Here is a 72,089-nt window from a genome sequence, read left to right as displayed (position 1 = left end):
AAATACAGTATTTGTGTATAAATGCACAGAGAGTGAAAAGTCCAATATTAAAAGTAGAGAGTATTTGTCGCTCAAATCCAGACTGGGAGTTGGTTCCATATAAGACGGACATGAAAGCTGAAGACTCTGCCTTCCATTCTGCTTTTGATAACTGAAGGAACCACAAATAAGCCTAAAGTCCAAGAGCAAAGTTCTGTGTTAGGATGGGAGATCTGAAGATATGATGGGGCTTGATTATTCAAGCTTTTGTGTGTGAAGAGACGGATTTGAAATTCAGTTTTGAATTTAATAGGGAGCCAATGAAGATAAGCCAATATTTTCTAGCCACAGTTGCTACTCTTGCTGCAGAGTTCTGAATAAACTCAGTTTTTCAGAGAGATTCAAGAACAACCTGATAATGATAAATTGCAATAGTCGAGCCTAGATATAATAAATGTATGAAATCACTTTTGAGTGTCACTCTCATACAGGATGTTTATAATTTAAAGGGCATATTCTGATCAAAAACGCTCCATGATTCATCTCAGTGTTATTTTTATTTTTATTTTATTTTTATTTTATTTATATATCAACAAATCACGACAGTTGCCTCAATAATAATAATGGATTGCATTTATATAGCGCTTTTCTAGGCACCCAAAGCGCTTTACAATTCCACTATTCATTCACACACTGGTGGAGGGAAGCTACAGTTACAGCCACAGCTGCCCTGGGGCAGACTGACAGAAGCGAGGCTGCCATATCGCGCCTTCGGCTTCTCTGGCCAACACCAGTAGGCAGTACTGTCTTGCCCAAGGACACAATGACCAGGACAGAGAGAGCAGGGGGATCAAACCGGCAACCTTTCAGTTACAGGTAAGAGTCCCAACCCCCTAAGCCACGGTCGCCCCATCAAGGTGTTTTTAATTGTAAAGCAAAGGCCCTACAATACTCCAAAGAAAACAGAGACCCCCCGTGGTACATAGCCGATTAATAGAGACAGGTTGATCATTTTTAAGACTGATATAATTAATTAATGCTAGACTTCTTTGAGCAGTCTTGTAGGAAATTTTAAAAATCCCTTTAAGTTAACATTTAAGGAATGCTTGACTCAACATTTTTGTCAGTGCTTTCAGAAAGACATCTACTGTGTTTAATCCATTATTGTAAATTTAAAAAGAGGGTTTTCAGGAAATACTATTAAATGTTCTGTTCCGCCCAGGATCTGAGTGGGCATTATGGCATCTGTGAAGGGATCTCAAAACTGGATTATAGATGGCATACAGTTGGTGTCGTAAGCCACCACCTCTGTTCAAAGATGGTCAATCACAGTGCTCTTAGGGACACTTCCATAGGGCTTAAAACCTGGGACTCTCTACCAGTTGCTCTTAGAACTGAAGAAGCTTCTCAGATGAGAGGTGAAACATCTTCTAGCACTAGATTTACTAACCCTGCACAAATTTGCGCATTCACAATATATGGAAACGCAAATCTGTTTTATTTATAAAAAAAAATGTGTTGAAACAGAATGAAAAGTTGCTAATACAATGACATGAGTGACATGTGTGATCTCTCCAGCTTTGCATGTTCTCACCTCTGCCTGTTCATGTAAAAATAGCAAAAATTAAAAAACAAAAAACATAAAAAATAAATTCTGTCCCTCAGTTCAGTTCTTTTGCCACACGTCAAAGGCGGCACTGTATGGGTAGAGGAGGATATTGGAATACTCAGTGCAGTAGCAAATCACTCGTGCTTCACTGCGCAAGCTGGACCCACTGAGTCTGCTAATGTTTTTAATTGCCATAGTACATATGATATTTATATAAACCTATTTAGAGTGAGTTTCATGTTAATTTACCATTCTCTATTTATTTATTTACTCCCCATCAGGGAGTGTACGGTCCATCAAGCCTGCAGAACAGAGCAGGACTGGAATTTGTCAATTAATTAACTGATGGCATTCATTTCAATTCTGTTTTTAAAAGCAATCATGTGTCCCATTGGTGCCATTCTGGATTGCTGGTCAGAAAGATTTCTGGTGCCAGTAATCAAAGAGACAATGTCCCGAGATAGATTCATTTCAATTATGCAACACCTTCGATTTGATGACAAGGACATGCGGGCAGAACGGGTGAAAACAGACAAATTTGTGGCGATCTCCGACATCTGGACATGCTTCAACTAGAACTGTGCTAAAAGTTTCACTCCAGGAGAACGCATGACCATAGATGAACAGCTGCTCCCTACCAAGGTTCGTTGTCCATTCACACAGTATATCGCAACCAAGCCAGACAAATTTGGGATCAAGTTCTGGATGGCCACGACAAAATATGTCTCCAATGCATCTTACTTGGGAAAGGACCCCTTGGGGTGAGAGGCTGGCAGAGAACGTTGTCATGAAACTGATGGAGCCGTTTTTGACTTTCTGAATCTCTCCTGGTTGGGGGTTGGGGGAGGATGTGTTTGCACAACAAAAGCAGGAGAACAATGGAGCTGAAGGCCTCTCACTGGGGTGCTAGGAGGTGTTAGGTTCAGGGGAATTTACGCAAATTTGCGCAGGGTTAGTAAATCTAGTAGTAGGGACTTGCACCAGGAAAAAAAAGGGTCAGTAATTCTAGTGCTAGAAACCTAAAGAAGTCCAGACAATTTTCTTTCCAAGCTCCTTAGACTACGACGACCTGGATGACTGAGAACCTTCAGAGACATCTCAGTAAATTAATTTGTTGATCAATTATTAATTCATGTACTAACAGGGACTTAGAAGAGGGAGACCTAATGTTTAATAATCCGCATTTCACATGGCACTCCATGACTAACTTTTGTATATGAAGAAGATCTGGAATGACAAGAACAAAAACGAGTCCACAGTTCGAGGCCATGAGAAAATCATTTGAAACCTTCACTGTTTCTGTGCTATGATGCACTCTAAACCCTGATTGAAGCTAAATAAACCACTCTTTTGCAAATGATCAGTAAACTGTTTGACAGCTACTCTTTTGAAAGAAGTTTTGAAATAATAGGTTACAAATCACTCTATAATTAGATGAAAACAATGTCAAAAGTTCATACTGAACTTAAATAACATATCATATACTAGTAAAAGTATCACCGTAAAAGCTTGTCCTTCACATTACACTAGAGAGCCATATTATTTTTGTTTCTCAGTGAGCTAATGTTAGTGTTTCTTTCTTTTCTCAGTAACTACACATAAATCACAACAACACAGATCCGCTCAAAGGGAAATAAACATGGAAAAAGCTATAGTGTCAATAAAATCAGAAAATTTTAGTCTGAAAACAGATTCAATGGGCACTAATGGTTACGATCAATTAAACTAATATCAGCTTTTGAGGCAATTCCCTAACAATATCAGGTTATAGGCAGATTATTATTAACTGTAATTTATACAAAGCTAATCTAATGTAGAACTAGAATGAAAATTAAATAAATTAAAATAATAACTGTCTTTTCTATCCTCTCATTAAGCAGCTGTACACCTGCCCAATCGAAGGTTAGCTAGCATGCATAGATGCGATGTTTGATTTGGCAGCATGCTATGGCTGGATTAATGTTTACTGAACAAATCAGATCTTTCAGTGTTCTAATTCATAACATATCTCTCTGTGTTTTGACTTTAATCTGACTTTTTTTTTTTGTTTGTTTGGTCAGAACAAATAGAAGCACTAATGCAGCGTGTAAAGCAGAGCCAGTAGGAGAAGTTAACTTACAGGCAAAGCAAGACAACTGGAGATTCACGCTATATTGAAAAATTAATTTATGTCACTGAGCATTAATTAAAATCTCATCATCTTATTAAGGTGTAGGTGAATGAAAGTGAGCTACATTTATTGCTTTAGTAATGAGTACATTTCGCTCTGAAATTATGGGCAGAAAGAAAACATACCAAGCTGCATAGAGTGGAAATCCTGTGTACCCAAGTATTACCTGAGTAAATACACTTAGCTCTTTCCCGTTACTACAAGTGAGAGCACAATTTTACAACTCGACTCATCGAAACTGCAATTTTAGGTCACGGCTACACATGAAGCAGGGGTGGGTCAAACACTAAAAGGGTGTACTATCTGTAAATTGCCCAGGTGACAGCACAGGAGGTGTAATTAAACACTTCATCTCTCTGCTGCACCATGGTTATTGCATGACAGATCAGATACATGACTCAGCTATTTCTGTTGTTGCCATCGCTGACTCATTTTTAACACAGTTGTGTTATTCTTCTCGGCTTTTTCAAAGAAGTTGGTAGAGGGCAGACTTATCCATTTTAACCATTCACTGTGTATGCAGACTCCTGGCACACTTTCTACAACAACTGTTGCTTCAGTAAGACCAATACATGAATAACTCAGTGGTAAAGCTGAGCTGTGCCTCAGCTCCTTTCACCTCCGGCATGGGGCGTATTGAACTGTTAAGGTAACAGGGGAAAATTAGAAGAGTTGAAAGGTATGAAAAAACATCAATATATGCTCTCAAGCTATGTGCCAGAGCTGTCTCCCCAGGTATTCACAACGGAGACGGAGCAGCAACAAAAAGACTGGATGAATGAAGACAGAAGCTATTCATCTGAAGAGACCCTGCCTGTGGAAAGCCTCTAACAATCAGAATGTCAAGTCTTCTGAGACCTATAATAAGACACCAAATATTACAGCAATTCCTGAGCTGTAGAATGCTTGAATACATGTCACTGTCAAGTTTTATTTTATTGTGTAGTGACTAAAAGCATATGGACTGCGAGAATTCCTTTTTTTTTAACAGAATAAGCCTAAAGGTAGAGGAAATCAGCATCAGCAACCCCCCCAATCTGCATCATGTTTGAAACCCCCTTCCTGTTTCTAATGATAAAAAATCGCATATGACCTGTAAATCACATGATGACCTACGTGAAAATGTATGTGAAAGTGCAGGTTCATGCTAATGTTCTTTCCAGCAAGATGACTGGAAAATGCGTTGAAAAAAATAACAAGTGAGCCATGACTCCACAAATCCATGTGCATGTGTTTTTCAATATTTATTTAAAACAGACTTTTTTTGTTCCTCAAAGGAACACTCAAACACGCTTGTGCATTCATGCAGTTCACGGACAGCAACCAGTCATGTTTGCTTAGGTGTGTGTGCTAAAGGTAGAATTTCATTTAACTGCATGCACTTTGGGGATACTACACACCACTGTAACCCTCACCTGCTAGACATATACAAGTACTGTGCAATACAGTACTGTCTTGAGCCACCCCTCATTTCTGCGAATTTTGCTTCCTTAAGTGCTATTAAGTAATGGTTTTAGTGGTTTTTCCCTCCTTTTCCATCCAGTCCTTCTACCTGATCATTTTCAGATGAATGGGGTTCTTTTTGTTGTTTTTTGAAATACACAGTTAATTGAACGATTAGAGAAATAAAGCCTGTATTTAAAAAATAAATTCCTCTTTCTTGCATATATAATTAACAAATGTTCAGCATTTTTTTGTTATATAGTTGGCAGAGATAGACTTAAATTAAGCTGCTTTTAGTTGCACATGGATCACTAAAGCTTCAAGTAGCCTACTTGTTGCATAAACTCTGAGAGATATGGGTAACCTTCCAGGCCTTGCCTGAATGGGCTATTGATTAACATATGTCGAAAGCTATCTTTGTGTGTTCTCTCGGCTCAGCCGCAACAATAAAACCCCTGCAAGGTGAAGCAAATAACATTTATCATCTTGGCACAAAATAATGTATTGTTGGGAAACCATGGTTTTGACATTCATGCAGATGTTACTTTAACACGTACCACCCACCTAAACATTACCGTAGGTCAACCACACTCATCAAAAGGTAAGAACTTTAAAGAACTGTGTTCCATTACCTTCCCAAATATATCCTTTTTCGTTTTATTCCTGGTCATTTGCAGTTATTGTCATTGTCCTACTTCAATCTGCAAATTTGACACTCCACCATGCATTCTCTTCATAATCAGAAGGGCATTGCACAAGAGACAATACTGGTGGCTGATTGAAGGTTCAGTGTGTTCACAGAATAAAACCCAGATGGTCAGGTTATATTCCACTGCATCAGTTTTCTTCCATCTGCCATCCACATTTATTCTAGTAATCGCTAAAACCCAGGTATGCCTGCCTATATGGCTTTGTAACAAGGGGCTTCAATTCTCATTTGTCATTTGCTCTTAGTGCTTTAAACTTTTGCTTTCCATGATCAGATTATATCATCAATCAGATTAGATCGATCTTTTGAAAAAAGAAATGGTATGGTGAAAAACAATAAATTGAGAAAGGAACTTTATCTTAAAGTACATAGCAGGTTGAGGTGACTGTTGTTGTGATTTAGCACTAATAAACCTGCAGGCAGGTTACTCTTGAAAGGGGTCACAGTCCTAAGATGACAGAGCCAATTTAAAGGCTCTTCTAAAAAGATGGTGTTTGTCACAGCAGATAATTGTTTGTTTGTTTTTTAAAGATACTGTGATAGAACTATTTTCACTTACCATATGATGGTAGATGACTCATACTGGGTCTGCAAATTGAGATGGGAAAGTACTCATTTAAAAGTCGTATGCAGGCAGTGTTACTTTGTGCTGTGCAGCTTCGTACTTTTTCATTTCATCTCTACAAATTAAATGAGACAAAAACACCCTACAAAGGTGATTTTGCACAGTTATTTTCATGCTATTAACATGTGTAATGGTAATGATTTTTATTTTAGCCTTGTGGAACAGAATTTGCATTAATATGTGACTAAACGGGAATAAAGTCTATATTGACTCTGCTGTAGCAGGAGAGAATGTGGGGGAGGGAATCTATAAAGTCTTTTAGGATTAGCAAACAGTCCGATTTCATTAATATATCCTGTTTATGGATAAATATTTGGCCCGTGTTCACAGGTGCACATATACACACAGGCACAAACACCATCGTGTTTTCATATCTTTGTGGGGACATCTAACCGACATAATGCGTTCCCTAGATGCTTATCCTAACCCTAACCATCAAAAATGAATGCCTAATCCTAACCCTTAGCCTAAACCTAATCATAACCTAATTGTAACCCTGACATTAAACCCACACTCTGAGTCTCAAAAATGCCTTTAAATTCATGGGTACAGGGATTTTGTCCCTATAAGGACCATTGGGCCCCACAAGCATAGTAAACAAAGAGAAGTCCCCACAAAGATATACAAACATGGTAAACACCTACACGCACAAGCAGATACACACGCAGAATGCAAATGAACACTCATACCCAGGTCTCTCGCTAATGGATCAGAAGTATTTATTTGTGCCCATGTTTCATGTGCCAAATTTTACCAATTGGGTAACCTTGCACTGCATCATCCGGCCAGTGAAGCCTTCAGAAATAAGTGGGTGTGACACAAAATATGTCCACCAAATACTGTTTTTCAATACAAGTCTTCTCATGTAACTAAATAGGTCATTGAGCAGAGTGATGCATTTGGATCACAGTCACATCATGTGATAGTTCATTAGTCACAGCTTCAACCCCCAGACACATGCAGCGTCTCTCTGCCCAAAATGTATTCAGTTAGTTCACACCAAAACAAAGTTTACATACAGTATTTATCTGTTTTTTATTCTGGTGAATATTGCAATATTGATGAGAACTGCAGTGTGAAAATACCACCTGCATTGCATTGACATGTAAAGTGAGGGCTAAAAAGGGATGTTAAATGAAGTTATTGATTTGGTCGCTGGTCAGATTTTATTATCATTATGATAGAAATCGATAGAAGCAGGAAGGGGACTTACATGACCCAGATGTCCAAAACAGAGATGTTTACTGAAGCTCAATATTAAAAGACAATGCTGATGTACCAACACTGCACTGAGCAGCATTTAACATCCCAGTTCTGACTTTATAACATCTAACAGATAGGATGAGGTCAAAATGACCAAACACGGCTACTCTTCATCTTTATGACGTTCTTTGTGGCAGACAATCAATTGTTACTTACTCCAGTGTGAGGCTTTTATGATGCACCAACACTTTTAAAGGGTGTTTTAAGCAGCTTAAAAACCCAACAAAAACAAAAACTCAACACTCAGGAAAACTGACATATTGATATCATGACACTAACACACAGATTAGGTTAGATTAGACTAGAATACTTGGTGCAAAGAATTAGCACTTAACAAATCAGTAATGCAAAATTTCTAGCAGTCCTATATATGCATGCATATTAGACATAAATGCATTTTTTGGAAAGATTTGTAGACAGAGTAAAAAACACTCTCAGTGTCAGTGTAACCGTTCTGAACAACAGAGATACAAACCTAGCCACACAGATTAGCCTCAAGTGTTCTTACGAGACCATTGTATTTTATTCTAACCTCAATGAGGATTGAGCAACAAGACCTACTTCACACCTGTAGGTCATCATTTCAAACTAGAATTAGTCCTGACCAGAGATTTTCCTACTCATTAATTTAAGTTATTACTAAATGTTTACTATTTGGGGTTAATTATTTAAATGTTTTAAATGTTTTTGTCCTACATCTAAGAAAGAATATTATCTACACTATATTATGGGAACACTGAGATGTATTACTAAGTATTGCATAGGCTACCATAACAACATCAGTAAAATTGTTAATGCTTCAACAAACCAAAGTCCAACCCCCTCACTGTTTTGTTTTTTTTCACTTAACCCAAGTCACTAAAGGTTTTTCTGTCTTGCTTTTTTTCTCCTGTTTTGACATTTGATATTTATGCATGATTGATGTTAAAGGACATCCAGACTGTTCGTGAAAGAGCTTCTGTCTATGTTTGACCTTGTTTATTTAGTTCATCCATTTATCTCACTTTGGCCCCAGTTTCCTTTAAACAACACATTAAATGTTATCTCGAAAACATTTCTTTCTACCGATTATAACTGCAATAAAATGATACTGATTTACTATGCAGATGCATACAAAAGCAATCAAGTGTAGTCAAGTCTACTGCCTTTTAATGATTTCATAATTTTAGTGACATTCAAATGAGTTAACATATGGTCTGATGCATCACAAGATGTGCATCACAGGAAAATGTAAGAAACATTGCGACAGACTGTTGATTTTTATGACCCTTATATACACAGTCTAATGTCAAACTGATTTTAATAACAAGCTCTTGAGGCAGCTTGCAGTACATTATAATGCACTCAAGAAAAACATTGTCATTTATATTTGTAAAATAATACTGGAATGAAAACCTGTAACATAGAAAAGTGCATAATATTTGCAGTATTAAACAGTGATATCAAAAAACAGCACTACATGCAACATGATTCAAAATGACCCACATAAACAAGAGGCGAAGATTACACAGATTCTTAGTTGTCTAGTAATGATTTTGCTTTCCTGCCAGAACTGAAGAGACTGCCAAACCTTTGTTTTTACAATCAGCTCTGTTTGTATGCTCATACTGGCATGAGCATCACACAAGATAACCCAAGGCTATGATGGAGACAAGTCAGTCACGCTTAGCTGAAGTCATGGAAACAGACATTTGGATTCACTTTGACACCCTCACCTCACTGACTTTGAGAATCTATAAACTGGCAGGACCGCATCTGACTTTCGGGGTTATTGTATTACTCTAATTAAAGTGATCTATTTTAACTTAAGTGCTCTGTTTTTTTAGACTTTGGCCAGTCGCAGGCAATGCGTTCTCAAACCATACAAATGTAATACCATTTTGCCAGATACCACCTGTGTCTCCCTGCTACACAAAAGGTATCCTTGGGCACTGATGTCTTGACTCAATATTGGCTTCCAGAAGATAACAGTCCCATTTAAGAGACATACTAATTCTCCATTAGGAGTGTGGGTGTGGCATAAGTGGTTGGTTTGTGTCGACGCTGTGGTTCTCTCCGTTTGTGACCTGTATGCATTGCTTTTTATTCATTTTTTTCATTTTCATCTGCTTTTTATTTCCTGTTTCACTTGCTGTGGGCTCCTTTTGCGAAGCTCCTTCATTTTCCCATTAGAAGTTGGACATGCTAGTACAGAGTTTCCATGGCGACTAATAACTGTGTCAACCTATGGAAAATAATAGAGACTTGGGGACAGACAGAGTGAGGGAGGTAAAAGAGTGTAAAAAGAAAAATAAAGCTTAAATATGCAGAACGATTCCTTCTACATGCTTCATTAATGTATAAACATGACTCTAATAAACAGAAGCCCATTGATACAACTCATTACTTTGAAGACACATTAAGGAGATAATTATAATACTGTGAAGAACTGTGTTATTAAATTGCTTTCTCTTTGAGCCATGACACAAATGTAGATAGGTGCACACACCTAGGAATTACCTTGAATTTATGGTATTGCTGTTATTTTAATGACACACAGCACTGAAGCCTTTTGTTAAATAAACATTGATTTTAATAAAGTATAAAATTGTGACCTCGTTCTACATGATCAACCATTAATTGTGCCAGTATACAAGAGACATGTGAGGATTGTATTTGTCAGTTTATCTGTGCTTTTTGTGTGAAATCAGCAGTTTCCATCTTATTGGAGAATATGTGATATATATGGTAATATGAGACATTAGTATAGAAATGTGCTCTTGCTGTGTTCCATATCTGAGTAAATGTCTTTTCCCCCTATAGGCATGCTTGCATCTCTCATAATGTTTCTCCTGCAAGCTGCTTAAAGTTACATGGGTTTTTTCTGGAGTATGAATAATTTCAGCAATCTTCACTTGTACATCTGCATCGCTCAGGAGCCGCTGTTCAAAATAAAGCTGTGAAAGTGGGAAAGATCCACTTTGGCTTTGGTGGGTGACTTTAAAAGCGCCTCAGTATCTGCTTCAACATTATTTTAAAGTTGGTTTAAAATACATTATCCATCTTTATGCCGCATTATATACACCCACAAAACAATCTAGCTACTTTGAGGTATTTCAGGTCTGAAGCACTTTTGTACGACTAACTGTAATTCACTTCACTTCACTAATGAACAGTTAGACTGCAGTTGCCAGGGAGCTCCTTCACTGGAGCTAAAGTTAATTTTATAAATTTAAAATGTAAAAATACTGTTGATTAATTGTTTGTATTTATTAAGCTAGTTATTAATAATCATTTTATTTATTATCTTATTTGGGTTAAAAATTAGGACTTAAATGTAAGACAGTGAGGTAAAATGAGGTAGATGTTGGAAATAATGGGAACAAGAGGAGCATAGATTAGTGAAGGCAGTGTAAAGGAGTCAAAGAAAAAAAACAGAGAAAGGAGAGCGTGTACCAGTTATACTACTCCCACTGCATCACACTGCTTAAGAGACCAAGGAAACAATAAAACACCACACACTGTGGAGGTGTGGCACTCGTAATGTTTTAAACAGGGAGAGATTCTTCAAGGTGTATGTAATGTGTTCACAAACTTGTCACACAGAGGGTGACCTTTTGATGTGTCCTACATGGAGAATCAAGGAATCCAGCAGTGGTGGAGTGAAAAGCCTCATCATCTATGAAAAGAGATTTATTCATAGGATATCTGCTGGGATATTGATTTAGAAGCCTGCAGTGCAGTATGTTCTTGGCTTTGCAAAGCAAAAACAATGCAGTGTGATACTGGAATAAGTCAGCCACAATGCAAACAGCGCTTAAAATTGTATCGTGAGACATATCAGAGAGTAATATCCTAAAATATGTTAACAGTAGATGTACCTAACAAACTTAAAGCCAGGTTTAATAAACGGGATAATCTCCAAATAGCACTCCTAGGTGTGGTTAGTTTTATGGGTGATTTACTAAAGTTGCATTGTTTTCTAAACACTGGTGGAGTCAGTTCATTTTAATATCAAGTCAATATCAACGTTTTTCAAAATCAGCGTTGCTGTGTTTTAACTGCCGTACACCGTAAGTCTGACATGCCTCTAAAACTGGAACAAAATGGTCTTCACTGAAACTTCATCACACTGTGTGAGATGAATGAACTCTGTCAGTACCTTTACATGTTTGCACAAAAAAACTGTTAAAGGTTATGTTAGGATTATGCTTTCCCTTCTCACGGTGCCAATAGTGCACAGTGGATCTGTAAGTTTGTTTATAAGTGTACCACACTGTTGCTAAAAAATGTGAAAAGTTTATTTTAAAAATGTAAAAAGCTTCATAAAACCTCTTGTTGCAAATCAGATAAACTGCCTCGGGTAGTGTTACTTCAGTCTGTGACAGTTTGGTCTCAAGACTGCAAAGTTTGCAAGTGTTAAAAAGAAAATGCAGATGAGGAGTTCTCTGTAGTGAGTCTGTACTGAATAGCTGGGTTCAAATGAATTATAACTACTGCACACAATCAATAAGTTCAGCAAGGAGGAAGAACTTGTGGATTAAAAAGTGAATGTAGCAGTGTTTCACAATATAACTGATATAACAAAGAGGAGCTTGAAACTAGCTGATTGGTTGCTTGTTCTTGTATCTTTTTCCTTTTACTGTGCATCTCAAACACTTTATTATCCCCCAAATACCACTACATTACATTAAATATTACTTACTCTTGGAATTGAATTTCCTATTTTTAGGAGAGACCTGTAGATAGTCTCTCATGTCCAACAATCTACTAATACATTGTGTATAGGCTAGAAATAAATCAATGATAACCTAAGTAGATCTCTATAAATAGCAGATTAATGACATCCAATCCTGTTCTAGCTTTTAAACCTACTGCAGCATCTGCTGCTTTCCCAGGAGAACCCCATTGATTTTGATGCTTTTTTCTCATTATCCAAACTTCATACAGCATTTATGTTAACGAATAAGGTAAGCCATCAGGCTCAGATGGTTTTCCACCTGAGCCTAGAGATTGATTTCCTAGAATTTTCTTGAATTTTAGACCCATGTATCTTGTTGGATGGCATTTTCTCTGTATTTTTAAAGGGTTCAATCTTCTTTAAAGCCACTCAGTAGTGAGAGAAAGTACATCTGCATGCCATATTCCCGTGGTTCAGATTAATCATGTTAATCTACCCTTGTTGTAAACATTAGAAGAAAACAACAAAAACAATTAAGAGGTACTGTCATAGCTATAAAGGTAATTTTATCAAGAAGGATATTTAACTAAAATATTATTAATGAAGTACTCTTCAACTGATATCCTTTAATTCAGTTCCCCCAGTGGACCAGTAAAGCAACAAACTGTGCCGAGTCAATCTGAGTAGGTACTAACGGAAAAGGTGCTTTTGACATGTATGACTGTTTCGGCCTCCAAGCACTTTCAGCCATCCAGATTTAATTCAGGCTACCTGGTGCATCATTCCTTTTCTATCCCCAATTCCCAAAAGCAATGCACACCTATAGTATGTGGAACATCGAGCTGTGTGAAATGTATGGAGCTAACTGTGTTTACTATTAAAATGGATCAAAAGGTTTAGTTTTTTCCATCCCCTGACAAGAATGACCTCAATTTGAAACCTTAACCTCCATTTCCATTACACACTGAAACAGAAAAAGGCAATTCCATAGTCAGTAACACAACAAGTGGAAAAGCCATTAATCTTAAAAGAAGGAGTGCTATCTATGTTCTGTGAATCATCGCATGCACTTGATTGCTCCTTTTTGCCTTCTGGGCTTGTTAGAGGACTTGTGCTTTGACGGTGTTATGTTGGAGCTTTTAACCAATCACTAAGGCACTGCTGAGAGGCTATTCATCACATTCTGGGTTCAGTTGACAGGATCAAATATCAAATATTCAACTCAGATATTGGTCTGAATTTAAAGAGCTTGTAAAGTCTGAAAAACTAAAAATCCACTTCAGCAGATTGAAATAACCTTAAAGATAGCGCAGAGAGGTTTGTCTGTTCCCTTCAGTGTGTTTCTGTTGTAGCCTCATTGTGCATGATGAAACAGAGAGAGAGTGTTTGCAAAATGAGAAATGGCAGAAGGAGAAATAAAAGGACAAGATGGTGAGTTGAGGAGAAAGAGATAATCAGGATTAAGGTAAAAGAGGTGAGCACTGGTTTGTGTGATAACATACAGGAACAGGATTTTCCCAGCTGATTAGCTTCTTCTATCTCGTGCACACAACCATGATGTCAGGAGGGATTCTTAATCTTTCAGTCAATGGAAGAGGACCTGTGGGGCAGTTTATCAGCAGGGACAACACTATGCTCTGTCATCAAATGTGATGGAAGGCTCACTGTGGCAGAACAATCTGGCAAAGATTTCTTTGTACTAGCTTTTACTTTAATCTTCATGGGTTTCTGTGCAAATAAATTCCAATACAGGTGTTATATACACTGTTATATATGGCTAACTCCATATTATATAAAATATACTAACAGCATTATACTATATGGTTGCATTATTTTTAGATAACATACTGAACTGTTGCCATTCTTTAAGCACATACATAATAATAATTTTAATTTCCTTTATTTGTTTGGTGTGAACATGTAAAGTATGCATATAATGCTGTGTAAGGTTTTAGGAACATTACTGTTAATCTTATTTATTTTAAAAATGGCCACTGTAATATAATTTTTGTGAGTGTCTGTGAGAGCATTTTGGCAGTAACTTGTTTTTTCTTTTTAACCTGACATGACAGGAGAATAGTGGTTTTGACTTGGCAATTAAAAAACACCACAACCTCAAGTACACTCTGTATTATTATTATTATTATTTTACTCAAAAATGTAAACAAATATAAAATGAACATCATGCTTTACTCAGTAAGACCTGAAACTAGTGATTGGGATAATGAAGGAAAATATTGCTCAGGCCATTTATCAAGTGAGAAGTGAGGTCATTTACACTTCTACAACTGAATGTAGTTTTGGAGACAGAAGTCTCGTTCCCGGCTGGTCATTAGAATAAATAAATAACATATCAACAGTTCACTGTCAGACTGTCTTTTATAAACATTGCTATGAATTTCTGAATTTCAGCTCCTGAATTACCATTACAAATAACGAATTCGTCTGAAGAAATCTGAAAGATTTAATTTCTTCTGTGTCTGCAGGACACAGAAGAATTTACAATAAATGAAATGCTTGTGCATTTTTGTATAACGATGTTCATAACATATTACATTATTTTATTCACACAAACTATGTCATTTTTTCCCTAAAAATTTAGCACTACAATCGAGCAGCGCAGAGTTGCACCAGTCTGTCACATGAAAATTAATAAAATGATTTTATGCATTAGTAAAGTGGATGCATGTGATAAGACGTGGAATACTAAACAAAGCATGAAAAAAAAAATCTCAATTTCATCATAAAGCCTCTTTGATTTGCTCTGTTAGTATTCACCAGCTACAGAGCAAATTCTGCTGTTTGCAAAAGACCACATCAGAGTATTAAGCACAAACGTCAGCAACAAGTTCTCATTAGCATTCATTACCAAGATTACACCAGAGCTCTTTAGCCTTTATGCATCCAAAAGACCCCATCTGCCCCACTTTGTATCTTCCCAAATCCTGCTTCTCAAGCATATGCACAAACTGATAAGGCTGAAGCTACTGTCTGCCTGGCACACTTCTGCGTGGAAAGTCACAACCAGCTTATCCTTCTGCCTCGCAAGCATGAAGCTAAAAAGAATCTGATTAGCTTGTGGTGAATCATTCCCAAATAATAATAATAAAAAAAGCAAGAATGACATTTTTTGCCATAGATCACCTTCCCAGGAATGATGATGACACTTTCCACACATTAATAAATACTGTAAGATTGTGTGGTCAAATTTTTTATACCAGTTGGTTTAAGGCAAGATCAAAAAATAGTCACAAAACACACATTTTCATGCAAATAATTGTATTTGTTTTGAACCAATTTCTTCCTTCTACTTTCTCTTTTGAGATATGCTTTTCTTCTATAAAAGAATGGCATTTTTCTACACAGACAGTAAGAGGTGGAAACAATACATGCGCTGCCTTTTTACATAAATCCACGCTGAGTTCAGGTATTAGCTCTACACGCAATGGGGGGCAAACCTACAAATAGGAACAATAACAATTTCATCAGCTTCAGAGGGAAAATGCCTATCTTCACATTTCACTAATGAAATGTTTACAGAGTGAGCAGAATAATAAGCAGAACGTTTCCTCGGGCACAGACAGTAAAGCTAACATCTCTCTGACTGACTCACAGCTGTCTGGCTTATCAATGCACCAATGCAGAAATGTCCTTTAAAGAGAGAACAACTAACTTTTTCAAGGGCTTAGATTTAAAGTTTATTTCAAAGCTCTCATGGGATTTTAAATGTGCATCTGTTGCAGACAGAAATCACTTTAGAAACATGTCTTCCAAGCATGGATGATGTGTCTCAACTGACATATTTAATTTTGCTCCGGCTCCAATTTGAGGGAGTCTGTAGTCTGACACACTTGCGAATAAGACTTTCAAAAAACAGTTACATCCAGTTGTAATTATTTTCATCTTGAATCAAACCAATACCAAGATACAGAGTGATCTGTTACTTGTGTATGGCACAGTGCAGGTCCAGGTAGCAGTCAATCAGATATTAAAACTGACAGCAGAACATACTGCATATTAAATGCACGTGTACCCTTTTTGGTACAGGGAATGCCCTAAATGAACATTGCACTGGTTATATTTTCGGTGAGAATAACTAAAGAAAATCAGAAAAATGTTTTTGTTTTCCTTTTTTTTTTTTAAAAAAAGGGATGCTGTTTGTCGTCTTCTGCTTGTGTACATCCTCAGGCAGCATGAAGCTGTAGAGGAGAGAAATGACGAAAGACTTAAATTTAAGACTTTAGATAGCTGACAGTTACACAACCAAATGTGACTTCTTAGCACATGAATGCCCAGCAGGCTGTTTCCCACTGTCGCCTATTACAGCTTACCTGTCAGCAGCACTGTGGCATATAAGGGGGATTAATATAAGATGAAAACATAACGCATGTCATGCGCATATAGTATATATGGAGAATGAAAATTATTTTTCTTAATGTAGGAAATAGCTTGGTTGGGAAAACACTGAAAACATTTGATTCCAAGTGGTTATATAAATTAGAATTATTGTATTATAGTTTATTTGAAAAGATACATTATTATAGAGGAAATAGCATCTCTACACAAAGCATGAGCGAGAACATGATTGAATCGAACTTTGGGGTTGAAATCTTGTTTTCTGTGGTTCCTTTTGGCACCAACACTTAACAATTATGCAGAAAGAAATACATCAAAGAAGAGAGGCAACTCCTCCACTCAGAGATACTTCATTAGAAGACACAATGTGGTCAGTGTTGAAAGGGAAGCAGATGTCCACAAGCACAGGTGCACTGATACTCGCACATCAGTTTCATATTCTGCTCTACACATTTAATTCTTCCTCTAAGGTTTGCTAAAACAAACTCTGAGGAAATACTGAGATCTTTACACTGATATAAGAAAGAAAGAAGAAGCAAAAATATGGTTTTCAGGCTGAAAACTCAGAGGACTAATGTTTTAGCCCCTGGTCAAACTGAAATCAGTCTGTTCCCACATACACACAGTCAGTTTGTTATTGGCTCCAGTAGCTACAATGTCTGACATGCTTATTCCTAATTAGACTTTCAGTGTCACACCTATGTCCTCGCTACGTTCAGGCTGAGAAACATGGAGCAGTCCAACATGCTGTGATTAATGCTGCTGTCCAACAGAAGCATTTTAATTGAACAACACAGACTTTGGGGATGAAGGGAATTTCAGTTTGTTGAACCTGCTTCGGAGAAATGTACTGTGTTCATGTTTAGTGATTACTCCTCTCACCTCGTTGCTCCACAAAGCCATTAGAGCTGAGCTCTGGCCTGGTGAATTTATGCTCTCAGGACTCCACAGATCTGTGTTCAAGCTGATTAGAGGAGGTAGGGGAGCTCCTTGTGCATGCTGATTAAAGCAAGCAATTCATGGTCATTTATACTTGTTAATTAATTGTTATTTTATTATATAATGAGCTTGGTTAAATATTTCTGACAATTATGCAGAGGCAGCTTTGTGTATATATGACTCTTGCTGAGTCTAAGTCCCAAACACACCGAGGGCAAAAGGGCTAAATGAAGGACAGTGAAACAGACGAGGGAAAAGTAAACCCTCTGAATCATACAGTGAGCATGAAATACAAGCCTGCAAGCCACAAGACAGTGTACTTTTTGAAGATGCTGTCATCTCCAGTATTCTTAGTCTCACTAAAATCTATGAGCAGAGCTGGCACTTCATACATAAAGAACAAGTGAAATGCTATGTAAAATATCTCAAAATCTGTAGTATCAACAGAATTATTTATCGAGCCTTAGCCATGACTCATTTGAGTAGTCTTGCCCTACTAGAGGATCTGGAAAAAAGTACAACATTACAGATGATAAAAACAGCATGAAATCATGCAAAAATAGAACAAGGAAGCAATGTGATGGTAAAGAACATTTCTCCACAAGTGGAACAGAAGAGTTTGTGAAAGTATAGGAAAACTAGGTCATGTATACTCACTGGCCACTTAGTTGAACAGGTACACCTGTTCAACTGCTTGTCAAAGCACTTATCTAATCAGCCAGTAACATAGCAAAACTCAGCGCATTTAGGCCCATAGGTGTGGTCTATCTACTTAAACATTCAACGGCAGTCTAGCAAAAGTTTCTTACTGATGTCTGATGTCAGAGGAAACTAGTTAGATTGCTCTGAGCAGATAGAAAGGCAATAGTAACTCAATCAGCCACTCATTACAACCAAAACATGCAGTCCACCACAGTCCAGTACTCTGTCTTAACACCCTCACTGATGCATCCGACCACCGCAGAGTCATCAGAAAACTTGGAACATGGCAGGTCTCTGTGTAGTGGCTGAAGTCTGTGGTAGGGCTGGTCCATATCATACCGTTCACGGTAATACCGGTATAATGTTGGGCAACGATAAGAAAATGAAATATCGCGATAGAATATGGGTCAAACGCACATGCGCAGTGCCTTTGTTTTCATACGCACATGGCGGCGACGGCGAATGAGAAGGGCGAAAGCGGATCATTGAATGAAACGGATGAACCAGAACTGGTTTGTAAAAATGCTGCAACTTCAGTGGTGTGGAACTGGTTTAGCTTTCGTCCGTCAGATACACAACAAAGCACAATGTTTGGTAGAGCATGCTAGCGGACCGTTGTTATTACCGTGTTGTTTGGAAAATACGGCACACTTAAAATCAATCCTTTGATTTTTCTGAAAATCGACAGTGCCCCTTATGATCCCGTGTGCCTTATGTATGAATTCTGGTTGTGTTTACTGACCTCGAAATGATTTTATGTGGTACACGGCGCTCGAAAATCTGTCAAATGTTTCAGTACGACTTTGCTAAGCTACGAAGCCGCACCGCTTGATGGATTGTCGGAGCATTACAGCTATCGTAGGCAGGAGCCTCGCGGAGTGATACATACTGTGCTTCAACATAATATTAACATATTGTGTGTGTATAACCTCTTTTTAAGTTTTGTGGATATTATATATGGTTATGCTGAGGATATGTTGGCCAATTTCCACTGGAAATGCCTTTTGGTTAAACTGTCAGCAAGGAATTTGCATTTGCACTGTTAATTTTTTATATAACTATGATGCACTTAAAAAAGCTGCTTGTTTAAGAGAAAATACATTGATGTTTTGGTTTTTTTGCACTAACAAAGTTGTGGAGTTGTAAAGTATTTTGTATAATGTCAATTATATCCTCAGTTATATCATTATCACAAATTTTCAATTGTATATCGTGATAAATATTTTTGGTCATATCGCCCTGCTCTAGTCTGTGGTGTAAAGTGTGAAGAGCAAAGAAGAGAGGATAGTCCTTCGTGGTGCCTCGGTGTTGCTGATCACCTTATCAGACGTAAAATATTGAAGATGTGCATTTTGTGGTCTTCTTGTCAGGTAATCAACAATCCAGGACATGAGAGAGGCAGCCAGGGGCTGCATTTCTGTCATCTTGTCATCCAGGAGGGTCGACCTGAACGCACTGAATGCACTGGAAAAATAAAAAAAACATGAGCCGCGCAGTGCTCGCCAGCTGGTGCAGATGGGTGTAGACACAACTGAGCAGGTGGATGATGGCGTCCTCATCTCTTAGACGACACTGGTAAAAGAACTGAATGGGGTCCAGGGTCTTCGTGACATAATAAGTCAGTGCCACAGGTCTGTGATCCTGGCATCTTTGGTACAGGAACAAGGCCCAGCACTGAGACCCTCTGCAGACTCAGGCTCCTCATGATGAGTTTATGAAGACTCTACAAAGTGTGGGGGCAGAGACTTTGAGGACATGGGGACTCACCCTTATATCCATTATTTTGCTAAAACTTTTTGATAATTCATATTCTGGGGATAACAAATGAACATAAATAAACCTGCGTCGACTGTATTCAACAGTTGGTGATATAACAGACTACGGCTCTACTGACTACTTCATCCCTGACTCATCTGTTCAGACCGAAACCCTGATTTCTACTGGCAGCTACTCAGCAGATTATCATAGTATTTCGTGCGGTAAGTCATGGCCCATGACAGCCGTTCTGTTTGCCTGCAGTATTTGACAAAAACTACCAAGCTGAATGGAGAAGTGGAACATGGGCAAAAAAGAGTAACAAGACAGTTCTGGAGCCAGGTGACTGTTTTTAAAACAGTCAAAAAGGGCACTGGGTTTGGCTTGTGGATGATTTCAGTAAATTTACCAGTTCAATAGAGGTAAGACTTCTGAAGAGGCTAATATGAAGAGGTTTTTCACTCAGGCCCTGTTAAGCAGTTACAGATTAATGTCTGCCAAATAAAAAATTAAAGAAAACCCTGCACATTTAACACTGACAGCATCTGAAAAGTAACCTATAGTCACACAGGCGTGTCTGGTGTATCAGCGTCATGTGACGGACTGATCCAACGCACCAACAGCCAACACTGCTTTGGGGGTCGTTGTTTAGATTGTGCTGTGAAATAAGTGTAAGTAACAAGTTAACATGTTGGAAAAATAAGTACATACAAATAGGACAAATTATCACACTTGATATGAGGTGATATAACGCTGATTCATTTCATCTCTGCTTAAATGGCTGCAGTACAACATGACTGCCAGTGGTGAAGAGAATTAGCTGAGAGGATGTGAGCGAGAAAAGGACCTTGATGTTCACTTCTCCAGTCCAGAAAAATAGGCCACTGATAGAATCTCCCGACAGGTGGTGGTAAGGCGGTAGGCTGTAATGCTCATTTTAGATGGACATTTTTAGATGCTGCTTGTGTGACGTGGCCATTGACTTTGACTTTCCCCGATCATAAGAATCATAAATTGCAAGCTGAAGTAAAACGTGATGTTTCGAGAATAATTTGTGTTTACACTCCAAGTATTTTTTAGCACTGTCGTCATATCAAAATGTGAAAATACTAAAATGCACTAAAGTCTCAAAATGAAATTTTCCCTGCAGATAAACCAGAACCCTACAATTAAAAAGCGATGAGCAGTAAATAAACAAAAATGTCATGTAATAACAAAGCATCACTGTGCCCTAGATACTGGCTTTCCAAAATGACACAAATTTAACACAATAACAGCAATTACTCTAGCGAGTCACTGGATCGTGGCTTCATAATGGGATGGAAAAAATGAAAGTCTATTAGGGGCTCAACATGACATCCATTTTTTAACTTTCTGGGCCAGAGCTCCAGAACTCCGCATGCGTGGTATTAATTTAAAATCTACTGGAGGGAGAAAATATATGGGTCAGTGATAATATTGTTAGCTTGCCAATGCAAAAGCATAGTCATTGATGTCAGTCTGAAATCTAAATTATGAAAGAAGCAGAAAAGTTTTTGCATACAAAGTTCAGAAAAGCTCACAATTTGAGTTCCCTTCGAAATTAATTTACAGCCAACACATTAGTATCTGCAGTTTGTTTTCTAAACATGTCTCTGTAATAAATTTCAGGGCCAGCAGCAAAATATAGTACGTTTATGGTACTGTAGGCTTTAATTGTTGGTACAGAGCATCATAGAAATAGGAAGAAAAAAAGACGATGGAAAGTCATCGCATGGCTAACAAAAGCATGAAAAAAAGCACAACAATGGGGTTTATGCCTAATTTTACATGTCTAAGTTAACATTTATACATGTTTCTCAGTTCGATGTTGTATTTATGACCAGACCATGGTTGAATGCTCAGTACAGTTAGCTCTAATTTTTACATTATGCCAGAAAGCAGGGGCAGTAGGATTTGTTTTGAATGAGTGCTACTTTTTGCCACTCCCTTATTCACAAGAGGTCACCACTGCAGGTAGCTCTGCATGTTTGATTTGGCAAATATTTACGCCACTTTCTGACAAAACTCCCACAGGATATGGAAATCACATTCTTTGGAAGTGAATGAGTAAACCAGCACAATATCAATTTGAATTCATTTTAAGAGAATTATATTGAAGACACACCATGCATCCACGAAAGGGTTAGGGTTATCTGTCCGACCTGGGTATCTCATAACAGCATGAAATATTCTCATACTCATATTTTCACAGAAATATGAGATGTGGATTTTATAATTACAGAGAAAGAGATTTTATTCCAATTAGAATGTAAAAAGATCACAAAGAAGTCAAAATGATTGCTTTTCTTTGTTAAAATGTAATGTACTTCTATACTGTGTGTCTCCATATTGTAGCATTAACACAGTAGATGCTGTTATCTCTCAGCTCCCTGATGTACTGACCTCAGACCAGGGTTAATTACTTGAGCTTGCTATGTGCTGTAATCTGCTAATATTAGCTGCATATGTCATTTGAACTCTATCCTCTGTTCGTGGAAGCTTTGTCTAATCTGAATGTATCGCCTTGAATCTTAAGTCATTATCCTGCTATTAATAGAGTATCGACCAGTTAAGGGGTAACGTAGCACCAGCAGACCTGGGATCAGTGTAACACCAGCCTCTCAAAGGAATGGGCACCAGTGCATAAAGTCATAAGTAATTAAAGAAGCATGATAAATATCACTCACTGTATTTGTGCATTAAAATGCACGTGCATCGTTAAACCAAGGGGGAAAAAAACATTAACCAGAGGTTTTATTTAAGCCTTAATCAATGTTACTGAGAAAGTAAAACATAAGCTACAGTGCCTGCTATACATATATAGATATACATATATACACTGGCACATCACAGTGCTAAGCTATGCAGAAAATACATGCATACACTAGATTATATTGTTCCTTGCAGCATATTGCAATATTAATAGCTGTTGGACCAAATGACTTATGACTTTCACAATGTGTTAGTCCTGGCCAAAGGCTTTTTGTTTTGGGGTGTTTTTGTTTGTTTGTTTGTTTGTTTGTTTGTTTGTTTTAACAACAGAAGCCAAATGTCATAGCGAAGTGGAAGTGCTTCAATGAGCTAACAGCAAAAGTAACGGCCAGTTAATTTCCCAGCATTTATACCAGTTTATGATGTTGAAAGTAATGATTAAATTAAGATGGCTTTAAAAGTTAAAAGTTCAGCTTGACTATCCATTCTAAATCAGTGTAAACAGCAAAAAATACTTGAAAACTGAGGCAAACACAGCAATGGTGAAGCTGCTGGACAAAAATGCTCACTTTTGCTTACATTTATATCTTGATTTGACTTTAAAACATCTTTAAGTATTCACCAGAATATAATACAAAATGTAAAATGCTTTTCAATGCCATTATAATCACACTGCTTAGGATTCCTCTGTCTTGACTGATATTAAAAGATGCCCTTCCCAGACATAAGAAGCATCCAGGAAAGCTGTAGGGATCAGTACTCACACAGGGTTAATTTGCACAAACAGTTAATTCATGCACACAAGCATTAACTGTACTGCATCTGCCAACATAATGTAAAACTGCTACACACAGTATTTGAATACTTTGGAGTTGTTTTGTGATGATGATATTTGACAGTATGTGTCAAACATCATCAACCTCATCAAAAATACATATTTTTAAACATTCGCCAAAGAACTATATAAAAACTACATTCCACAAATGTTGGGATTCTGTGGAAAATGTAAATGAAACCAGAATGAACAGAGAAAATGTCATTTTAAGAAAAAATTAATGGCTCATTTTGAATTTGATGGCAGCAACATGCCTCAAAAGGTAAGAGAGAGGGGAAACAAAAGGCTGGAAAAGTAAGTTAAACAAACAAAATACTGGCAACTGCCATTGCTACCCTTCAGCCTTCTAGTAGACACACCTGTGATATCAATTTCAGAGTCCTACGTTACCTTGTTCTCAAGTTATCGCATTTACAAGATTTTTAGTAAACTTAACCTTTGACTTTGAGGTTGAGGTCACTGAGATTCAAGCTCATCCAAGATTTTTAGTAGGTGCACCTGTGCTATCAATTCCATCAGCTCCTATGTCACCTCGTTCTCAAGTTATCACATCACATTTTGCAACTAATTGGGTTAACTGGCAACAGGTCAGTAACACAACTGGGTATATACAGAACATTTTAGAAAGGCAGAGTTTCTCAGAAGTCAAGGTCTGGAAACACTGTGTCTACAAATTGTGGCACAATTTTGAGAATATTATAAAGACCTTGAATATTTCATCATCTACATTACATAATATCATCAAAAATCTGGAAAAATCTCTATGTGCAAGTGACAAGGCCAAACGTCAGTATCATTGCAGGTGATCTTTGGGTCCTGAGATGAGCACTGCATTAAAGTTTGGCATAATGCTGTCAAGGAATTCACTGCATGGGCTCAGGAACACTTCCAGAAATCACTGTGAACACAGTTCACTGTGCCATCCATAAATACAGGTTAAAGGTATACTATGCAAAGATTAAGTCATAGGTGAACATGACCCAGAAACACTGCTGTCTTCTCTGTCTGGGCCAAAGCTAATTTAAAATGGACTGAGGCAAAACGAGCTAATATTTTTCTACAATTGTTACATTTTCCCATTTTAAACATCTGATATGTTTCCTGTTTATTGTGAATAAAAAACAGGTTTATGAGATTTGCAAATCATTGTATTAAAAAAATTAGAGTAAACAGAATTACATGAATGCAAACCCATCATTTGCAGAAACCAGAATTGTAAATTGGTACTTAGGTTTTGTGAAACAACAGATTTGTCAAGTCAAGCATAAGGGTTGGAAAAATGCCTTAAAGTAAAGTCACACAACCTAACTCATTTTAACATTTAAACCCTGAAAGCAATGAAAAGAAATAATATTAAAAAAAAATACCAAAATATGCCACCCTTTGAGTCTCATTAGCTGAATGCCTGTGGCCAACAGCTTCTCTCTTCCACATTCAATATGGCCCATTTCATAATAAATATGCATGGAAATTCCCAGTAAGCACATACCAAAAAAAAAAAGATTGAGGGGCATCTGTTCCACATACTGAATGGTCTGCACTGCTAGTTAGAAACAGTATAAAAGTTTTTAATTACTGAGATTTTTAAAGACTTATGTAATTTTAGTTAGGGTATCTAGTTAAGCTAGAAACACAACCCACTCTTTTTTCTCTGTGAAAATAATAATAGCCTCTCGCTTGCACACATAGCTGTTAATTAATAATCAGCGTGTCTTATATTGATCCAGTTTGCTTGTTCATCCACTGATAATGGCTAAGAGAGGTAGTGGCATTGTCCTTTTCAGCGACATTAAGTCAAAATTAGGTCAAATATCAATAAAAAAATAATTTTGAAATGAGTAATTCAGTTATCTCTTCTGTTTAAGTCTATGAATCTCAGTGAGTTTGGCCAATAAATATTACTTACAGTTAATATGATTCTTCTCTATCTAAAAACCAGCTCTGTGTGACAGCTGTCCTTCTCTGTGTGTCATATGAGCCTGATGGGAGGATCTGGCATTGGCTGCCTCTCCTTCATTAAATCATGAAAGCATGACAGACTTTGAGATTAACAGACAGATTTAAGATTTAATCATCACCAGCAATAAAGGAGCCATGACTAAGTTTGCACTTGTAGATGGGAATACACGACCATTTAAGGATATAAATGCACCCATAAACATGCATATATATATATATATAACCATATTAGTTTATTAACGCATCAGTAACAAATGAATTAATGCTTGGAAATTTTTCAAAATGCATCTTTTTTTCCTACATTTTCATCAAGTGAAATTTTTGGACCCTTGGAATTGTTGTTGTGTTGAATCTGACAGGATGTGGCATTACTGATTACCCAACTGTCACATTGTTGAGCCAAGTGCAAACTGACAAGCCTTCTGACAGCTGCTGACTCACATGTGCGCACATGCATGTAGATTCATACACTAAAAAACTAAAAAAGAGAGAAATAAACTAAAAGCTAGGGCGATTTAAAAACTCTAGAGTTCCACTAATAAAAGGAATTTATTTGGATCAGAAAGTTTTTGTTTTTGTTACACAAACCTGTGGTAAATATGGACCACAATTTACAAGGACAGATTTATAAAATGTAAACATGTGTCAAAAACATTTACCATAGACTGCAGGTAGACAATAAGGAAATAGAGATATACCTGGAGTAAGAGAGGTTTGAAGAGTCTTCATAAGTGAAAAGCTGCAATCCTTTACTACTATTCTAAACTACTTCAAATATATAGAGCACAAACTTTGAAATACTGTACCTGTGCAACTTTGCAATCCTATAGGAGACATACTGTCTTGGTGGCCAAAAAAGGCTCACGGATGCATATTAATGGACAGATGGTCTCCCTCCCTTTAAAGTGTTTAGTATTTTAGATTTTTGAGTAATGCAAAGGAGTGGAGGAGTTCAAGTATCCTTGGTGCTGCGGCTGCAGTGATGCAGACGCTGCACCGGTCCGTCGTGGTGAAGAGAGAGCTGAGCGTAAAATTTACCAGTCGATCTACGTCCCTACCCTCACCTATGGTTACGAGCTGTGGGTAGGGACCGAAAGAACGAGATCACGAATACAAGTGGTGGAAATGAGTTTCCTCCGAAGGGTGGCTGGCTTCTCCCTTAGAGATAGGGTGAGAAGTTCAGCCATCTGGGAGGGACTCAGAGTAAAGCCGTTGCTCCTCCACAACCAAAGGAGCCAGTTGAGGTGGTTCGGGCATCTGACAAGGATGCCTCCTGGGCGCCTCCTGGGTGAGGTTTTCCAGAGGAGGCCCCAGGACAGACCCAGGACACGCTGGAGAGATTATATCTCTCGGCTGGCCTGGGAACGCCTTGGTGTTCCCCCGGATAAGCTGGAGGAGGTGGCTGGGGAGAGGGAGGTATGGGCTTCTCTGCTTAGGCTGCTGCCCCCGCGACCCGGCCCTGGATAAAGCGGAAGAAGATGGATGGATGGATGGATGGATGAGTGATGCAAACCCCACTCTATAACTATGCATTTAGGTGTGTAGTGCAACACTGAGTGGAGTAATTTAGACTGCTTGTTGTGTTCTGTTAAACTCCCTAAGAGACTAAAATGTGATGCATTTTAGGTTTGGTGCTAATGGTCCTAATGCTGCTCAGTGAGTATGCATGTGTTGTTTGAAGTAAGCCCCACTTCAAAACAAAGTATCAGTTCATCATTATACCCATAATTCTTCCCATAATGCACTGAGCGTTTCTTCTTCGCTTATCTCTTTTAAGTGTTTATACAGCACTACTATATTTAGTCATTAGTAATTTTTAAAGTCTGGCTCATTCTCCCATACTTTGCCTTTTGTCCCATCACTTTCTTTGCCCTTTTCTCTTTCCCTCCTCAGGGGGGACTGCCCCTCCCTGATCCTGGTTCTGCTGGAGGTTTCTTCCTGTTAACTGGGTGTTTTTCCTTCCCACTGTCACCAGCTGCTTGCTCAGAGGGGGTCATGTGATTGTAGTCTTTATAATATAAAATGACTTGAATAACTGTACTTGTGAATTGGTGCTATATAAATAAAACAGAATTAATTAAACTAAAATGATTCTTATATTGTTTTGACATATGCACACGATTTCCAGAAATACGTAGACTAAACTTCTCATTAGCTACCTTTTTCCTGTTTCACTGACTCACAAAAACATTCACACAGCAAGTGTTTGCAGAAGGTATCAGGGTTCTGCTTGTCAGAAACATCCTGGTGCTGAGTCACTGCTATAACAACCAACTGATTATAGAACAGGATACATTAACCCACACTTTTGGAGGTGAGTCATTGACTGAGCTGCCGGCTCAATTGGTTTCACTTGTTTCCTGTGGACTGCATTCAGCATTTATGAGGATGAGAGATAACATGTTGAAATATTTGATTACCGACCGCTATTTGAGCTATTTATATTTTGGAATGAGATATGATGCCCTGATCAGTTTACTGATCGGTTTACTGAAATTCAGTTAAACCCTTCAGCAGGAAGCTCTCGGTAATAACAAGAACAGACAGTGTTTGCTTTGTAACATGAAAGTGCAGATGGTTGCAGCTCTCCCCTAATCCTCATTTGAAAAAAAGAATCAAATGACAATCAACAATCTGGAAAAATGACTATAATTAAATAAATAAATGAATATTTAATAATTTTTTTTTTAAGTATGATTCATCTCTTTCTGATGTGTTGTGCTGTCATTGCACTGTTATCCATTTATTCCAGTTAAAAAATAACTTGAACTCAAACTGGGTTTTTTTTTTGTTTTTTTGCAGAAATGTTTTCCTGTGATGCCTTAATAAATACTTTTAACGCCATTACGGACACATCAGAAAAGCAACAGTATCCACTGAAATTATTATTGTGTATAATATGATAGGATAAATAATTCTGGGGTGTGATAGGCTGGTGATCTGTGCAGGGTCCAGCCCTTCCTGTAATCATCAACTGGATAATTAGATGAACAGAAATGTGTTTCAGTATCTTAGGTATCCTGTAACCTAGGTTTAATCCCCCTACTTTAAGACACAGAAATCTGCTGCCCTCTCTGTAAGAAAATAAAATCCTCTCCATGGTTTAAATAATGACAAAAAATTTGGTAGTAATAGCTGAACTTTAACTTTCTGGAGTTTTGATCCTCTGTGGTTCACTATGATCCCCCACATCTATTTATCACCTCAACACATTTTAATAGAGAATCAGTAGCTTGGGACAAATGAGATATTAACATAATTTGTATGAAGTATTTTTTTCACCCCCAGGCACAGAGACTCACATACAATATCGCTACGTGTGCTTCCCACATTCAATAGCCATGTGCATAATTGGTTTGAAGATTTTCTTGTTGATTGAGAGGATGCTGTTGCTGTGAGATAGTGGTTTGTGTTACCTATTATACTCAATAGATATAGTATGGTAGTATGTTGTTTAGCAGCTGTTATGTTTGCAGACCACTGTGATGCGTGTCTAATAAAACTTGGGTGATTTGTGACAGCCTTCCTAACACTTTTACTGAGGTGCTAATCAAGAAGGAGCTGTTAATTATGCTGTTGCGAGTGGTTCTGCTTGGCTTGGGTAGATTATGCAGGATCACATTTTGTGTAACACTTAGTCTGAGAATCCACAATGAGAATGAACCTAAAGAGAAATGTTTTCGTGACCTGGACCAGGATTTTTTTTGTTTTCCCCAGTTTTTCAGATAAAGTTTTATCAGTGAAACACTAAAAATACACATTTTTCACTGAACATGTCATTTTCCATAGATTCATTGAGGCCGTTCCACAAAACACTGAGACAGATGGGAGCTGGAGAGAAAACTATTTTAGCGCAACGTTATAATGTCCAAAACATACAAGAGAACAAATCAGGCTGAAGAAGTGTGCATAGCTTCAGGAAACAACCCTAATCTGTCCAAGTAAGAGTGTTTTGAAAAGAGGAGAGTAACAGTCAGTGCTTTGAAAAATCACTCCAGACATGATATTGTGCTTCGCTGGCCTAAATCGCACTGCAGTTACAGGGGGAAAATGGAAACCCAAAAATAGAAAGATCACAACGGCACAGCCTACAAGATGCATGAAAGAGCCACTTTTTCCACAGTGTGTGTATGTGTATGTCACTGACTGTGGGAGTGTCCAAATGTGACTGATACAGGAGTGTTCGAGTGAAGTGTCCACAGTGGCAGATTCGGCCAGCATATTATATTTTATAACCTTAAACAAACCTCATGAGAAGACACGAGGTGAGCTACATTGCTGGCTTCAACAACCAAATGACATCCAGGGCTGACAGCTGTCATATAACCAGAGTGATTTTCCCACTTAAAAAGTTTTGTTGTGTTGTAGGTGCTTGGCATTTCCTACTGGTCGGTTACTGGTTGGTGTAGCAATAAATCTCAACTTATTTGGACTTATACAAAGTGAACTATGTGGTTATTTGCTGTTGAATTGGATTCTGAAAGGCTTTTCATTAGCTTAACTTCATCTTTTTTCTACTGCTTGTAGTACTTTTTTAACCATCGTGTTACGTTTCCCTAAAAGGTCCACGGGAAGTGGGAAAGCAGCAAAAAGTGGGGGTTGAAAAAAGAAGACAGGGAGGCAAAATGAAAGGTTTTTAATAATTTTTCTATGACAAATAAAATTAAAAGACAGGGGCAAGCTGCTATCACCTTTTAATAAGGAAAACAACAAATTACAGGATTTGGTCACTAAACTGAAATGTAAGTAAAAACAGGCAAGTCACCAGAATGTACTCCTGTCCACAGAGCAGGAGCAAACAGCCACCAAATACAGAGCTCACTAGCTCACACTGGAAAAAGTTGCTCTTTCATGCATCTCACTACATCGAGCAGGAGGCCCTGCTCGACATAGAAAAATATAACTTTTAGCAAGGTAAAATAGTACAAAATGCTCAAAAATATAACTAAACAGAAAAACTACTTTGTAACAGTAAAAAGAGCAAATACAATTCATTATTTTAACCACTATTCTCATTCTGATTTCCCTTTCTGTCTTGGTTCCAGAGAACGATAAAAAACATTTCAATAGATTGTTTTATATCCAGATTTAAACAATTCCCTAAAAACTATACCTTTTGTGATTTATCCAACAGACAGCTACATTTCCCATATATCCCCAGTACATCCCCAATTTTGGTGTCATCTTTGTTTCTTTTTTTCAATTTGACTTACAGATCAAATCAGCTGTTAAAGCCAGTGACTTTCAGTTAAGACTTTAAATTAAAGTTAAAACATTAAAACATTTCTCTCTATTAGCAACCTTGAGAAGGTCATTCAGGCTTTTATTACATCCAAACTGGATTATTATTATTATTATCATCAATTATTTGTATTATTTAACAATCTGATATTTTACTTGCTGTGCAGCACTTTGGTCAACATGTGACATATGAATAAACTGATGTAAATTACTCAAGCTTTAGTGAGTATTTACAGCAGCAGGGCGATGTATGCCCACCTTATCAGCAGAAAAAGTACTTGGACCGCTTTAGCAGCATTTATTAATAACAAAAATCACAATACCAGCACATTCATCCCTTAAAATCAATATCAGTAGACAGATAGTGGAGCTAATCCCAAAAAGTAAAATGACTCAGACACATATTACATTATGATAATTTAACTTACCATTATAACACTATCATTAGCTATGCCAAAGGACACAGATAAGTATGATAAAATGATGTGGATAATAATCTGTCCTGATGTGTTCGCCATGAACGAGACACAAGTGGAACTTAGTGATAACCATTATCACTGCATGTTTATCTGTACACTGACAAAGATGCAATGACTCTAATAGTAGTTGGCAAGCCATACAGATGATTTGACTGTTGACGTACAATATCCTGGGAGACATCCTGTCAGTCCTTGAATGAGAAGGATAGCCTGCTACAATATTTGAGCACAAACAACAAGCCTGATTGTCAAATATAATTAAAAAACGATATCATCAGCTAGTTGGGCTTATAACTTTACCCCAAAAAGGTGATTCTGTTCATCTGGACGTAGCGTTTTGAGTGGGAGAAATGTTTCGTCACTCGTCCAAGAGGCTTCTTCATGGAGTCAAGTGACGCCTAGATGAACAGTGACAACTTTTTGAGATTTCCTTACCTGGATGATGATGAGCATGCGTCAAGACGCTTATAACTTCACTTTCATCATAAAGCTTCTTTCCTCAGAAAATACTAAAGAAAAAAGGTAGGTGATTACTTTCTATTTAAGGAAGTCATGAAATAAATGACAAGGGCAGCAAAGCCAGCTGTGCGGCCATAAAGTTAAAACACGACCATAAAGTTGGTATCATTTCTACCATTAACATTTACTACTTGCTCATCTACTGTACATGCACGAATCAATTTGCTTCAACAAGGTGCGACTCTGACAGACTGCACAGCACAGTAGAATATGAACAAGTACCATATCAGCACAGTGTTACAGCTGCAGAGGAAAGATTTCATGGTGACAGCAGAAAGCTCTCATGACAAGTACCTGCAATCATGGAAAATACCAAACAGTGAAAGTAAAGGAAACCTTCTGCATTAATATCATGATCATCAGCATGCATAAACTGTGCTACTTAAACCTTTAACCAGTTTCACAGTTCTGTTTATGATGGATGGCATATGACTAAGCACAAAATTACTACAGTAAGCTATTTAGAACATAATGTCTATTGATAAATGTTCGACGATGCAAACTTCAAATCTTGTCAGGTGCATTTTCTCAGTAGTACCACATTGCCAGTTCCAAAAGGTAACTCCTGGGGCTATCAGATCAACATAAAAGGCACTTTATTATTTTACAGTAACAACCAAAGAGTATACGCATTAAATTGGCCTGGTGCGTGCCATCTGGGAGTTTGATGGTCAACTGCTTTTGACTTCAACTGGCTCCAAATCAGCCAGTTGAAGTCCAAATGAGCCATATTATATTTTAAAGACGATCCACTTTTAAAGATTTATATCTTCTTTATCTCCTCAGTAGGAAAAAAAATGGCCTTAGGGCCGAGTAGCACAGCAACAGAAGGGATGACAGAAAGTATTGAAAGATCAGACTTTTCCAACAACATCTCACTTTATATAAGAACATATAGAGGCAAAGAATGCATGAGTAGCAGCCAAGGTCAACTGTGACATAGGGCAACATTTATATTTGGCATCTGTCAGATTCCAAGACCGTCATCTCATGTCATCATCTTGACAAGACAGCAGTGCAGTGCACGCATTTCCAACAGGAGTGCAGACAATCAGGCCAGAGGGGCCAAGACACAGGCCACTTTCTATCAATACACACAGCCAGGGCCTATGCTTCTCAATAATACACAAGGGGCTCATAGCCTCAAGGAGCCCTGTTTCAGATAAAGATGTAAAACTAATCATAATTGACTTTGGCTAAAAGACAGTTCAGGGACTGATATCTGAACAAAAAGGACCCGAGAGAGGTTTTATTTTTGTTCTTTTTAATAACACTAATATGAACTTTTCTCCTGTTTAAAAAAAGTTCTAATTAACTACATTGGAATTAAAAGAAGAGAATTTTTTTTTTTTTTTAAAAAGAAGAAATTGGACTAAGTGTGTGTTTGTCCCAATTCACTTCAGTTATTCACCCGAGTACTGGTTCAAGTTCCACCTACAGTTAGGTCTTAGTAAGTTTTTGGACGGTTACGTTTTTGCTCCAGTACATCAGCATGGTGATGACAATGTTGTCAACCGTGTAATTGCTTTCATGATGCTGTTTCTTGATTACAGACTTTGACAATGACTCTCAGAAAATTGGGGACTGTGTATAAAATGGCTAATTCCAAAGCAGTTAATCCAATACTGGTTAAGCTAAATTAAAGTTAAATTTACAGTTCAATTACACCTTTATTGATCCACCATTTTGGCGTGCAGAGGTAAAAATGCAAAAAATATGTCACTTTACAAAAACTGATAGACCTGTCTAAGAGGTGCTCCAGTTGATGTCCATCAGTTACAGAATATTTTCACGATTAGCCTTGAACGATAGTTGTCCTCACTGTCAACAAAGAGAGAAAAAGGTGTACTACTTTTGAATATTTTAAGCATTTTTCTGCATCTTTTCTTAGTTTTCTTTTAGTTCCACAGGGAAAAAACAAACAAACTGTAACTCCAATACATTTTGTGTGCCACTGCATCATTACTGGGGCAAGGTTGTGCATGCATACAAAAGGAAATAAGCTGAAGTAGATTGGCACATTCATTACAATAGTGTCACGACACAGCTCGTGGAAACAAAGCAACCTGTTGAGCTGCCACTGAAAACTGCATGTAAACTAAAAATCAAAGCGTTCAGACGACAGGAGGATAAAACAAAAGTGCTATTTCTGCATCAAACAGCATCAACACTGCATTGGACTGAACAGCCACGGAATCATTATGTTGTTCTATGGTATACAACAGCGCTAACACACATCAGAGCTGAATTTGTTTCAGTCCGACAGGCAACGCCATCTGGTCATTATCATCTCCACGGGGCAACGTGACCGTAAATAGAAAAATGCCTGGGATGTGAGACATAATGGCACATGAAGTACACAAAAAAACATCCAGAGGCAACAGATGGGAAGGCCACTTTTCATTTACTTTGTTAACTATTAATGGGCAGGGCTTCACGTTGTGTGAGGTCCACTTTTAATTTACATATTTCCACTGCATTTTTTAATGCATAAGGCTTGTAACAAGAAGCCACAGTAACAAAGCAATAACTCTTACAGTAAAGCTGTGCTTAATGACAATGCTTAATTAAATTTTGTTTTCTTTATGGTATATTTCTCTTTAGTTGCCTCATGTACGTCAGCTGGTATTTCTTACATTTCCCACATTACACCTCTAGATTGGGGTAGTTTAAATATATTTTTATTTTATGCTCCAACTACATGCTGTTGCTCAGTTAAATATTGCACAGTAAATTATATTTTATGCAGTGATCATGTCATGGATGTATTTTAGCACACTGTGCACACTGTACACAGTATCTAATAACTATAGCAATAAAATGAAATACTACACAAAGTAAAGGACAAGAGCCTGAAGAAGACCACTATTTAAGTTTATGCAAATAATACCTGCTATGCTGACAATCTTGCAATTTCAGAAACTGTCAACGCACTGAAATGTATTCTTAAGATTTCAATGCATACAAAGCAACCTGAGCCTAACAACAGGATACAGTTTATCTTGTGATTTAACTGAACTACCTTTGACTCGTCTGAAAGTGATCAAATCAAGCTGTGAAATTGCTTTTCTACAAATTTAAATTCCCGAGCACTGACTTCCTCGCATTGTTTTAGTCCACAGCTGAATTCCCACAGCGCTTTGCTCTGTTGCTCAGCTCAGACAGATCAGTCCCCAGATGAAAGCATACGAGTGCATATTAAAAATATGAGCAGCTGGGACAGGTTGCAGTGTTCTCCAGAGCTTGCCGTGTTTCCACGCTGCTGCGTAACCTAACAAACCAGGTAGGCTGTGAGACGATGTCAATCTCCTGGAGGGGAATTTAAGAGGCTCACAAGTCTGATTCACTCCCAAGGAACAAACTGAAAGCAGGCAGGATTAATTCTTAGACAGCTAGAGGCATACTTGCTAGTAATAGCCCACATTAATGAATAATAAAGGCTGAGGAGCTTAAGTCACATTTCTTTTGTTTGCTTGATTTTTGTTTATTATCTCAACTTCCAAATTATTATATGCAATGGCAGCTTTTGCTCAACAACAGCTTACCTGGAAGCTAACCTTCAATTCCTGTATTCATTTTAAGTGAAGATGATCTTATGGACAATGTTTGGTTTTGCAACAAATTCATTGTGCATTTTGTATGCACCATGAATTCATCACCTGAGATGACTGTTTATCATTTTGTGAATCTTATATTATTTATTGCAAATGAGTTACTGATAGCAATTTATGGTGAATAAGACATCAGAGCTTTTATCATCAGAAATTATGTTCATATATTGGATGACCATGTCTAATCAAGATGAACTCTATGACGAATAAATACAACAGATAAGATAAAAAAGTACTGCCCATCCTGCTGCAACCAAAGAAAATGTCAAAATGCTGCTTAATGAAATAAACTACCTGATTATTTGTGTGCATTTCTTTCCTTATACTATCAAACCTGAGGTACTATTTCCTTCCACTGAAGTACTCTGCGACTCTTTGGAATAATAATCAGGGCTCTACTCAGACAATATTTTCTATGCTATGCTTGTCATGTATCCACTCTCAGATAGCGCCTCCTTTCTCTGCCTGAAGTGGCCCTTTACACTGATTTACATACTCTGCAATCATTGGTTGTCAAGATGTTGTACTTCAACAGGCTGCCTTGAGCTGATTGGCTGCAATCGCAGGGGTGGGCCACTGAGCTCTCTCACCAAAACAGGCATAAAAGGCAGTGTGTGTAGGTTTAGGGCACAGTGAAGTACCCAATAAGCAGCTTCGACAGGGAGCTTAAAAACTGTCAGGTGAAAAAACAAAAAGGAAAGAAGCTCAGGAACAAGAATTTCCAAACTGCACATGGAGAGATTTCCTTGAGAAAATATTTAGGTTAAAGATTACTGGCAGGTTTAAAATTTGCAAGTGCATAAAATAAGACACTTTTTGGGACATTTTCTTTTCTCAATTGGGCCAAGAAAGAAAAATAAGACATGTCTCTGGAGGTGAAGGAGAAGACACACGTGCGCCTAGTGTTTCTGGGAGCAGCAGGCGTGGGGAAGACGGCCCTTATCAGACGCTTTCTCCAAGACACCTTTGAGCCCAAACATCGGCGTACTGTGGAGGAGCTGCACAGTAAAGAATATGACATTGGCGGGGTCAAAGTCACCGTGGAAATCCTGGACACCAGCGGTAGCTACTCCTTCCCCGCCATGCGCAAGCTCTCAATCCAAAGCAGTGATGCCTTCGCACTGGTGTACGCTGTGGATGACCCAGAATCACTGGAGGCTGTCAAGAGCCTCCGAGATGAGATTCTTGAGATCAAAGAGGACAAGTACACACCAATCGTGGTGGTGGGAAACAAGGTGGACAGAGAAGAGGAGCGTCAAGTGTCCAACGAGGACGTGCTATCAACTGTAGAGATGGACTGGAACAACAGTTATGTGGAAACTTCAGCAAAGGAAAATTCCAATGTCGTTGAAGTGTTCAAGGAGCTCCTGCAACAGGCAAACCTTCCCAGCCGCCTCAGCCCCGCACTACGTCGACGCAGGGAGACCTTTCCAAAAGACACCGATTTTCGGCCACCCATGAACAAGACCAACAGCTGTATTTTGTCATAGTGAGTGTCACAGGAGGGGAGATGGTGTTTTGCTTCACAAAAAGCCAGGGTGGATGAGAATATGGAAGGTATGTTGTGAAACTCAGTGCTGCTGGACAGAGAGAATGAGAGAGAAACCTGGACATCATAAGAGCTGCCTGGCTGGGATTATGGACACACACAAACACACACAAAAAACACTTCAGGAAGAAGAAAATAAGTACAGACCGAACCTAAACAGACTGCTACCTTATGAATATCTGTGAACCTAAAATTAAATGGAGAGAATGAATTAGATGTGTACTTGATGTAACGTTGTTGTTGCTTATTTGGTGACATGCTGCTGGTGTTCAGATCACTGTAAAGCTATTGAATTTCAATGTAAAAAGTTCCTCATGTTAAGCTATCTGGACTGTTGCTATCCTTTGTTTACTAAGGGGAAGTTTGTGTTTATATGTATCAGGTGTGGCCTCTGCAAAAGTTGTATATCTCATGTAATTTTTTTTTAACTTAGTGATTCACCTGTAGCACATGATACTGTTTGAATTTTTTTAATTGGGATTTTCTACTAAGCATAACATTACCCTTGTATTTAAAAAAAAACTGTGGTCAAATGGAAATATAAATGCACTTTTCATTTTGATGTGGCCATTCAAAATGCTTGTTTTTATAAATTTCATTTTTTTATCATTACATGTATGCATATATTTTTTAGCTGTTTATTTAACAAATGTATGTGGAATAGTGTCTTTAATGTGTAATAAAAGTGAAAAGCAACACTTGTGAAAATGTTTCTGTTTCTGTAAATAAACATACCTAGGTACATAATTAAAGACATGAAAAATAGATAAGCATTGATATGTATGTGAAGAAGTACAACATCAATTTTATTCCACCCATGCAATTCAGAGGGGCTGGACCCTTTACCAGCTGTCATAGGGCGAATGATAGGAATACACCCTGGACAAATCACCAGCCTGTCACAAGGCTAACACAGAGCGACAGACAACCATTCACAGCTACAGCCAATTTCAAAATGCTCATGCATATCTTTGGACTGTAGGAGGAAGATGGGAGAGAACCCAAACAAGCAAAGGGAGAACATGCAAACACTAAACTGAAATGCCCCAGCAGGCCAGTGGATTTAAACTCAGGGCTTTCCTTCTGTGATGCAACAGTGATAACCACAGCACCGGAATTATTATTTACACTAAAGGATGTCAGGAGTTTACAAATTCATAAGGTAGTAATAAGGTAACAAAATAAGCAAAAAGACAATAGAAACCGTGCTGATAAAAAGTAGTGTATACATAAAGTTGGAAGCCAAGAAGAAGACTTAATTGTCACAAGATTAATGCAGCAAAAATTATTTTCTAGAACATATGTTTTGGAGTCTTATAGCCCTCTTATAACACAAAAAGCTAAACTGAAAGGTATAATTACATAATATGAGATGGTTAAATATGATGAAGTAAAGCTTAGAAGCATCTCTTTGTTAATGCCATGCATACATTATAGGACCGTAAAGACTGTTTGTTTTGGGTGAGGCCCCAGCATGCTCCATCTACCGTTCCCTTTGCATGGGCAGTCATAAAATTACAAAATGAAGTATTCACTGTTCATGTTAGTCATTTTTTTGTGACAAGTGATTTAAACAAAATAAAAAATGAGAACATCCGATAAAAGCAATTGTGATTAGTGCAATTTGTGCTCTAAATTTCTTAACTGCACATGTCTGCCAGTATTTTCTGACCTCTGTTGCCATCTGCTGGTGAAAAACACACATTACATTAACTGAGGCCTCAATGTGGGTATGCTATATTTACTGTGGTACCTGCAAACAAGGTTATATACAGGTTAAATACAACCTTTAAAAACAGACATATTTAAGGCAGGCCTATTGAGGAAAAGGATTTTATGTATGACACCAAAACACCTGTTTTAAAATAAATGACTTTTATGTCAACTTTAGCATAGTAAGGTCAGCACTACTGTCTCCACCCCTGAGGCAATGGTAGACAAAGTTAAGCAAAAGAAATGAAGCCTCTCATTAGCATCACAACATTTGAATACTGAACAGTTGTGCATTACTACTGTGTAGCTGTGACAACACAGATCATTATGCAGTTCCTGAAATGGCTGTGCATGGTTCCCCTACATGCAACTGGGAGACAGTTGTAGTTCTGGTCCGAACACCCCCCCCCCCCCCCCCCCCCCCCCCCCCCCCCAATCTGATTAGACTGAACAAAGTTTCCTGTTTTAATTTGAGGAAGTGGCCTGGTAGACGTTTGTGGGCAGTTCCTCTTTCAGTCCACATTTAAACATTCTTCCGCACTCTGCTCTTGCTCATTTGCGAAGGAAGGGAGGCCTAACAGCTTCACAGTCATGCAGGTGTGTGCTTTTGCCATCTTGTTACATGGAGTTGTACTTTAATTTACACCAAGGAATAGCTTAGGCTCTTTAGAATACATGTACATATTTTATTATCCCACTGAGAATGCTTTACTAATGCTAAATGATCATATTTACTGGGTTGGTGACTATTTAAACAGTTCTGACTTTTTCCAATAACAAGTCTCTGCCCCTAGACTTGGTCAAAGCTCCTCAGCAGATTGAAGTGACTCTGAGGCGTTTAGAACAAGTTCAGGGTCTTGGACAGAAACACAAAGATTACGAAATGTCTACGTGGTGCCCGCATGTGAAAATGTAGTTATTTAAACGTTTTGTCTCTCTGTAGAAAAAAAAAAAAAAAAAAAAAAATCTGCCACATGTCTATATTTACTCGTTTGTGAGTCATGTTTCGATGAGTAATACACTTATAAATTTGCCTTTGCTTGAAATATGTTGAAAACTGAAAACTACATTCAATTTTAATTAATACAAAGCAGCATCCACTATTAGTTTCCGCTTTACACTTGAAATTCTGATCATCTAGTTTACTTTACATTGCTTGCAAAAGATTTCTATTTGCAGAATTTATTTTAAAAAAAGAAAATCTCAACGGCCTGGCTCCAAAACCACAAATCATTTTTCCCCTTCCTTATCTGGACTGCATTTCATTTCCTCCTAAGTATTGTGCGTTATCACATATGACAACTGTAAAAGTATTAATCATGAAGTACTATAAACTAACTGCAGGTGGGTACTTCATGCTTTTCCATGCTTCACAAAAACAGCCGCCTGAACAGTGACTGAAACTGCTACCGAGAGTTTCAGTTCAGGTGTGAAGCCGCTTTACTGTAGTTTTCTGGCAGTTCCACAAAAATCTTCACACATCTATGGTAAAATACAAATGAATGTATATGAAAATGCCAGATGTGGTGTAGAGCTTTACTTCCCCACCCAGTTATTCAGCTTAGCGTTTATCATTCTGAATCAAGATGGTATCAAAAAAATAAATAAATAGATAAAAAATAAACATAAAAAAAGCCCCATGAAGAACAGCTTTATTTGCCAAACGCTACAGTGTAATGAGAGGGTCCACGTGATACATCATTTGTGACATTTATGTTGTCACGACTGTATGAAAGACACATTAGCGAAGTGAAACCATTGAGTAGTGTGTACAGTTTTTCTGTGTAACAGATAAGAGAAATAAACCAAAGTCTGAGTTTCATATGTAACATACAGTACACAGAGTCAGTTATTCTCTAAAGATTAACAGGAAAACAAACTGTAACAGCTTAAAAGCCGAGCTTAAAATAAACTGGATTCTTGGTCCTCAGTGTATGTGCTTATTAATGATGTAGCCTAAATGTACGTGTGTGTTGCCTCAGTCATCCATAGCAATGTTGCGGAACAGATAGGCCATGGATTCTCCGTTGTGGATGCGTCTGATCGCCTCAGCCAGGATCATACTGACGTCCACGGTTTTGATTTTTGGACACTGAAGCTTCTGGACCTCATGGGGAACAGTGTTGGTCACCACCACCTGAAAACACAATGTACCCTTTTATTTCAAAGTATTTCACACAGGTACACAGGTTTTTTTGAACCACAATCTTAAATTTTCTATTATTTAACAACACAGGAAGTTAAGGATAAATGCAGCTTTATTTAGTAGTGCATTTTCATTTTTTTTGTTTGTGTGTGTCAAATGTTGTTACATCTTGTAATTACATGTCACACATACATGTTAATAAAATTGTATCTTTCATTTATAACATCTGTTATGACTAAAAGCAATTCTTTCACCCCAACTCTCGAGCTTTGTTCCTTCTTAAGCTATAACACAAAACAACACCCAAGCATGAAAGCATAGAAAGATGAACAAATAAAGATTTAATATACACAAAACATTATGATTGTTAATTTCCCTTTTTGGGAAGGAATACATCTCATTAGACATATAGTAGATGTACATCACCACACACTTTATTAGCTGCAACCTGCTAGTACTGGGTTTGATTCCTACTTCCTTCAGAAGTGCCTTAGTTCTTTGTAGCATAGATGTAACAAGGTTGTAGAAACATTCCTCAGAGATTTTGGCCCATATTGATATGATGACATCTCACAGTTGCTGCAGATTTGTCAGCTGCACATCTATGATGAGAAGCTCCCATTCCACATCCAAAAAGTGCTGTATTAAATAAAGATTTGGTGACTATGGAGGCCATTTGAGAGCATGAACTTAGGGCTGGGCGATATGGCCTAAAATCCATATCACGGTATAATTTGAAGCATGTGCGGTAACGATATATATCACGATATATTCTTTTCTTCTGTATAACGTATTTTACACACTATAAGGCACACTTAAAATCCTTTAATTTTCTCAAAAATCGACAGTGTGCCTTATGTATAAATTCTGGTTGTGCTTACTGACCTCGAACCGATTTTATGTGGCACACGGCGCGCAGAAATCTGTCAAAAATGTTTTAGTACGACTTTGGTAAGCTATGAAGGCGCACCGCTTGATGGATTGTTGGAGCATTACGGCTACCGTAGGCAGGAGCCTCGCGGAGTAGTTAAAAACTGTCTAAATTCTTTCATCTTTAATAAAATGATCGGCGTTGCTGCTTTACCAGGTGGAACAATTAAGTTTAACATCCAGGCATCCATGAAAACAGAATTTATTAAATTCAACGGAGTTAGAAGTTAGCAGGAAGTTAGCCCGCTAGCTTCCACCTAAACATGATATGCCATGTTCTGACTGAGAGATTTCTGAAAAAATTAAAACGTATAGCTCTGCTATCACTTCCAACATAAATAAAGACAGAAAACTAAACAGCAGTGACTTTTGTAAGGTTACTGAAGTCGGACTAGCTGGTATATAACGATGTGCTACAAACTTTTTACCACTCGATAAAAGTTAACGTGAGGGTTTCTGGTGGTTAGGGACAAATGCAAATTGCATGGCAGGATGCTATAAACGGACCAAACTTCAGTCAGGAGAACAACTGAGATAGTCCATCCGCAATACGAGGTTAGTCATTAATATACTGCAACAACATGGGAATAGAGCAGCTGCGAGAGAATTCAGCACTAATGAATCAATGGTACAGAAGTGGAGGAAGTGCAGTTTTTGGCTTTCCCCATATTCCAAAAGTGCTTCGTCTCTTTGCTATTACTGTCGCCCGGCATAATTTGCAGATGATGTTGTTTGCAGCCACTGCAATGCTTTCGACCAAAACAGGCGCAGCTGGATGACACCATCAACATGTGCTATCGCAGTAGAGCGGTATAGTCAAAATCTCTACCGTTGGCCAAATTTATATCGTTTCTACCGCCCACCCCTACATGAACTCACTGTGACATTCTAGAAACCAGTTTGGGATAATTAGATCCATTTGTAACAAGCCACATTAACTTGCTGGAAGCAGCTCTAAGTATGCCAAGCAATTATTCCCCACACCATAAACATCACCACTACCCGCTTTGAAACGATGCAGAATGGAGCCACGCTCTCATGTTTACACTGAATTCTGACCCTAACGCTCCAGTGTTGCAGCAGAAACCGAGGTGTAAATCAGTTTGGCCATTTTCCTTTGACATCAATAAGGCATTCTCTCCCAGAGAAGAGGAAGATGTCAGTAGATGAGCAATTTCTGAAAAACAGATGAGTAAATCTGGCACCACCAACCATTCTATCACTTAAAATCATTAAATCACCTGTTTGATGCCCAGTTTGAAATTCAGCAGGTCATCTTGACAAAGTTTACATGCCTAAACGCTCTGAGACACGGCCATGTGCTTGGCTGATTAGACAGTATTGTTAATGAATGTGTGTACCTAATAAAGTGGCCAGTGAGTGCGTACCTAGGATGAGACCGCTTCAAAGGTTTGGTTGTGAAATTTTTCACCCATTAGTTTTACTTTTACAGAAAGAGTACAGCAGATCTCTAATGCTGATGCGTTTCCATGGACTGCTAAAAGTTAATGTCAGTAACGGGTAATTATAATCAATTATACCAAGTGCACATTATTTTACCTCATCAATAGCAGATTCTTCTATTAGTCTCGGAGCCTCTGCTGACAGCAAGCCATGTGTAGCCATGACATAGATCTTGTAGGCTCCCCTCTCCTTCAGAATTTCTGCTGCTGCAACAAAGTCTTCCACATCGTCTATAATATCGTCCTAAGAAAATGCCCACACATACAGACAAAAACTGAATTTCAGCATTTACATTTTGGTGTAAACAAAAAGAAGCCTTTTCCCTGTAGCTTATGCAGTGGCATTACTAACCATATTTGAAATCCTTTATTGGAAAGATGATTATTTATTGTTAATTTATTGAAAATTAACAATAGATTCTGAACACAGAAAAGATATGATCACACTGCACTTTTTTATAAACCCCCCACTAAAGCTGTTTCCTACCAATACATATATGTATGAGATGCCATTATTCAGTTAAAATAGTAGATTTCTAAACTGTTTTAAGATAATCACATAAAACTTAGAGCTCTTACAACAATGATGGCAATTCGGCCTCCTACATCGCCAACAACACTGATAGGGGGCTTCTCCTTTGCCATCATCACTAAAAGACACAAAAATATTAGCATTACTCTCAGGAAAAAAAGACAGGTCTTTTCTTTTAACCCAAATCAGAGGAAGCTTATTGGAATGAAGTAAAGTTAAGGAACATTTGGTGAGAAGGGATTTGGTTAAAACCTGCAAACACCATGCAAGACACCTTTAACCCAATAAGCTTCAACTACCACAGTACCATTCAAACTGTTAAGATTTTGGCAAAAATATATAATTCCACAGTTTTCACATTTGTCCTTCCAACTAAATCCAAACCAAGACGTACAGCTGCTTTTGGTACAGTGGTAGGTATGACTGCAGAACTGGGTTTCCCTTTGAAAACAGACCAGAATCGATTCTTATTTGTAATCCAAAACACTATTTACCACCATAAGAATATAAAAAGGTTCATCTTGGAGATTCACTAAGGGTCATTGGAAATTTAAGTTGCTCAACCCAAACATATAACATTAAAATGTACCTGAAGGGATTTCAAGCAACAATTGATTCAGGTCTAGAACTCAACACATCTTATTTGTTGCGCTTCCCACATGGAAATCCCAATAATGTCAAAAATCAGATGTACAAAGGCTACTGTGCAAAATATACATTTTAAAATAGTTATTTCTGGATTGAGAAGGAAGTCATGAAACTAAAGTCTTAATACTATTTAGACGTTTTGGACAGAAGGAATCACGCAGAATCTGACACCTAAAACTCAAAAACAGAAACTTCAAACAAGATGATGTAATCACAGTGCAAAACATAACTATCAAAGGGTGGTGTTATTGTTTGTCAGGATTTCTTTCATGTTAAGCAATTAATGAACAATAGTTTTGAGTTAACACTAAAATGCTAATATGCCTGGAGCAGGGGTAGGCAACTCCAGGCCTCGAGTCCCGGTGTCCTGCAGGTTTTAGATGTGTCCTTGGTCAAATACAGCTGATTCAAATTGCTAAATGACCTCCTCAACATGTAATGAAGTTCTCCAGAGGCCTGGTAATGAACTAATCATTTGATTCAGGCGTGTGTTGACCTAGGGTGATATCTAAAACCTGCAGGACACCGGCACTCGGGGCCTGGAGTTGCCCAACCCTGGCCTAGAGGCTTTTCTCCATAATTTAATACTTTATTCATAATATCATTCATTTAAGAGTTTCTCACTCGGGTAACAATTATTAATTTTATAAGAATCGATATTATTTTAACAGATGATGCAAAAAAGAAGGCTTCCAGCAATTACCATGAACACTCACCAGACACTGTGGCTCAAAGATGAATATCAAGACAGTGCATTTCACTCAGTGTATGTGAAATTCACTGTAAATAACTTTGTAAGTCAAAAAATTACCCACAGTATTTAATGTTGACATGGTATGGGGTATAACCCTTCTTTTGCTGCACTAAATGGTTTTATTAACGTCAATTTGAAATGCTGTATTCATCTTTCAGAACAGTGTGTGATAGGAAAAAAGTAGTGATTTAATCCTAAAAAAGAGGAAACCTCATTCAGGTTCTACAGGTGACCAGCGCCACTTAGAAGTGGAAGCCTTCAGCAACTCACTGTCACTCCATGCAGGGAAGCATAAACAATCAATAGGAGTCAAGAGTGGATTCAGGCAATATTATCATACTTGGAAGCTCTATCCCAGGGAATGGGACCTGTCTCCTGCTTGCTGTGGAAAAGGATAGGATGGTACAAAACATTATGGCATGATTAGACAAATAATTCAATACCGCCCCCAAAATTATTCTAAAAACTCAGAGCAACCAGGCTTAGACTTAAAAGGCCTGACATTTTATGTAATCAATGCAAAGTGAAATTGAGGGAGATGACATAAGAAGAGTCAGGTTCAGCCCTTGCTGGAGACAGCAAAAAGATATTGCAGACATATTTCCAAGTTGAGGCGGGAGAACAGGGGAGATGGTTTAGCTAAAAGGAGAGTACATAGGGTGGAATGAGATGAGGGAAATAAATCTGGCGCTGAAATGAAGGAAGCGACGGTGGCAGGTAGCTCAGACATTGTTATAACAGGTGGTTATAACAATGTCTGAGGCAGAGCTGGCCTGCAAGCTTTTGGGAAAACTGCACGTTGCTGTTTGTTGCTGTGCCATCAGCATTACTCTTATCTTAAAACGTGTTAATATTTTTAAAACTCCTGCAGCGACTACAGCACCGTGCCAGTTTATGGAGGTCTAATCTGTCAAGCTTAGGACAAACGAATGAAATGGTTTTGATTTAGATTATGATCAGATGTAGTTGCCTGTTCAAAGTGAATACAAAGAAGAGGCTTTCTGTTTATTTCATTTAAAAGGGAGAAAGCATATTAATTACCCAGATTTGGATCCATCATGCAAATGTGTCAGACTTAGCCATAGAGGCTAATCTCTCCTGGCTCTGCAACAAGACAGTGACCTGTCTAAATTTTACCCCATCTCTCCCCCTTTGGTAGCTGGGATAGGCTCCAGTCCCCTGAACTGGATAAGCAGGAGAGGATGGACGGATGGATTGATGCTAATCTTTATTATTAGTGCCGTAAGTTTGAATAAACATTATATTCTTACTGAAAATGTCATGTTTGACAACACAATGTTTTAAACCTGGCATATACCATTGAGTTAGTGGTCAAAATAAATAATACGCAATGGGAGAGCCTCTCAGTCAGGACTCTGCCAGTGCTGTTTTTACAGGGCAGCTCTCATGATTATTATGCACACTAAGGTAAGAATTGAGGAACTCAAACATTAAAAGAACACTGCTGGTGTCTTGGCAAAGAATCAAAACAGGAACAGGGAGCTTGTGGAAGCTTTCTAACAATCAACATGAAAATAAAAATGGGCTTCCGCTTCCGGCCGATGGAGTAAGTAGCAGCGAAAGGCAGCTCCGCTAAGATTTTTGATTATCCAAACCTCCTGGGACATATATCGACTTTGATTTGGACCAAGATTCAACTATACAAACTCCTCCTGAATAAAGCGAGTCATGAAGAGTAGTCGGAAATACACGCAAAAAACTTTGTCGTCAATTTCTGCTACATCTGGCAGCGAAGAGTCACAACACGACATGGCGGACGAGAACTCACCAATCTCCGTGAGGATCCTTCGGAGCGAACTGCAAGCCTACCGAGACGGTATGATGAACGATATTAAGACGCAGATAGAGAATATGCATGAAAACTTACGTGAGGACATTTCCTCGCTAAGAGAAGAAGCTAAAGCAGACACCAATAAGCTTCGACATGAGCTATCACAGAAAATAGAGGCACTGCACGAAACTCATGCAGAAACGACAAGTATACAGAAGGACATGGAGCGGGCCCTCTGCGACACTACAGAGAGATTGACAGCCCTGGAGAAAGATCACGAGACCCTAAAGAAAGATTACAACAAGCTACACGACAAATGCCTGGATTTAGAAAATAGAAGCCGCAGAAAAAATCTGCGTGTGGTGGGCATTAATGAGGACGCAGAGGGGGGAAACCCCAGCCGTTTCATGGCAGAATTTTTCTCAGAAGTGCTCGGGAAAGAAAATGATGATTCGCGTATTATGATAGACCGAGCCCACAGAACCCTTGCCCCGAAACTGCGGACAGGGGAGCGCCCAAGAGCCATGATAGTCCGCCTGCACTACTACACCGACAGAGAGAAGATTCTGCGATTGTCCAGGGAAAAAGGCCGCCTCTTCTACAAAGGATCACCTGTACACATCTTCCCTGACATGAATCCCGAGGTCAGCAAACTTCGCGCGTCATTCAACTCCGTGAAAGGGAAACTGCGGAATGCTGGCATCCCGTACAGTCTGTACTACCCCGCGAAGCTGACTATAATGGTGGACAACGCTAAGCACTCATTCACAGATCCGCGTGAGGCAGAGAAGTTCGTCAGTACCCACGTCCAGAGTCCAGCCACATCTACCGCTCAGGAGGGATAGTGAGTGCCATCTCTACAAACAACATAACCCAGGAGGGAATAGTATATAATAATAGACAATCTTAAGGAGTTTAGTGGTAAGTCTAATGTATACAGCCTGTAAAAAGCTGGACAAAAATTGTTTTTATTTTCTTTTATTTTCCATTTGCAGCTCGATTTTGCTGCAAATGAAGAATTGGTTCTGGTTTGAGTTCGTGAGGTTGATCTTTAGTTTGGTTCAAGAAAGTTGTGAATTTCAGAGGATCACTTTTAGAAAGCTCAGAGTAAGATCCATCAACCACTCAGTAACAGTTAATAACTATTGGTACCTCTACTGAGAGAACGCCACAAAATCTTGTCAACTGTGTAACATGGAACTGTAAGGGACTCAGGGGACCAGTGAAACGAGGAAACATTTTAGCTCACTTAAAAAAAGTAAATGCGGATATAATCTTTTTCCAAGAAACGCATCTAAAAGTACAAGACCATAATAGATTACGATGCAAATGGATAGAACAAATATTTCACTCTACGTTTAATGCTGGAAGCAGAGGTACAGCCATACTGATCAAAAAATCAGTACCATTTACAGCAGCAAAAGTACTACCAGACACTCAGGGTAGATATGTTATTGTAACTGGCAAACTTTATGGTCATTTAGTTATGTTAGTAAATATTTACGCTCCAAATGTGGACGATGAGCAATTTATACGGTCGATAATATCGAAGCTTCTGGATATCGATACTCATCAATTAATCATAGGAGGTGATTTTAACTTGGTGTTAAATACTAACCTTGATAGATCATCAAGTAAACCAGCCAAAATATCTAAATCGGCAAAGGCCATCCAGGAATTTATGGGAAATTATGGAATAATTGATCCGTGGAGAGTTCAGAATCCTAATGCGCGACAATACTCATTTTATTCTCCAGTCCACCAGACATATACCAGGATAGACTTTTTTTTTAATCGACTCTAAATTTCTACCGTCAGTAAAGCACTGTGAATATGGCACAATAATGTTGTCGGATCACAGCCCCCTCCTTTTGCAACTAGCCCTCGGGTTTAATCACACAACAAAGATATGGAGATTTGATAATAGTTTAATATCAAATAAACAGGGGATAGAAGATATTAAGAACCAAATTGATTTTTACCTGTCAATTAACAACACTCCGGATATTACCAAGTCTACCTTGTGGGAAGCACTAAAAGCGTACATTCGGGGGCAGTCAATTTCCCGGAAGAGTCTAATGAATAAACAACAAAGAGAAGAAGAAAGTCGTATAAAAGACAAGATACAGGAAGTAGACAGACAACACACGGCGCAGCCCTCGACAGTCTTGCACAAGAAGAAACTGTCCCTGCAAGCCGATTTGGATTTGATGTATACCGCAAGAACAGTCAAGCTTCTAACCAGGGCAAAATATAAATATTATGAACAGGGGGAAAGGATGGGTAAAGTTCTAGCACAACAAATCAAGAGACAAGCAGCAAAAAGATTGATCACAGAAATTCGCACCAATACGGGACAAATAACGAGGGATCCAAAGGAGATAAATGGTATATTCAAAAGTTTCTACGCAGACTTATACACCTCAGAATCAAAAAAGAACCCCGCACTATTTGAGATGTTCTTTAACAAGTTTAGTGTACCTGTGATCAACCCAGACAAAGTAGAACAACTCGAAAAATCCATAACTATACAAGAGATACAGCAGGCAATAGATAATTTACAGAACTCCAAGGCTCTGGGTCCAGACGGTTATACTTCAGAATTTTACAAGGCCTTTAAAGACCGCATCTCACCCCTGTTACTAGAAGTATATAATGAGGCGCTGGACAAAAAAGCCCTACCGCCGACTCTATATCAGGCAAGCATTTCTTTGATTTATAAAAAAGAAAAGGATCCTTTAGACCCGGCTTCATATAGACCGATCAGCTTAATTAATGTAGATAATAAGATACTTGCAAAGATTTTAGGAACACGCCTGGAAACGGTCATGCCAACAATTATATCTCAGGACCAAACAGGATTTATCAAAGACAGGCAGCTGTTTTTTAATATTAGAAGACTTTTAAACATTATCTATACGCAAGACAAGCATAATCCTAATCCTGAAATTTTGCTTTCTTTGGACGCGGAGAAGGCCTTCGACAGGGTCGAGTGGGATTATCTCTTCTTGACCCTGTCGAGGTTCGGATTTGGCCCTAAATTTATCTCTCTGGTTAAACTACTATACACCCAACCGAAAGTGTCGGTACAAACAAACAATGTCCACTCCGACTATTTCGACCTGAATCGCTCAACAAGACAAGGCTGTCCTCTTTCACCCCTGCTTTTTGCATTAGCTATTGAACCTTTAGCTCTTCTACTGCGCTCAACAGACGAATATACAGGGATCAGAAGGGGAAAAGCAGAACATAAAGTCTCGCTTTACGCAGATGATTTACTACTGTATATTTCTAACCCTGCAAAATCAGTCCCGGTCATCATGGAAATTTTGCAGAATTTCGGAGAAGTGTCAGGATACAAATTGAATTTATCTAAAAGTGTGCTGTTCCCAATCAACTCTAAAGGAATAGGCAACCCAAGTAGTTTCAATGCCTTACCATTTCGGGTTTCTAATCAGTTCCGATATCTTGGAATAAATATCACTCAGGATTATGGTTTATTCAAACATAATCTCTCTAAATTACATGAGGAAACAAAAAATAACATAGACAAATGGATTAATCTACCAATTTCACTGGCAGGGAGGATAAACATTGTTAGAATGAATATTCTTCCCAAATTCTTGTTTTTATTTCAGTGTATCCCTATTGTGATTAATAAAGCCTTTTTTTAATAAATTAGACTCTTTAATATCCTATTTCATATGGAACAGAAAGAATCCAAGAATCAAGAAAGGCTACTTGCAGAGACCGACATGTCAGGGAGGGATGGGATTACCATGCTTCCGTCTGTATTATTGGTCATGTAATGTTCGTTCCATGTCGTTATGGTTGCGCACTGAGGGGGCCGACTGGACAACGATGGAGAATGAAAGCTGTTACCCCTCCTCATTAGAAGCTATGATCTATTCAGCTCTCCCTATCCCTAAACATGACTTTAAAAATCCTGTAGTCTCTCATACAATTAAAATCTGGACACAGATAAGGAAACATTTCGGGTGGAAGGAAGCCTCCATATTAACTCCACTCACGAATAACGCAACATTCACACCATCACTTTCAAACACTTCATTTCTCCAATGGAACCACAAGGGGCTGCACTCAATAAAGGACTTATTCATCAACAAGGTTTTTCCCACATTTCGGCAACTGCAAGAAAAATTAGACTTACACAGTAATGACTTTTTCAAATACTTACAGATCAGAAGTTTTGTAAGGAGGCTTTTTCCATCTTTTCCAGATCGGCCCCCAGACTCTGCCTTAGATAACTTATTTCAGTTTGATCCACTCAAGAAAGGACTGATTACAAAAATTCACAATGCGCTGTCACAACTGGATGGAACTGTCACACTTGACTATCTGAGAGAGGCTTGGCAGTGTGACCTTGGCACAAGAATCACAGACAGTCAATGGACAAAAGCCCAGAAAAATGTACACTCTTCCTCTGTCTGTATTCGTCATGGACTCTTACAGTTTAAAGTGTTACATAGACTTCATTTATCAAAGTTGAAACTGTCAAAGATGTTCCCCAATGTAAACTCGTCCTGCGAAAGATGTAAACAGCAACCTGCTTCACTGGCGCATATGTTTTGGAATTGTCCCCGTATAGCAACATATTGGAAAAATGTCTTTCATATACTGTCTACAATTCTTAAAAAAACACTTAAGCCAGACCCAATCTGTGCTTTATTTGGAGTGAAGCCGGTTGTTGTAGACCTATCAGCCACCCAACATAATGTGATACGTTTTGTGACACTGCTGGCACGCCGTTTAATTCTACTAAATTGGAAACAAAAGGTGCCTCCTACCACATCAGCGTTAACACAAGATGTATTGAGACACTTGCAGCTGGAAAGAATTAAACTCCTATTAAGGGGGAGGTTGGAGGAATTCCATTCAACCTGGCAACCATTTATAGATTTCTTCAATACTGTACAGACATAAATGATCACTGAGCCTCATTGGTAGTTCGATTAATAGCATCCTCTGTCTAACGTTCTTTCAGTGTTTGTTGTTGCTTTTTCTTTTTGTTTTGTTTTGTTCTGATTTTGTTTAATTTTTATTGTATATATGTAACCATTTATATTTGAATCATAGTTGCCTTTATGATAAAGAAAACTGGAAAACCAAATAAAGAGATTTGGAAAAAAAATAAATAAATAAAAATGAATTTTTCTAAAGACAGCCAGTAACAAAAAACAGAGTTCGTAATAAAACAGTTTCCTTTCCCAGTAAAATTATAATACCTGTAAATGACCATCAAGGCTTCAAGAAAAAAAAGAGAAAGAAAAGCAACAACAACAGATACAGATAGGTTTGCGCCGTTTATCTTACATGGTAGCTCCAGGCCAGTGTGTCCTGTGATAGCACGAGACAAAGGGGGAGAATGTCGACCATCAGCCATATCGGACTCTGAGTGGTGGGCCTCCCCGTGTATCACTGCCAGCCCAAGTCGCAGCCTCTCAGCATAGGACTGAGCTCTAGGACAGACAAACATGCAGACACACAATGTCAAAGAAACTGACAAAAACAACACATAAAAAATACACAGAGAAAAGAGAGCAGAAAGAAGTTTGCAAAGGACAGAGATTACACCAACAAAGAAAAAGTGGTATATTGAAAACACAAAAGCACAATTAGGAGGCCATACAAGCGTTAGGCATTCTTTTGTTTCTTAATTTAGTCTCTAGCTTGTCCACACTTTCACTTTCAGCTCAGTTTAGCCTACAAAGCACTGCACATCCCACAACCAGCCTATAGCTGGAACCAACTACCCATTGAGGTCAGGTTGTCTCCAACCTTAGTCATTTTTAAAACAGCTTTATTCACAATTGCTTTTACTTAAGTTATTCCTACTCACTTATTATTATTATTATTATTTTGTTCTTTTTATTCTCATTGCTGTTATTACTATAGGTGTTATTTCTGCCCCTCCCCCTTCTTTTACACTTTGGTTTTAATTTTATTTTAACCATAGATGGGTTCCTCAATCTGGATGAAAGTTACTATAAAAACTCCCTAGAGCACCAAGATCGTTAACATGTATATTGCATTTATAGTGTTGGGAATTATTTTTATAACACTCAGATCCTTACAAGTCATATATGTGTAGTAGCTGATCACAAAATGAACATCGACATTAAGTCTTTGTTATGTGTATGTGATCATTTGCAAATAAATTTTGCTAAACAATTTTAAGTGCAGTGGCACATGGGGGTTACTGGAATGCACTGTCATGCATGTCTTTAAACAAGTAACTGTAATGCTAACAGAGCCTGTAGGTGATTGCTTTGTCTTACACAATTAATATGTAGCATGCAAAGAAGAACCATGAATATATGTTTTTAAATCACTTTCTTAAATTAGCATATGCCAGTATGTTCATACATGAGCGAAGCAAATAAATGGTGCAGGCCCACAGTGTTAATAGCTCCGAAACCTATGATTGCTATGATTGCTAAACCTATGATTAGTGATGATCTTTTTTTCTTTAAAAAAAAAAAAAAAAAAAAAAAAAAGGATGTCATGTTCTGTGAATGCAACTAACAGCAGTCATGATTTAATAAAGCTACTACACAACAAGCATCTGATTCAATCTGCGACAATGGCAAAAACTGTGGAACATGTAGCTTGCTCTGAAGAGAATTGTGCACAGTGCATGTAGTGAACACCTGAAACATTAAGAAGATCATAAAAGGACGAAAAGGTTTCAATAGGTTATTAGGTATTTAAGCTGCTTACAGAATGACCCACCCACCAGGCAGGCCCCATAGGGACTTTAGTAATCATGTGACTTTGAGCACAAGACTCAAGACTCAAGTATGAGGAAGAACCTCATGCTTGAAAACATCCTACACCATTAATTCAGTCTTTACGTTTTGAATACTAAGGTGTGTGTAGCTTTTATCTGACTTTTTTCTAGCTCACAAAAGGTAACACTTTAAACTTTATTTCAGCTTAATTTGAAAATACCCCTTTAACGTCAAACTTTGCATATACATCATTCAGTATAGTGAAGGCAAAAAAAGTCAAGAGAAACAGTACTAATGCATTTAATAATAGCAACTTTAAAGATATCGGCATTGTCAGACTTGCCAAATTACCTCTTAGCAGCCGAGGGGGACTTTGCAACAATGACAGCATTCCTGTAATTTGGGACCTGAAGAGAAAAAAAAATACTCTTGACCTCTAACCATTTATACATAACAGTAAAACACTATTTGTGTGTATGTTTGATGATCAGGCACGTCTTGTTGAGCCTACAGTATAAAGCAATCTAACCTCCTCCTGAATGTACTGGATGAGGAAAGGGGAAGCTCTCAGGTTGTCAACAGGGAAGTTAAAAAAGCCTTGGATTTCTTTCTGGTGAAGATCCATAGTGATGATGTGAGTTAGCCCTGCAGTACAAACACATAACATATGTTTATGTGTCTGTGAAATTATATAGTTTCAGAAATGCCTGTAGCATGAAATTAAAGCTCTTCAAGATTGGTGACAGAAAAATAAAATTTTGATCTTTTTTAAAAGTTGATAGCTTCGCAAATTATTAAATCACTGGTTTTAAGGACAGTGAACTAAGACAACTGAAATAAGAAAATGGAATTAACAATAAAAAGGTAGGACATTTTGTAAAACAATACATTTAGGTATTTACATGTACAGTTTCTTACATCCCTAAGCCTGTACATACTGCACAAATTTTGAAACATTTGTAGATTTCACAACTTCTAGTGGCTGACTTATAATCACACAGGAAGATTGTTTCTACCAACTTGCAGGTATTTGTTTGCCATTTGGAAGAAGCATAAACAGTATGACTGAGCAAGACCTGGAACATACTGAGAAACTAGACACTGAATAACATTCTGGCAGAAGACCACCCTGTGAATCCTGCAATAACACTAACTGGGTTATTGTGCTAAAAAACAAACATGAATGGAAACAGGCAGTATTACGTTTATTCACCTTTTAACTTTTTTTTAAATTTACATTTTCAACCATTTTTAAAAGGTCAACAAAACTTGTCTTCAGGCTCAGTAAGCAGGCAAGGCAAGACTCCTACTCCTCGTTCTCAAGTTATCGCATTCAAAAACATGGGTGTCCACGCCACCCGCCCGGCCAGCAGGATGACGACAATCCCCCGCCAGCCTTTTACGCCTGAGGAGTAAAAACTGAGTCAGACTGGAAAAATACACTAATTCAACCTGGGTCTGATAAAGCATCACTACTAAAACAATACTCACTATTCAAGCTACAGTCGTAATGTACCTCCCCTCCTACTTTTAGTGTCACTGACTGTTTGTTGACTTTAATCTGCACTTTCTTTTACTGGGTATAAAAAACACAAAACAATGATGACAAAGGAAATGAGAACAACGTATATACCAGCTTTAGCTAACATGGATGCTAGCAGCTTGCAGACAATGGAGCCTCTCTTCCTCATCTTGCACTGCTTGCTGTAAGGAAAGTAGGGAATGACCCCGATGATGTTCTTGGCACAGGACGTCTTTAGGGCATAAGCCATAACCAGCAGCTCCATGACAGCTGTGTTGACATCTCTGAGCAACACAACATCAAAAGAAAGAAAGAAATAAGAGACCATATCAGGTGCCACGGACTGCAAGGTACAGGTATGGAATATTGAATCTAAGGACAAAAAATACAGAACGATGCTTTATAATTATGAGATGAAAGAGACTGTTCGGTCTGCCATTAAACATTTGTTTGCAAACATCATGTCAACAGACAGTGCAAACACCACTGTATCTGAACAAAGGTTCACTTTTTTCTTTTTCTTCTTTTTTTTATTTGCATCGTTTACAAATAACCTGCACCATCGAAACAGGTTTTTCCTGTGAACCCCGAGAGAAGAACAGCTTTAAAAGTCAGCTAACGTAAATGAGTTTGATTCAGGAAAAACATTCGCATGTAAGAAAAGGTCTAACAGATGATTCTGATCTATAGTAACTACAAATCAAAACTGTGCTGCGATGACGACTGTCAGGAAAGTTATTTATATTATTATTAGACCAGTTTGACTACTTTTGTTTTTTGTTTTTAATGGCAAGACACAACATGTAGATAGGCAGGTGCCTCATCTGCTGCCTCTAAAAAAACAACCTTGATGACCTCTGGTTGTTTTTTTAGAGCCAGTCTTTTCGTCATAGCAAAAGAATGACAACGGTGGAAACAACAAGGTGGAAAACTCACCTCACATGACATGAAAAGGAAAACTTAACTGAGTCACAGCACAAAAATAGATATGCTTCGACTCCTGTTAGAATTCCTAGTAACTATCTGAGGTCAGATTTTAAAAAGCTGGCCATATTATTGTGTCACATAAAAGACACATGCTTATAACATAAAACATTGAAAACACCCCGATTTCAGTAATAAAGTACTTTAGAACATTAAATAAATTGATTAAGAGTTGTGTCTGATCAGAACTGTATTATTTTATCAAAGCATAAAGTTGTCTTAGCTGATGTGTTTGCAGTTAATTGGTCATTTACATATCCAACAGAAAGTGATACATTTGCACTCATTTGGGGTCATCTTTTTCGGTTCCACCTAATCCAGCCAACCGTTCACTCTCACTTCTTGTAAAACATATACATTCACTGGCCACTTTATTAGGTATGCCTAAGCATCTCAACAACTCAATGTCATGCAGACATGGTCAAAACAACCAGCTAATTTTTCAAGCCAGGTGGCTAATCTAAGCTTTTTTTCGTTTGTTTGTTCTTTTGTTTTTTCTAGCTCAATATTGGTGTCGCTGGATGACAGACATTTAAGAACACCAAATACTACCTTTAAAAGATGAATCATTTTTCTTTTTTTTTGCTAAAGACATCTGTCTCACCTGGGAATGGTCTGAATGATAAAGATGTCTTGTCCACGGACAGATTCTTTCACATCCACTCTAGTCTCTGAATAAAAAGCACAGTTTTTTTATGTATTCATGAGTTACTGTGGCAACAGGAAACCATAGTTCATTAATATTTGACATTAAATGCTTGGCCTCACCTGAATTTGACTCTTGATAAACCACTGACTTGCCCAACTCCACCCCCAAACGCCTGGGGAAAAAAACAGAGTTAAAAAAACATACCTTGGTGTATTGCACTAACTGAAGCGTATAAATATTATTTTTGTACTAAGACACTATTTTCTGCCCAGCAGTTTGATAGCTCTCCATCTGAAGAACTAAAGTTTAAAATTATTACATTATTGTGTGGAAATAAACCTGATATTTTTGGCTATCAACATCGTGTGTGTCAAAATCCATTTATGCAGGTGAAATGATCAGTTTCTTAAATGATTTTAAGAAATACATATAATTAACAAATAATTTTGGTCACTGATAACTGACCTTTTCTATTTTCTGATATAAATTTGGAAGTTTGAACTTACTGGTGAGACAAAATAAGACATTTCTTTACTTGCTTTATCCCCCTAGATCACATCATAGAAATTGTACTTTGTTTCTTTACCGTTAGTCTCAAAGGTAAACACCTCAATTTGGGCTCTGTTAAGTTGGTGGTTCTTACAAAAAAATTATAAATCTTAACTAGAAGCTATTTAGGTCAAAATGCAACAGCCAAAATGCAAGCAGAGAACCCATCAGTCTGTACTCTGCATTGCTGCCTCACCCTGTTTGCATTCATAAATCTCAGACTTGTTACAATCTTTGAGATAGCTCAATTTTTTGTTATGACGGTACCATAAAGTAGCCCAATAAAAACAGGGGTTGAACATATGGGACATTCTCCTTAAGTTTTTTTCTTTTTCCTGTTCATAGAAAGATATATTTGTCTAACCAGGGAAGGTTTCAAGCATGTTGTTTTCCTTTCATTATCCAGTGAAGAATAAAAATAAGGATGCTTTTGTTCCAGCCATATTCACACCCAGCCTCTGAGTGCACCTCAGCATAAATATTCAGTACAGTATTCATTAATATTTTTCTCTCTATTTTCTCTGTCATTTTTTAAAACCTTTGCTCCCCAAGAAAACACAGCATGAAAATGCAAGCATAATCTGGCTAAAAAAAAATCTCCTGCAACTTTGCCAAGCACTGAAAACTAAGAAACCGCGATTCTTTCCCCTCCCTACTGGGTGGGAAGTGCAACTTCCATCTGGCTATCTGACAAGGCTACAGGAGCAAAAAAACAAATAAAACAAAGACAACAAAAAAATAAAGGATGCTTTCAAATTACAGTAAGAGAACCACTTGTTTTTAACCAAAAGAAACACTGCTTCGTGTACATGCTCTATGAATCACGGCCAATTAAGTATTTTGCGGCTATCACAGTAATACCCAGTAGTAAATCTATACCATGCTTACTTCGAAGACAGACCTGAATCTGAAAAGCATACTCCCTTTGTAACAATGATTACCACTGACAGGTCTGACAGGTTTATCTCCCATTGCAGAAAAAAAAACAGATTTGTCATTAGCTAATAAAAAAAATTCTTCACTGTATAGTGCTGTCCTCAGTGTTTTGTTACTATGTAATAGCACTTCAAAATAAAAATGATTTTTAGGAAAAGTGGCAGGTTTGGTTATGTTGACCATTGAGGTACATAAATTGGAGCATACATAAATTCAAGTTTAACAGCCAATAAGCTGATTAAATAGTTACACAGCATGCAATGACATCTGGAATCAGTTATCAAAAAGTAAGATAGGCAGTTTAGTTGAAGTAAACATCAATACTTTAACATATAACAAATATTTATACACTTTTGCAGATTTACTGTCACATCTTCAGGTACAATGAGGTGATGCATATCCACTTAATTGGATTTTATTAAAATGTTCAGTGCAAAGTCTTTTTTTAATCTCCGTTTCTAAAGCTTTTATTCTTTGGTTCAGTATTTGCCATAAAACTTGTTGAAGTGTGTTAAAAAGGATGTTTTGAACATGCATTACGTAATGTACGAATGTAGGCCATGTACACTGGGTCACACTACGCTGAGCAGTTACACCATCATCTTGTGGCGAGAGTAGTGTGATTGTCATGCCTTGGTCCACAGTTTTCACAATAGTGATTGTTTTTGTCGCACTGAATTAAAAACAACGTAAAGTCACACGCGTGCAGCTGTAACGTGGTGTTTTGACAGACACTTGGCTTGCTAGCAAGGCCATGTCAACATCACACACGAAGCAACATGACTGTGTACTCAACATGACTATGTATTAAATCGTTAAATATGTTGCAATGACACGAACACGTTAAGTCAACAGTTATTAATTTCACTTACTCTGTTATCTTCTGGGCCAGCTCGGTGCATGCGGTGGAAGAGTTGGCAGAAAAAACACGGTAGCCACCTCTGGCAATGTTCATTTTCGTGTAACCATAGGACAGCTTTGGGGACTGAGACTGAGAGACCAAAGACCTGTGACCCCCAAAGCGTCTAACTGGCATGTTGGTTTGGACTCACTGTGGGCTCTGGTTTTGTTTATCTTAAAGTGCCCAATTTAGCTGAAAACCGACTACTATACTTGAATCTAGTTCGAGCACGTTTTAGATCCCAGCCATGCAGACGATTCTTAAATTAATAAAAATACAATAAACACTAAAACGCTACAACCAAAAACACTGTATATACGCTACACCAACAAAGAGCACATGCTCCACGTGTAATGTGGACGCAACACTAGCGTTAGCGAATCAACGACCACCCACAAATCGCCAACCGCCACACAAACCCCCACTCTACCACAGTCCACAGCAGATGGAAAGCTGAGCTCTCCGTTTCCATGCGGTCACTTACGCTGTGACGCATTCAGAGCAAACGCGCTGCTTTTCGAAACTATGAAGGGAACTGAAAGGTGCCAAAAGCAGCCTTGGGTACAGCAACAACCCGCTGCTGCAAACACGTCGCCCGGATAATTAAAATGTAGCTGTGTTAAAACTTTCTGTATCAAAGCCGTCGCAGTAAGAGAAAAACGCCACGTGCACAAGCTCATTGGATGTAGGAAAGTCGCGACTGACAGCTGGTGGCCCAATCAGAAAGAAGTTAGAAATAGCAGGCGCGCGTGATTAAATTTTTAACCAATCAGAAACCGGGATTCGTATTACCTAAAATTAAAGCGCAACGGTGTAAAAAAAGAAATGTGGTGGGACCTGCGGGGATTGGTTTACCCCGCTATCCCTGCACTGTTTATAGGGACTGCAATGGAAAAAAAAAAGGATTCTTGCTTTAAATCGTATGAGACAACGCTGGAGCGAGTGAGTAATCGCTCGGTCTAAGGTGCAGTACCAGCAGATTAAAATAGCTTTAAAAAGAAAGAAACAAAAAACGCTATCTGCATCAAATCATTTACAAAATACTGAGTTTTTAAGTTAATTTTACATTTCTACTGAAAAACATGTCATATTTACGATATTTTTTTAGCCTCTTTAAAAATATATTTTTATTAATCCCCATATTTTAGCGCAGGTGTACAGACAAGTTACTGTCTTAGACAAGATAATTTCCGCATGGAATAAGTTTGTGTGTGTGTGTGTGTGTGTGTGTGTGTGTGTGTGTGTATGTGTGTGTGTGTGTGTGTGCATATGTTATTGCCTCCTGACAAGGTCTGCATTTGAGCTCCATTTTGATAAGCAAAACAAAGGAACTAATTCATTTCTGGAAAATGAGAAGAAATACAAAGAAACATGTTACCTAAAAGTGACCACCCTCATCACTATAGTAGTTATACAACAAATCTAGTCAACAGTCTGCAAATTTGTGTAACATTCCCTAGTAAACAAAACCTTGCATATAATGGGAAAGTAACTTGCTCCATGTGAGGTCACACAAAAAGATCCTTTTTTCAAGACCTAAGATGTTCCACCTCATGAGTTTAAATGTTTAGGAGATTAATGTATGATGATGATGAATCACTTTATAACAGCACTATGACATGTAGTACATTTGATTCTAAAAAATACTGTGCTTGAATAAGAGGGGATAAATGTAAACAATGTTGATTATAAACTGCCACACGAACACTCTTTACTATTTGTTTTATTTGCAGAATAGACATCATTGCCTTTTTTAGGTTAAAACAATTTGTTTATCTGCCTTATATTTTATACAACACATTGTGGGGACCCACTGTAAGGAAAAATAACATGTCAAGTTTGTTTTCTATATAATTTCACAGTAGTGCTATCATGTAAACTAAAGTAATCATAAAAAAAACAATGTGTACATCAGCAGAAAATGTTTTTTTAAAAGTGCTGCATCGTGAACATATATCTACCTTATACTGTACGGCTGACCGATCCCTACGAGGGATTAGCAACTTTAATGACTACTTACAAAAAGAGTGCTAACTTTTCATTAATTAATTCATTAATATTTTATTACAAAGTAATTTTATAAAGAACAAAAAAAAAACTTATTCTCACAATCTGAAGAATAAGGTGAAAGACTTCATGGCTTGTTTTAGTGTGAATTTTTGCATTAAAAAGTGCTTACCAGTCAAAATACAGCAATTTGTTCAGTAAAATATAGTTTTATTTCTATGTATGTTTTTTAAAATGCCTTCAGATAGAAAATATTTAATAAGGCATGTGTAAAGTAATTATCTGGGTAAATGCTACAGAGCTAAGAAACATTTAGGTCCATAACTCCAATTTCCTAAATATACAGGCTCTATTATGTATTTATTGTGTTTGCTTTTTTTTTTCATTCTAGCACTGCAAACAATTGTATATTCTCTGAAAAGAGCTTATAATGTTGTTGGTGTCATTCTAGGAAAAGGCTAGCTTTATTGACTTTATATAACAGAACATACACAATGATCCTGTCTGCCAGTTCTGGCTCAATGGATCACCACACCTAAGATGCCACACCACGCCTATTTATCCTTTCCATTACTTAATTTCAGCTACTGCAGTGCTATAAAAACCTAATTCAGACTGTCACGAGAAATAAAATTCACATAGTCTCTTAATATCTATAACAATTAACGTGGAGCAGTTTGTGCCGGCTGATTGTTATAGATGCTGTCATTACCTGTATGTCAGTTCTGCAGCTGCTTTTAGTCTCCAAACTTTGCACAGTTTTCAGTGCTTTATAGCTCATTTCTATTGAATGAAATTGTCTTTTTGTCCCATTAATTTAAAATCTCCTCTAAGTGATAAAATGTTTGTTTTTTTTACTTTGGAGAAAAAGAATCTATCTGAAATCTATGTGCAAATCTATGTGCAAAAATATTCAGAGCCTTTGCACACCTGGATTTCTGAACTTAATTCCAATAATTGTGGTGGATCTGGCTTTGTTTTCAGCAAATTAGAAGTCTCCAAAATGCATTTTAAATGCATAATTAAATTCGTATTTAAGTTCTTTATGGACCCTATTACATGATGCTACCAGCACTATGCTTTACTATGTCTGGGGAAACAGGCCAGGTGGTTTTATCAGTTTTGTCCTGTAAAAATAAATTATTGAGTGTACTTTGATAAGGAAAAGCCAATTTTACCAGTTTAAGACTATAAAACAAAAGAAAGTGCACATAAATAAGATGTCTCAACACTTTTTCAAGCAATTCCACACATTTGTCTAGGTAACAAGTATCTGGCACTCATAATCTTTTATTTCTAGTTTCACTGCATTCCTTCCTCTTTTTAGTGGATAACTTTGCCCTTCCCACTCCCAACCTCTGCAAATTTACTAAAAGAAATGCATCAAAATGCATTGTCAGCCTTTCAGCACCTTCTCTTTTAAAAGGTCCAAGATGACCTGCCTCTCTTGGCTTTCAAGCTCAAATCTCCGCTCCCTCTCTTTTCTCTCAGCTCCCAGACGTTCTCTCTCCAGAGCGATCTTACCTGAAAACGTGAAGTGAAAATGGATGTCAGCACAATGGCAGCGTGACAATCTTCATAAAATTCTTTTCAGATAAGTTTTAGAGGGTATTGTTTTCAGTTGAGTAGTATTCTTTTTATTAATATAGACAGTAGTATTTTTTTTTTGTTTTTGGCAGGGGGTCGACCACTCTACCTACTGAGGTAGAGTGGTCGACCCATGATCGGAAGGTCGAGGGTTCGAATCCACTGAATGGCTACCCTGAGGTACCCCTGAGCAAGGTACCGTCCCTACACACTGCTCCCCGGTGCGCCTGCTTAGTGGCTGCCCACTGCTTCACTGAGTGAATGGGTCAAATGCAGAGGAGTAATTTCCCCACGGGGATCAATAAAGTATACATTATTATTATTATTCATGCACGCTTGCATTTTAAATAACTTAAAAACCTAAGCATGATGCTTCAGTTCTGCTGAAGTTCAGAATGAGCATCAGTCTGGGAAAAAAGGTTGACTTAAGTGGCTTTGAATCTGGCATGGCAGATAGGGTGGTCTCTGTACTTCAGGAAATCCCCTTGGATTTTGCAACACAACCATCTCTAGGGTTTACAGAGAATGGCCCAAAATACAAAATATCCAGTGAAAGCAGTTTTCGGTGGAAGAAAATACGTCCCTGATGTAATTCAAGTAACATGTCAAGTAATTCAAATAACCACTCATTACAACCAAGGTATGCAGAAGAGCATCTCTGAATGCACAACACATCAAACCTTAAAGCAGATGGGCCACAGAAGCAGAAGACCACGCTGGATGCCACTCCTTTGGCTACAGAATCTGAGACTACAGTTTTGGTCACGAAACTCACGAAACTCAACAAAATTATAAAGAAGATTGGAAAAATGTTGCCTGATCAGTTAAGTGTTGATTTCTGTGATGGTAGAACCAGAATTTGGCGTAAAAAACATGGATCCATCCTGTTTTGTATCAGTGGCTCAGGATGGTGATGTTAATAGTGTGGGGGCATGTTGTCTTGGCACATGTTGCTCCCCTTAGTAACATCTAGTATCATTTAAATGTCACAGGCTACTTGTGTATTATTAGTGACATGTCTGTGAAGGTTCTCAGTCATCCAGGTCATCGTAGTCTAAGGAGCTTGGAAAGAAAAGCGTCTGGACTTCTTTAAGTCCATCCAAGAAGCTTCTTCAGTTTTGAAGAAGCTTGACTATGGCAAAAATCGTACTTCTCTGAATCTCCAGTTCCTCTCGGCGCAACGCGAGCTCTTCTTCTCGAAGCCGCTGCTCCGCCTCTGAGCGTTTCTCCAAGAAGCTGAGAATCTCAGAGTAGGTCTGGCAGCAGCACTGGCAGGGCCGCTTGGCTGTGGGCGCTGCTGACAGCTCTGTCATTTCCTCATGCTCTTCTTCTTGTTCTGTAATTATGTGAAAATTCAGGCTACTGTTCCTAAAGCTACCACAGCAGAAATAGAAAAAGTTGATTTTTTTTAAAAAGTTTTTTAAAGGGTTTTTACCTTGAATCACAATTTTAACTGAAAAATCATGGTGATTTAATGAACGATAACCACAATACTTTGTAAACTGTCTTTCCCAGCTGTTATGATACTAAGATTTAGACATTAAACAGCATCTGTGACACCAGTGTGGATGGTTACACATCCTTTGCCCCTGTGTTTTGAATCTGTTCACCTGTAGTGGTTGTTTGCGGGATTGTGATGTTGGGTTTGTCCTGTTCTGGTAGAGTTAGTTCTTCTGCGACTCGATTTCTCCGCTCTTCATCCTAAGAAATATAAGGGAGAGATCATTTCAACAACAAAGAATACATACATTTTATTCAATGTCTTTGCTTACTTTATGATTGTGAGTATGATCCTTTGGGGAAAAAATGCTGCAACAAATGACTTGAGCTTGATTGTGCTACATGTAGTGATTTTTAGCTGCTTCCTTATTTCCTGGATGTTTGATTTGAGAGATTTTTATGCCAGATGCCCTTCCTTTGTGACTTGTAATTCTGGGTATAAGCTAAACTATGAGCAGCAAAATAGGCAGATTGTTGCAGAGAATGTTAAAATGTTTTCTTTCCTAATATTCCCATTAATCTGGTGAGCCATATTTCCAAAAGATAAATCTATAACTGTATAGAAAAAAAGTGAAATACTGTAACTTAAGTGATTTATCTACCCCTTTAAAGCAACCCTCTGAGGTCTATGTTGTAAAAAAAAAATACATTTTCTTCCACAGAAGAAAGTGCCTTTCTCAAAAATACAGGGTTGCAGTAGGGTTGGGATTACGGTTATCACTTATGATGACTTAGACCTTATTAAAAAAGGCATTTTTTACACTAGCATTGTACTATACATACACATGCTCTTCTCTCTCTCTGCTGACACAATAATAATGCTACTCACCTGGTACTTTGTGCCATCATTGCTGACTATGAGTCCCTTCTCAGCTTCCAGCTCCAAAACTTCATGGAGCAGATCCTCCTTCTGGGCATACAATCTCTCTGTTCCAAACCTGAGTAAAGGAAAAGCACACACATGTGCTCATACTAAAACTTGCTAGTAAAGCCAGTACTGTACATCGTGCATACAGTGCAAAGATTTCTTTACTCTTGGCTTTGGAATTGTGTTGACTGAACCAACCTGCGTAGGCTGGGAAAGTCTTGTTTCTTGTAGTAGTCTAGCAGCAGCATGGTTCTCTCCCTACATCTCCTGGCATCCACCTCAAAGTTTTCATCTTGGAGGGCAGCAGTGATAATCTCGCCCACGCGTGCCCAAATCCGTCCTGAAATCAATCAGTTCACACATATCTTAATGTGTACAGGAGGTTTGTAATACTGACACGTTTAACAACTTGAAGAAAATAAATTAATACAACTTTTTTTTCCACCACACACATTTATCATGCAGGAAATGCAGCTGTCGGCATTCAAGCACAAGTCATTAAAAAAAAAAAGACAAACCTGGCTCTTTGGAGGCAAAGGGATTCTGTGCAATAACCTCTCGCAGAAGGATGATGTCATGACGTGCTGAAAACCGCACCTGCCGCTTTCGTGGGGTTGTGGAAGGGCAAGCGAGGGGAAAACCTTAAGATGGCAATAGAACAGAATAACTTTTCCAAAATAGTAGAAAAGAACATGCTGAAACACAGCAAGGTGTATTGGTGATCTGACATTCTTCATATACAGTGGGCTTAGTTAGGGTCCTCTTGACCTCTGACCTACTTGAAAATCAAACATAAATTTGACTCTGTGGCATTATAATTCTCTTAATTTGCACGACACCTATAAAATCTAGAGTAATCTTGAAAATCAAAGAAAAAAATGCACTTCCTGATGTAGACGTCCTGCGAAATATTAAACCGCATGTGTTTTGATTAAAATAGAATTAAAATCTATTTGTTTATTTGTTTGGATTATTTTCCTTAATTCACTTTTACCTGTTTAATTGTGCAATTGCATGTTACTGCTTGTTAATGGAAAAGACATAACAAACCACGATGGAGAATAAACTGGGCCTTTGTATTGGTGAAGAGAGGTTAAATGGCAAAGGCAGTGTGCCAGTTGCAGAACTGCGATTTGACAGATGACAGCAACTCTGTGACTACACTGTCTCACACTGTGTACAAGCTGACAGTAGCCTGCAGCTACGACAGATTAATCAGAGAAGCGAGACAACCTGTAAAGCACTGATAGCGCCACTGTGGCTACAGCAAATTTAATGCCGAACCAAATGCGTAAGAGGAGGAGGAGCATCTCTGCACTAATCGAGAGCAGCAGCAAATGCTGTTTAGGAGATGTTATTTAAGTGGCTGAAAGGCGCGTTAGACGTGGAGGTGGAATGAATCTCACCGTTGTTGATCGGCACTTCCACCACTACCCGTTCCATGTTTCTGTTTGGTGCATCCGGGAACCGCCTGACGTGCACGGTACACGTCCACTCACCAGTACCGGTTCCCTACTGACGTGTAACTCAACTTGGCAGAGAATCACAATGTGGTACCGCTCTTCTTCTTTAGTTGCACTTACTCTGTTTGACCACAAGATGAAGCCAGAGGACAGCAGGTCGAATGCTGAAGTACGCGTATAGATGACTTCTGCTACTGATTTATCAGAACGTAGTAACAGCATATGGCTCCAGAGAGTGCCAAGCACTCAAAATAGATGATATTTATCAGCCATGAGATATTGACAAGGGGTATTAATCATAGCCGGCCGAAGGTTGTATTGGCTGCCTCTATTATTAATAACAGACTAATTCTAATTCTTGCAAAAATGCTTGTGCAACTGTCTCACAATTTTTTTTTCCATTATAAAAAAAAAATTATAATAAAAATAGTTTAGGCAGCAATAATTCATGTCTGCTGAAGGCAAGGTCGTAATAACTCAAAATATGCTTGTAGTGCTATTAGTGACTGTCATTACAATGCATTGTCCATCAAACTGTTTGTACTGTATCAACAGTTACAAACTGTCAAATGAAGCTTATATAACATTTGTTACATGTAGTGAATCAAGTTTCAAGTCAATTTTATATATGGTCCAAAATCACAAATCAAATTTCAAGTTTGAGGTAAACTTGTTCCTTCCCTCTATACTGATTTGCTCCTGCGTCTCTATTTCTGCTTCTTTTATATCCTTATGTTATCCTTAACATTTTAGAGTAACTCCTAGTTTCCAAAGTCATTATTTAAATGTGACCCGAAGGAGGTATCCATTTCAATAGGAATGTTTAATGCAAATACAAAACAAAATCTTTCTATACATGTAACAATAGGACCCAAGACAATTAACAGATCTACTTTATTAAATACATGTAAAACTATCAAATTGTACGATCGTAGGTGGAAGACATGATAAGCGCTGCGGGGAATCTATTAAAAACTAACACCACGTGTCACACGTTAAAGGCACGGCAATCTACACCTCACCCCAACTGGGCAACGATATATAAAAGAAAATCCTCAATGCCCATCACCGCGGTACATACAAATTGTGCATATAGCAATTTACAGTTGATCACACAGTAGTGCATTACATACAGGAATAAACAGCTATATGTAATATACTCCACACACATTAGTAATGCTCTAACAAACTATAAATACATGACATTTTGTACAGTAATTTATTGTTAATTATAAAAACAGTATGCAAATACTGATGCCTTAGAGAGAAAAATAACCATCCATCTATCCATCCAGCCACTTCCTCCAGCTAATCCGGAGGGACACCGAGATGTTCCCAAGCAAGCCGAGAGATATAATTTCTCCTGCAAGTCCTGGGTCTGCCCCAGGGCCTCCTCCTGGAAGGAATACCTCACCTAGGAGGTGTCCAGTAGCCATTCTAGTCAGATGTCTTAACCACCTCAGCTGGCTCCTTTCATTGTGGAGGAGCAGCAGTTCATCCACTTTTCGACAAAACTAATTCTGCCACCTGTTTTTGTGACCTTACTATTTCAATCAATACATGTGAGGGTAAGAACACAGACTGACGGGTAAATTGACAGCTTTATTTTTATTCTCAGCTCTCTCTTTACCACAACAGATCGGTATTGCATCCACATCACTGCAAACGCCTCCCATGTCAACTTCACTCTCCCCTCACTTGTGAACAAGACACTGAGATACTTGAATTCCTCCACTTGGGGCAGTAACTCGTCCCTGACTCGGAGTGGGCACTCCACCTTTTTCTGACTGAGAACCATGGTCTCAGACTTGAAAGTGCTAATTCTCATTCCTGCTGCTTCACCGCTTCAGTGCGAGATGGAGGTCATCACCCAATGACGCCAACAGAACCACATCATCTGCAAAAAGCAAAGATGAGATCCTGAGGCCACCAAAGTGGAGACCCTCCAACAACTGGCTATGCCCAGGTATTCTATCCATAAAAACTATGAACAGAGTCAGTGACAGGGCAGCCCTGGTGGAGTCCAACACCCTCCAGAAATAAATCTAACTTACTGCCGGCAGTATGAACCAAGCTCTCACTAAAGTTAAACAGGGACTGATTGGCCCATAACAACTGGCCAGACACCCCCCACAGGATAACCAGAGGGACCAGGTTGAATGCCTTCTCCAAGTCGACAAAGCACATGTAGACTGGTTGGGCACCCTCAAATGTCCTCAAGAGCAGCGGTCCACAACCCCTGGGCCACGGACCGGTACCGGTCCGTGAGTCGTTTAGTACCGGGCTGCAAGAGTTGAGGCTTGGGTGTGAAATTTATGGTTTTCAGGGTTTTTGTTTTTATCGTTAACTTGGTTTACCTGGGTCTTTTCCCGTGTGTTATGAATAAATCTTCCTTTGTTTGGTACCGGTAATGGTTTTTTTTTCACTATATTTATCCGCAACACCTTAAAGGCCGGTCCGTGAAAATATTTTTGGACATAAACCAGGGACGGCTGCTCAAGAGGACAAAGAGCTGGTTGTTTCTCCTGGATCAAAGGTTGACTAACAGATATGCTCTCCTCTCCAGTACCCTGGGATAGACTTTCCCAGGGATGCTGAGGAGTGTGATCCGCCTATAGTTGGAGCACACCCTGCAGTCCTCCTTCTTAAACAGGGAACCACCGCTCCAGTCAGTTTTACAAACCAGTTGTTTTTAATATTTTTATGATGGACACAAAGACTCATGAAAAGCTCTGCATTGATCATTAATGAAAATGTTTTGTGGTGTTTATTTTGGTTGTTTTGTGCAGACTGCTCATGTATTGTGCATCTGTAATGTGGTTTCCAGTCTTTGTGTGACCAAGAAGAGGTTTAGACAGCAAGAGGCCACTATGACAGATTCTTGCAGCGATTAATCACATCAGGCCAGCGTTAACCTTCAATGTGGCTGTTAAAGTGTTGAATACATTCACATACAAGTAACCTTGCTGTAAAAAGACTAAAGTATATGCAAGGACAGGCAGTCATATTTTGCAAAGAAAGCTCTTTATGGAGATTACAGTAGGAACCCTAAAATAAAACTACTGTATAATAACAATGCTGTAAATGCTACATGCTGTAAAGCTTTAATTTTCTGTAAAATATTTTACAGTAAGAAACTATGGGGTTGTAAATAACACTATATATAAATATAAATATAGGCCATTTAACAAACATTGCAAATTCTTAGTATACCTAACATGCAAATAGAAAAAAACATGAATGAAAAACTAAGGAGTAAATATAGGTAAAGAAACTCCACTGCTTCAGTTAAGCTTTGTGGCCATATTTAGCATACCCTTTCCAAAAACCACAGGTAGACCTAAAGGTGCTCACACACTCATGCTCTGTCATTGCTACTTGTGTAAGCAAAACCACACTAGCATGGCATTGCTGCTGACATAATGTCAGGCAAGTAAACACGGACCCAGACCTGGCAACCCGCTGCATTGCAATCATTTGATTATTTGGTTGAGGGAGTGCTTTGCAACCACATTAGGAGGTGTGGGGGACGGAAACAGAGGGAGTGTGTAGGGAGGGCTTAGGGGAATGAGTCAGAGTTGCTTTTTATAAACGACAGGAAATCAGTTTCCCATATTAGTTAATTTTGGAGAGAGTTAATTAAACATGGCAGCCTTCCAAGTAAAGGCGCTAACACTGCAAATGCTGTCATTACCTCTGACTTATCGGCCCATTCCCTGACTGAAAGGAGATAACAGGTAATATGAACTGGAAACAATACATTAGTAGCTGGAAACAATACGCAATCTAACAGACACTGACTAACAGAGAAAAATGAATAATGTTATCACCAACTGCACATAACCTGTGTTTATACAGTACAAACCATCGCCATGGTTATGCACATAAAAGAATATGAAACAGTCAGGCTGTAGCAGCCTGTGTGCCAGCAGCTGGCATCCTTGGTGCTCAGATGTCAGTGGACTGTTAATTAGCCAGGACACACAGTGCTGGTCATGCTGGGATCAAAGAACTTTTCCAGTAAGTGTTTCAGGGAAAAGTGACCACCACAAGAACAACATGAGGAGTTTTTCCTTTTAGCACCAATCTGACAGCTTTCTAAAATGCCTCCTCGCAACTTTTCTTGCTCCATTTAATGACCATGCTTCTGCCTTTCACCCATTCTCCCTTTTCCCCATGGTATTATTGTGTATGTGTGCGTGTGTGTGTGAGAGTGTTTTGTTCAGTTTTAGCTATTTGTGTTTTTAAGCATTTTGTAACAAACAAGCCTCATAGAATGATGGAAAATATGCCTGGTGCTACCAGTAGAAATGAGACGGACACGTTCTACTTTTCTCATCTGGTGTGTAAGTAAGAAATAAATCTAAAACAGTATAAGTGGTATTTGTAATTGTATGCAGAGGTTTCTTTGTGTGTGCGTGTGTGTGTGTGTGTGTGTGTGTGTGAACAAGAGACAGAGAGAGAGAGGAAGAGAGAGAAATTGTGGTATCCATGGCAGCAAGTGGGTTTCATTTCCTATTTGCCCTTTTTATTCAGTGCTACTCATCTACGTCCTTGCAAAGTCACATGCATTACTGAACACTTCAGTCACTGTCAGGCTGCTTGACACTCTAATGTTCAAGGGCTGAATGTACACATTTAGATTCAGCAGGTGTTCTCTTTAAGGACAATTCAGCAGATGTTTTTCTGTCGTACGTCTTCTTACAATTACACCCAGTTATGAAAGAAGCCTTTCTAACCACTAGAACAACTGCTGCCATGGAGTGTCCTTGGCCCTGTCTCTCAACACTCTGTATTTCTTCTTTCCCCTTACATCTTGGCAGATGGCTGCCCTTCTCTGAACCTAGTTCTTCCAGATTTCTCTTCCTATTAAAAGAGAGTTCTTCTTTTCCACTGTTCCCAAGTGCTTGCTCATAGGGACCCGTCAGGTTGCTGGAGTTTTCACTGTATTGTCGGGCCTTTACCTTAAAATATTAAGCCACTTGAGGTTGTGAACTGGCGCTTAAAAGTTCAAATTGATTTGAACTGAGCAACCAATTGGTTTCTGTCACCTCTGCTTAGGCATCAAATTCAGTTCGGAAAACTTAAAATCCAATGCTAGCCATCTTTTGTTCCTCTGAATCCAGCAAAGTTTGTTATCTAGCACGCCCTAATAAATGAAATGAATATGCTATTATAGTTTAGTATTGTTGCTGCAACTGAACAATGACAGCTACTATATAGTGCTCATTATGCTGAGGCACAGAAGCAAGAATAT

At 38.3% G+C, this 72,089-nt stretch overlaps 3 protein-coding genes across 4 annotated transcripts; 1 reads left to right on the top strand and 2 right to left on the bottom strand.

The window, feature by feature from the left end:
• The first annotated feature begins 36,007 nt into the window (after nt 1-36,007).
• On the top strand, nt 36,008-37,820 carry LOC134628638 (GTP-binding protein Rhes-like). Its single transcript, XM_063475373.1, has one exon. The coding sequence runs from the start codon at nt 36,451-36,453 to the stop codon at nt 37,075-37,077; it is 627 nt and encodes a 208-aa protein (XP_063331443.1). The 5' UTR covers nt 36,008-36,450; the 3' UTR covers nt 37,078-37,820.
• A 2,669-nt stretch (nt 37,821-40,489) lies between these two features.
• On the bottom strand, nt 40,490-60,092 carry LOC134629291 (phosphoribosyl pyrophosphate synthase-associated protein 1-like). Of its 2 annotated transcripts, XM_063476513.1 has the most exons (11): nt 59,379-60,092; nt 57,141-57,193; nt 56,977-57,043; nt 55,500-55,672; nt 54,396-54,511; nt 54,218-54,273; nt 52,449-52,594; nt 45,663-45,704; nt 43,968-44,038; nt 43,486-43,632; nt 40,490-40,986 (listed from the first exon to the last, which is right to left on the bottom strand). In XM_063476513.1, the coding sequence occupies exons 1-11, from the start codon at nt 59,540-59,542 to the stop codon at nt 40,828-40,830; spliced, it is 1,194 nt and encodes a 397-aa protein (XP_063332583.1). In that variant the 5' UTR covers nt 59,543-60,092; the 3' UTR covers nt 40,490-40,827. The 2 variants fall into 2 exon arrangements, with proteins under 2 accessions (XP_063332583.1, XP_063332584.1); XM_063476514.1 differs by lacking the exon at nt 45,663-45,704.
• Nucleotides 60,093-61,207: 1,115 nt separating this feature from the next.
• Nucleotides 61,208-66,877, bottom strand: LOC134628637 (scaffold attachment factor B1-like). Its single transcript, XM_063475372.1, has 7 exons — nt 66,776-66,877; nt 65,888-66,010; nt 65,568-65,709; nt 65,331-65,439; nt 64,612-64,702; nt 64,152-64,337; nt 61,208-62,938 (listed from the first exon to the last, which is right to left on the bottom strand). Exons 1-7 carry the CDS (start codon nt 66,810-66,812, stop codon nt 62,811-62,813), a joined length of 816 nt encoding a protein of 271 aa, XP_063331442.1. The 5' UTR covers nt 66,813-66,877; the 3' UTR covers nt 61,208-62,810.
• Nucleotides 66,878-72,089: the final 5,212 nt, after the last annotated feature.

Source organism: Pelmatolapia mariae, linkage group LG6 (assembly GCF_036321145.2).
Source record: "Pelmatolapia mariae isolate MD_Pm_ZW linkage group LG6, Pm_UMD_F_2, whole genome shotgun sequence".
Taxonomy (NCBI): Eukaryota; Metazoa; Chordata; class Actinopteri; order Cichliformes; family Cichlidae; genus Pelmatolapia; species Pelmatolapia mariae.
This window is presented reverse-complemented; position numbering and strand designations above follow the sequence as displayed.

Coding starts and splice junctions, on each gene's coding strand:
- LOC134629291 (XM_063476513.1), bottom strand. CDS start 59,542: ATGCCAGTTAGACGCTTTGGGGGTCACAGGTCTTTGGTCTCTCAGTCT. Junction 57,194..59,378: donor CTGGCCCAGAAGATAACAGA/GTAAGTGAAATT, acceptor TTTTTTCCCCAG/GCGTTTGGGGGTGGAGTTGG. Junction 45,705..52,448: donor CACTGGCCTGGAGCTACCAT/GTAAGATAAACG, acceptor CCTTTTCCACAG/CAAGCAGGAGACAGGTCCCA.
- LOC134628638 (XM_063475373.1), top strand. CDS start 36,451: ATGTCTCTGGAGGTGAAGGAGAAGACACACGTGCGCCTAGTGTTTCTG.
- LOC134628637 (XM_063475372.1), bottom strand. CDS start 66,812: ATGGAACGGGTAGTGGTGGAAGTGCCGATCAACAACG. Junction 66,011..66,775: donor GGAAGTGCCGATCAACAACG/GTGAGATTCATT, acceptor TGCCATCTTAAG/GTTTTCCCCTCGCTTGCCCT. Junction 65,710..65,887: donor CTTTGCCTCCAAAGAGCCAG/GTTTGTCTTTTT, acceptor GATTGATTTCAG/GACGGATTTGGGCACGCGTG.